The following is a 70,455-nucleotide window of genomic DNA, read 5'->3' as shown; positions in this document are numbered from 1 at the left end:
CCAGCTGAATATGCCCATTTTCTTCTGTTTGTTTTTTATAATGGTGATATCAGCTGGTGTGTTTAAACATTTATTTCTGTCCTTTCTTTTTTAGGAGATGGGCTGTGTAGGAGGAGAAGAGAATCCTTTTGCTTCTAAGGAACATAAGGTACAAATTCAACCTCTATCTGGTGGATACCGTAGGCTCCTTCCAGAAGGAAGATCTTGTGCCCATTGTCCATGAGCCTTGTGGGTTCACACCATATCTCACAAGGAAGTGGGACTTCTTGTAAGTGACTACAATAACAGCAATTCAGAGACAATCATCCATTTCAGCTGCACGTTTTAAGTGATATTCAGTATTTGTACAGTAATTAGAATCTCCAATAAAACTAGTGCCGACGTACAAAGTTCTAGTTCCCAGTCAGGAGGGAAGTGGGTGGTGGTATGTCTGAGTAACCCTTTTTGGGCTGGGTCTCTGCGTCCTCCTTTGTGCAGTGCCAGGGTTTGTTGGTGTGCTGGCATACTGTGTTGCCTGGCTTTTCAGAAGGGTGATGCTGTTGACCAGTGCAGGTGCAGCGTTCTGCCCGGTATCCCACCAGCTCTCCTCAGGAGGAAAACGATGGAAAGAATGGATGTAAAACACATTGTTCGTAAGGGCAGCACAAATCCTCTACCAAAAATGTTTCCTTTTAGACCATAAGAAAGTTCTGGCAGAGTTACTGTGGTCCTGGAGACCTAAGGGCCTTAACATTTTAGGAAAGCCCTTTTTCAGTTATCAGACAGCAACAGCCACTTTCAGTTCTCCGGGAAATTAAAAACAAGGCACCCAGTGATTTCAAGCTAGGATATCTCTTCTCCTTGGGGACTGCAGCCTTCCAGGACACTGCTGGGAATAGGGAAAGAAAGGCAGGGAAAAGTAAAGTGATTCATCCAGTGGGAACAAAACCTGCCTTTTTCTAACCCCTGCTCGCTTTATACCCCTCCTCTTGGGGTATAATGCCAGAAGCATACTAGCAGGTTAAAACTGTGACACAGGGTGCTAACCTCCAGATGGAGGTATTAAATAAAACCCACAAACACCCCTCCCCTACCACAGAGGAAGCTATCAAAGCACACCTGCCCATAGCCAAAGGGGAGGGTGCAGTTCCACGGGGAAAAGCATTTGGTTTCTGCCAAGGCTTTTTGGAGGATTTTATCTTGCTCACAGAATAGACCCAGCCATCTTCTACTTTGCAAAAGGCACTGACTTTGCTGTCATCTTTCAAACTAAGCACACCTTATTGCCCTCCAGGAAAGTGTATCGTGGGCACTGGCATCTCTCTTCCATCCCCTTTCTTTCTTTCTTCCTTGATTCCAGCCCCTGCACTCTCTCCACACTCAGGAGTCCTGGAAGGCATTAGAAACTGAGGCTCATTTCTTTCTATCTTTGCTATTTGCATGACCCTTTTCACTGCAGCATTTAAATGTCTTGAATGTATTTATTTTCCTAATACCACACTAAAATAGGGAAGTACTGTTGTCTGGAATTTACAGATAAGTAACTGAGGCATAGAAGACTTAAGTCCTAGATCCTGGGCTGCATCAAAAGAAGCGTGCCCAGCAGGTCAAGGGAGGTGATTCTGCCCCTCTACTCCACTCTGGTGAGAGCCCACCTGGAGTACTGCATCCAGCTCTGGAGTCCTCAGCAGAGGAAAGACATGGACCTGTTGGATTGGGTCCAGAGGAGGGTCACAAAAACGATCAGAGGGCTGGAGCACCTCTCCCATGAAGAAAAGCTGAGAGAGTTGGGGTTGTTCAGCCTGGAGAAAAGAAGGCTCCGGGAAGACCTTACTGCAGCCTTTCAGTACTTAAAGGGGGCTTTTAAGAAAGATGGGGACAGACTTTTTAGCAGGGCCTGTAGCAACACAACAAGGGGTAATGCTTTTAAACTAAAAGAAGGTAGATTTAGACTAGATATAAGGAAGAAATATTTTATGATGAGGGTGGTGAAACACTGGAACAGGTTGCCCAGGGAGGCTGTAGATGCCCCATCCCTGGAAACACTCAAGGTCAGGTTGGACGGGGCTCTGAGCAACCTGATCTAATTGAAGATGCCCCTGCTCATTGCAGGGGGAGTTGGACTAGATGACCTTTAAAGGTCCCTTCCAACCCAAAGGTTCCTATGATTCTGTGATCAGCAATGGCATTTAATGCATGTGTCTGTTTATGGAGCTAGTCCTAAGTGACCTTTGTTAAGGGCACACAGCAAGCAGGTGCAAGAAATGGGAACTTAGCCAACATCTTCCAGGAATTAAACCAATGTCTACACCAGTGCTTTCTCTCCATCCCTAACTCCATCTCAACAGGATAGATTATCAACCTATGCCATCCTGCCCTGTGTCCTTGGGTTTTACTGTTTTCTCTAACCTTTGTTTATTACAGTACTTGCAAAGGATCGGTCAAGAATGAACTCCATTTCTACCCCAAAGAATTTACAAATTGCTGTGTTTCATCAAAAGAAACAACACTGAATGCGATTGCCATACTTTGCCACTTTGCCAAATGCAACAGCTCACCATATAGTATTCTGGACTTATGGAAACTAGTGCCCAAATGCAAGTAAATTAACCCTGGGGGGGGAAGCTTCTGAGGATGTAGGAGATCACTTCTCCTATTTTCTTTTGTTTGGAGAAGGGATCTGAAGTTTCCAAGCTTTTTGGGCTGTCACATTTTAATTTCTCAATTCTGTAGCTAGAATGACTGGCAGAAGTTTGTATCCTGTTCAAAGAACAGTTTTTTCCTGGGTTTATGATTATAAACACACCATGACCTTTAGACAGAAAGAATATTACAACATATAATTATATGGAAGTGAAAAAAAAGGAAAAGCTTTCCCACTTCACAGAAAATTTGCTGTTGCTTTTATGTTTCCTGGCCTTGTAAAGAACCTTTGTGAGTTGTTTTCTTGCTTAATGCTCCTACAGTAGCTCTCCCTTGAGTTCCTCATCTGTCAGCTAAAGCGCATTCTAGATAAGGTTTATTCCGTATACCTGACTGTTCAAGCACATGTTTGTTGCTGTGTGTGCAAACCTATGAATGAAAGCAGCAACTACAATGCATTTCAGATGCAGCCACATAAATACCTTATATTATTCTGTTTTCTATATGAACACAGGGTCATTTCTATCTTGTGCATCCTCAGTAGCTTAGGGGTAGAGTGGTACTTTTAGTGTATTTTTTCCAATGAATATTTATCTACACAATAGCCTTTGGCAGTCCTAGAGATTCCAAAAACTGGAATGCACCTACACAGATCCTTGCCTTAAAAATAACCCTCTGTCTTTTGAATGAGGTAAGAAAATACATGCATTCACTGATCAGAATATGACTGGTTTGTAGGCAGAGAAGTACAGTTACTTGTTTGCAGTTCAGACACATTTCAGAGCATGTCTATAAATTCTTCTTCAGTCCCCACAGTCCAGTGTATTGTAGGCTTTTTGCCTACTTTCTTCTGGAGCATCCAGCTGTAGTGATTTGAGGTGAGGACACCAGTCAGTTCAAGGGCCTAATGACTGTTTGTCGCAATGGGTACTTGTCTGAGGCAGACCTGAATCCCTGCTCAGATTTCAGAGTGATGGACATGCGCTGAGAGTTTCTGTGAAGCAACATCACCATCAGCCCAGCCTCACTACAGTTCTGATTTTTCTCCCTTTCATTATATTTTAAGTAAAAAAATTAAAGCAGGGGGAGACAGGGCACCCTTCACGTCACAAATGTGTCTGTAAGGGACAACTCTATTTTAAAAGGTATTTTTGGAAGAAAGTATGTGCTGTATGAGAGGTAACTTCAGAAACTGTCCATTAGTCACACCATACCCCCTAACATTTCTGTAAGGTGTTGTAAATCAATAGAGCATAAAACAAGGTGGTTGTCCAGTGAGCAAGCTTATTTCCCTTTGACCTTCACCAGTATTTCAGCTATAGACCTCTGAGGAGCTCTTCTGGTTTGGAGATAAGATTACACAGGTGAACACTATCTGAAAGGGAGAAAAAAAGGAGAGCATTGTCTTAGTTATTAAAACACAAGATTAGCTTAGTTTCATCCTGTGCTCTCTGCTGACTCACTTTGACCTTGAACATGGCCTCTTTATCTTTTCCTGACTGTAAGAACAGGGTAATAATATTTTCTGCTTCCTGGAAAATTATGTGAACATAGCTCAACTTTTCTAATGCACTCATATGGAAGATACAGTGGGGACATGAAGTTCTTTTTCCATGTAGGACAACCAGGAAGAGTTATAACCACAATGTCTGTAGCTTTGCAAACTTCAGTTCAGGATGTGGTATCCCACCCAGGACACTGCCTTTCTTACCCGCCCTTTTCATTGCATTTTTTTTCTTGAAAGATTCAATCAAAACAACTTAGAAATTCAAGATTGGAGCTAGGAAAGAAAAAACATAAATTTTGTCCTCTTACAAATATTGTGGTGATTTTGCTTAGAGAGATTCTGGCATCACTGTCTGATTTGGGGCAGTGTCTAGTCATTTCGTGTAAAATCCCTTTTAGCATATATTATGTTCAGTCACAAACGCATGAGAAAAACAGTTGGCCAATGCTCAGTGGCACTTAACGATGAAAAACCCTGGAAATGTCACTCTTGCCATGCTTGAGCCTCTGATGAGGTTATCGATTTGATGGTGGAAACGGAAGTTCTGAGCAAACAGTAGCAATGTTTCAGGTGTGAAAGGAGACCTGTATTCTGATATGAGGATTTAGGAAACTCCGTGGACACATGCTCTGTCTGTGTTTTTATACAGGAGGAGATGCTGCTCTTTTGGACCTGTCAGTGTAACTTTGATTCCTGAGAAGGTTCTGGAACAAGCTGTTAAAAAAATTATATTTTAAGTACCTAAATTATTATAAACTGATAAAAGAAATAGACAACAAGGATTGCTGAGAATGGGCCATGTCAAGCCTGTTTAATTTCTGCCTTTGGCTGGTTAAGCAGCCTAGTGGGGAAAGAAAGCGGGGTACAACTAATGTGATGTAATCTCAATCCCAGTGACATTTCTGCCACTTCTCCATGACATTCCCATAAGGAAACTAATGAGATACAGTGTTGATGTGGTCATGAGAAGAAAGGTGTGCAATGGTTGGAAACTTGCTCTCAAAGAGCACTCATGAACTCTTTGTTGTCAAATTTCAACTGAAGTTTAGTGGTGCTCTGTTCTGGCCCTGGCTCTCTTCAGCATTTCTCTTGGCAGTTTGGAGGACCAACGAGATAATATGGTCATAGTATTAGTGAATGGGAGTGGCATAGGTCAAGGTTGCAAGTACTGTGAACACAAGCATCAGAATTCAACACATGCTTGAAAAATTAGAGACAATCTGAAATCAAAACAGCTGAAATTCAGCAAAGACAAATACAAAAGTCTTCTTCCTTAGGGAGGAGAAATTCAGCAGACAAGCACAAAGTTGGAAGTTATTGGCTAGGCAGCATCACAGCAGAAGAGGGAGATTTTTCTGACTGGACCCTACAGTATGATTTAAGATAGCATTTTTGTCTCCTAACATCTAAATGTGAAGACAGTGAAGCGCTGGAACAGATTGTCTACAATGATCATGAAATCTCCCCTACTGGACATTTTTAAAGAACAAGTGAGACAAACATATTTTGAAGATTTCTAGGTAACATTCTCTAGATAGTCTCTATTTATCCCCTTGCAATTCTGGTGGCCTATGATCCACACTACAGAGCTCAAGCTAGGTATATGTCAATAATCAGATACTGCTGAGGAAGAGATGAGCTTTGTTCTGACAATAAAACCGTCTTTACGTAGGCAGCGGTAGCAATTGTTCTACTTTCTGAAGTAGTGGTGAAGTCCCAACTGGAGTCCTTTGTCTCAGCTGGAAGCAGTAAGTAGACACAGTCGAGGGAAAAGCACAGAAAAGTAACAAGCATGATAAAAGGTGTAGAAAATGTGACTCACAAAAAGGAAAGTGAAGGCACTGGATTGAAAAGAGAAGACTGAGAAATGGCACAGCAGCTTGGAAGGGATTGACACAGATGCGGCAACAACTGTAAATGACTTTGCATGTCCATTTAGGGAAGGGCAAGAAAGTATCACTTTCACCTTCACCTAAAAGATTTAGGCAGGATATTAAGTAAGTCTTTCTATCTGAAAGTGTGGCAAAGTGTTAGGACACACTACCCAGGGATATCGATTTCTTAAAGTGAAGAAGATAAAAGTGTCAGGGATGGTGTCCAGATACTTTTAGCCCGCTTCAGTGCAGAATGTTGGACGAGATGATCTCCTGAGACTCCTCCTAGCCTGCCAGATCTGTGAATTTTTCTTTGGCAAGCATTTATTTTGGCATGTAGATAAAGTATGGGGAAATGGAGCCAAATGAATATATCTGGAAAAATCACTGACTTTGATAATGAGCGCGAGCCCTTTCTGAAGAAAACAACTATGTTGCAACATGCACTGTCAGGATGATTTATAAACATCATTGCTTTTATGTTGTTTTTGCAACTTATACCCTTCCAGACTCCTATTAAGGCCTCAATTTGCTTACAAGGGCCAGGCCACCAAGTAACTTGTAGTGTTTGTGTCCTGCTCTTGTTTATACTTTGATAGGTCTCTTGAATTTTGGAGGACTTCTCTTGTAAAGCTCTGCATGGGTCAAAATATGCTGTTCTTTCAGAAACAGAACATGAATCACACAAGAGTTGCTTTTGGTCTGCCGATATGGTAAAAAGTCTATTGGAAGCTCATTCAATTGACATAGTTAAATAAATTTCTCAAAACTCTCATCTTGCAAATTTATTTCCAATTTTCTAAAATCAACTGGCAAGGACTAGGACTGCTTCCAGAACATGCCTTAACATCAAAAGTCTTCTCATTCTCCATCAGCATCTGCTTAATTGAGGCTGTAGAAAAAGTGTCTGCTGCTTTCCCTCTGTTCAGTGGTGAAAAGAAACTGCCTTTGCATTTGATAAGCTGGAAAAAGTTGAAATATTTGACTGTTAGGTGGAAGACCATCCAGTGAATGTGAACCCAATAATGACACTGTTTCATGTGTTTCTTCATAGAAATCCAAGTGCAGTAGATACACGCTGTGCTCTTTCAAAAGCCAAAGAAATTACTTCCTTTTCTAGTTACCTGTATTACTGTTTAGCTTCTGAGAGGCAAACCTGTTAGTGACTTTTCATTTTACCATGATACCTGAAAAGATAATTTTTCTGGAGGAAAAATTATTTCATGCTGTATTACTGGACCTGTTGGCAGTGAGCCGTGCCTTCCCTGTCCTTAGCAGAGGATTTGTTGAGAAAACAGCCCATCTTGCTATGCAATTGCATTGATGTTAAAAGAGACATAATGACTCTGGGATACATATTATGGGTGCTGTTAACTGTGGTGTTAAATGACAAAAAGATGAAAAACATATTAACAAATGCTTTAGCCAGAATATCCACCTTTTGTAAGATAAAGAAGGGAACTTAGAGCTATAAATTATTCCATTAATTGGCCTTACAACTACACATTTCAAAGTAGGCATCCAGCAGCTGCTGTTCTCTACATACACTGGATTAGTTTTTCACCTCTGAAGACACTGAAATAGTATGCTGTGCCTGCACTGACCTAAGAGCAACCCTCTCAGAGAGGGCTAGTGGTTTTGCTTCCAGTCCTGTCAGGTTATTTTCTGTGCCCTGTACTGTCCACCTTCAGCACCAGGACTGCTGACCCAGCCGAGTCCTGCCAAACAGGGCTGCACAGACCAGAGGTGGGACATGCCGGGAGAGGTGCTAGGACAGGGTGAGGGGCAGCAGTGGCGGATCACCCAGGGAAGCCTTGAGGGGTGGTGACACGGGTATGAACACGTTTACCCTTGTCATGTCCCCCCACATCACTGGGCAAGGCTGTCCAGAGCCCTGCTGACCCAGCAAGGTGGAACAGCTGCCTCAGCCACCTCAACAGCTCCACCTCAGCAAGCCCTGAGCCACGTCCTGCTGCCTTCCGCTCGCTCTGGGTGCACTCCGTGGACTTCCCACCCCAGTGGGAAAGCTGACACTCGTGGGAAGGAGAGCAGTGCTCTGGTTGAGTGGGAGAGAAACGTCAGGGAACTTCTGCCCTTTGGGAACAAAAATGTAGGCTCCCAGTCCCATCCTGGGTTTGCCCTGCATGAAGACCCATGGTATGAGGGATATTTGCAGTGTTACTTGATGCGTGGTTTTATCTGAGAGCCTGGGATCACAACGGTAGATTTGCCTATCAGTCAGACTTAAATATATAGGGGATTAAGGCTTTGATTCAGGAAAACATTTCAACAAGAAGTCGTGTCTTTAGCAGAAAAACACTTCAAGGGCTACGCTGAATCTGTAATAAACCGTTTTCTTTGATACTGTAAAATCTCTGTCAAGAAAAGCAGATTTCTAAATGTCTTTAACTGCACTAGCTTATGCAGTTAGAACAATGGAATAAGAAAAAATGCTATTAGAAGGGAAATTAAACGTATATGGCACTTATCAGAAACATTTAAAATATATTTAAATATGGAAAACTGTGTCATAATCCTTAATCAGTCACTACAAATCTGAAATTCCCATCAAATGCTGATGGACATTTTGTTTTAGTGATGACTGCACAACTCTGCCCTCCTAATGGCACAGTCGGGTCTACAATCGCAGAGCCTTTACTCTAGACACTTCTAACAAATAGCTTTACCAGAGGCTAGTTTTTTTCCCTCTTCACTTTTTTCTCAAGCTTCTTCCGTAGTTTTGAAACTTTGAGTCTTCCTACTTTTATACTCAAATCTTATTAGACACAACTATATATAACTGAAGGATGAGCTAATCCTTTCTTTTGATAGAGGAAGGCATAAACCAAACCAACTGGCTGGTATGTAAAGCCAGAAAAAATAAAATATATGTCTTTGAGTACGATTATGCATTGGAACAGACTAACATGGGACACAGCAAATTCTCTTCTAGAAGTTTTTAAATCAAGACTAGATCCTTTTCTGAAAATAGGCTTTAACCAAGAAATGCATTATTGAAGGAAATTGGATGAAGTTTAGTTGCCTCTGTTATGGAGAGGGTCAGATAAGATGATGCTAATGGCCTTTTCCAGCTTTAGAATTGCCGAGTGCTTTACTGAATGAGCAAGAGAGTGAATTTTAAGTACTCAGTTATTTTAAATGGAAACTCCTTTGCATAATGTGGCACTGTATTTTCTCCTGCAGTACCTGATGAAATTGTTCCTTCCCAAAGATAAACAAGGCAGTATGTCAGTTTTCCACAGGCTCTTTAAAATGAGTAACGCACCACTCAAAGCGGTCTTTTTTCTGTTTATTTCTGGCACAAAAATGATGAGGACCTCTTAAGGTATTTCTAGAAAAATCACATTTTTGTAACGTATGCATTATTTTCTGACAGCAGGATTTAAGGATAGATAGTAATTACTCTGTATGCATGTATGTCACTGACATTTTGAAAGTTTACCTGTTGCTATAGGAGAAGAGATAAGTAGCGTAATATTAATCTCCTATTTTAGTGAAGAAGGAAACATTTAAAAGCTTATGGGGGATGGATGACACAGTCACAGATATAGCTGTAACAGAATTCAAAGGGTCATTCCGTATTTCTAACTACACCTTTGAAGCAACCTGAGTAGGTATTTAATATTAGGCCTGCTCTTTAGGGAGCGAGCAAACTTTGAGAGGTGTATTGAAGTGTTACGCCACTCAAAATGCAAAGTGCCTGGAGGGCCCTGACAGGTGCTCAAGTGGTTGGGGGATGAACATGCCACATCTTCGCACTCCTCACCATTGGTGTCCCTGGGGCTATGCTCTGATCAGAATTATAAAAATACCTTCCCCTGCTGCACAGGGGCTTTGGCTACCTTTGACCAGTTCCCTGAATAACCTACAAAGTAGGAAGAAAAAAAGAGATGATACCATGTGGACCAGCTATGGCAGTGTTTAAAGGTACCACAGGCTGTAACTGTGGCCGCCAGCCCTTCCCGTGAGGGCCCGCGACGTCTCCCTCCAGCCCGAGGTCCTCTCTGCAACTCCGCGTCCACGGTGCAGAAGGGACTGACTCCGGGCCCATGGTTCGAATGCTGTCTGTCGATCTGTTGCCAGGCACTTTATGTGCCAGCAATTAGATTAGTACCCCCCTAGCAGGAAATTTTTATTGTAGCGCAACCCCTCATCAGAGTACTCAAGTTTATTAGACCAGGTAGTGTAAAGGGGGTGGAGGCATTTGCAAGAAGGAGACTGGCTTGTCAAAGAGAGGGAGAATTCACTTACTGAGATAAAATTTCATTGTGCAAAGAAGTTGTAGGTCTGTTTGGATGTGACATGAGTTTAAAGATGGGAAATTCCCTAAGCTTTGCTTCTTAGACAAAGTGCCTTTGCAGGTAACTCCTCTGGCAGCCTGGTCCTTAGCTGCTCCTGCAGACTCTCTGGCAAGTTTTCTGCTCTTGATGTATTAAAAAAGAAGCTTTATCATTAGTTTGGGTAATTTTTGTGCTTTGTTCTTCCAAGTCCTTCTTTTTGGCCACCTTATTGCATTTTTACATTTAATCTGCCAGAGGGTATGATCCTTTCTATTTATTCCCTTTGGACATGCCTTCAGCCTTTTTAATCTCTTTCTAATGCCTTTCCTTGCTCTGCTGCCTAACAAAGCTGGCTACCTTTTGCTGTTTCTTCAAGGCTTTCTGAAAAGGTGGTATATACACCTCCATCCGGCTTAGAATTAAGTAGGAACTTAATTCTCATAGTTGCCCTTTTTAATTCCTTTTAAAATGCTTCCTCATTTTTGTACAGTTCCCCTTTCCGAAGCTGAGCATATCTGTAATGGATATTTGGTCTCTCTACATATTGTGCACTGCTCAGGTCCAAGTCAAGGGCTGCATTTTCTCTTATGAGTTCCTCCATGAAATGGAAGTATCTAAAAATTTGGCCCCAGTATTACATCCCACTATGATTTTAGCCCAAGGTACACGGGGATAACTGAAGACTCTACCAAATTTTTAGCCTTTACAGCCTCTGTGATCTCCCTCAGTGTGGCAGAGCAGCGCGATCGCAGTGCTGGGGTGGCTGGCAGCACACCCTTGGGCCTGGGATTTCCTTCCACATCGGTGCTTTGCTTTTCGGCATGGTGGTTGGTTTGTTGGTGCGGTTTGAGCCAAGAAGCAAGGCTGCGCTCTCAGCAGTCTGTGCCGCGTGTGTCAGCTGAGGGAGTGGAGGCAAGCAACATGTTGTCATTGCTGACGAACATGTGGCAACGTGCACATCTTCCAGGATCAGCACTCACGTGTGCTGAAACTCCAGCCTGCGCAATAAGCTCACACAGCAGAGCTTCCAGGCGAAAAAGAGAATTGGAGTGGTCCTCGTACATAAAATATGTTTTCTATATTACTTGTTAAAAAGCAGAACTCAGGTTAAAGACCACAGCTGAGACTTTTATTCTGATAAAGGGATCCAGCTAGCCTGCATTTAGTAAATGGTATTGAGCCAATGCCTCAGAAATTGTAGGCAAGATGACTAAGTTGTTTGTCCTGGTGCGTCACCGTTTGTGCACTGCAAACAAGGAAATGGGAGAGAAATAGGAGCTTGTCTTGCAATTGGACTGAAACATTTTGGACTGGAAAAGCTTCTTTGAGGGGAAAAATGGGTTAAGTGGCTGATACTTTCCAGAAAATCAGGCACAGACCCTTCTTACAGGTACAACTGCAATTCAGACGGCAGCAGGAATAACACAGGTGTAGGAAAGTCAGTTCAGCATGTTATCAGCCAGAGAAGGCAAAATGAAATAAATTACCTTTGTTGTATTTTTACAGTTTCCCTGAAGCATGGGAGCAGATTACGGAGTGATGGGAAGGGTGCATTTCCTATCAGAAAGAGTGACTGTGCATTTACCTGTATTACAAACATGTGGCCAACTAATGGCACACCTAAACCCACTTCTGTTTCTGCCTCCTTTACCTAATGATAGAAGGAAGTCTTAAGATGCAGTCTTACCTGCAGACCCTTATTAAGATAACAGAAAACTGTCAAATCTGATCTCAATCTTCTTCCTAAAATTTCAGATCCTGAAGGATCAAGATCAAAAGCCCAAACCCAAGCTCTCAGGGTGCCCATCATGTGTGTGACAAGTTTGCCTGGAAATGTGCCAGGAGACCTGTATCAATCAAGTCTGCTCTGAGGCAGTGAAGGGACCTTGCCCCAAATTCCTGACTAATCCAGAAGCGCTTTTGTGTAGCGATGATTTTGGGTGTATTTGTATAAATGCAGGAAAGAAGTGAAGACCAGTGCAGTGTTAATATGGATAGGCTAGTTCTGAGGGCTGCTAGTCAGGTGGTAAAATGACACACAAAAATGTAAACTGAAAGTACAGCTACCACTTGCTTAAGTATCAGCAAAACTGTACCATTTACTAGTGTTTTCAAATCTGTGTGAGGGTACATCAGCATCAGTATCCTTACCTCGTCCCTATGGAGCTGACACCGCTGGAGGAGCTGTCAGGTGCCCTCTCCGGAGGGGTGGATGCACAGGGATTCTTTTGCTCAGTAAATCTGAAATATGAATCTCAATTTCACAGTTGCAAATACAATGAAAAACTATTCAAGTCAAGCTGAATATTTCCCTTGACTTCTAAGTGTTCTTCAAAGCCTCATAAGTTTCTATATGAAACTAGGAAGGATCCCCTGTGGCACTGCTGTGATGTGAAGGATGTCCAGGGTTTCTTGTCTCCAACTTTGGATAAACAAATTTAGCAAAGAGTAAGTAAGTCAAAAGAGAAATAACCCAAACTGCAGCAAGCCAGCATTTGTTGTAGCAATATCTGGCTGAGGTAATTGCTGCTGTTTAACTGACTTATGCACTATCTTCTTCCTCACTTGAAGAAAGAAGCTATGTAGATGACAAGACCCAGGCAGCTTCAGTGTACAGTAACCGGCAAAGGGAGCAAGCACAGCCATACAGAGTGCTTCCTTCTGGTGAGCACTCTCCCACAGTCCTACAAGACCATTTACCTTTCTGGTGACGTTCTCCTGAATTCAGTGGAGTCTTTCACTGGGCAGCAGTAAACATGCTTCTTGAATAGTAGCCATATTGTTAACTAATTCTCTCCAAGGCTGGAATATGCAGAGCACCAGCTGAACCAACATGGGAAGACTCACAGCATGGGGAGGGGTTGGGTGGAAATGATCAGTTTATGGATGCTTGTTCAGGAAATATCAATAACTCTTGTGACAGCTTGATACCGACTTTGAAAACAAAGAATGAAAATTAATTTATAACTGATAAGCAGAGAAAGCATTTAAAAACCTGGATGGGATTTTACCCGCATGACTGATCTTAGTCAAGGATTCCAAGAAGCAAAAGCACAAGGTCAAGTAGCGGCTCGACCCCACTTTATCTCCCCAACAGTGACAAATGGCGAGCTGGAAGGAAAATCACTTCAGACACATGCATACTTTTCCACAGCTAATCTGAAATTTTACATTTAACTGGTTTTGGAGAATGTGGAATGAAGATGCTGTAGAGAATAATGTATGCTTCAATGACTTTCCCGTAACACAGCAGTAACAAATAGGTAATAAAAGTGTCACAGACATTGACAAAATACAGACTATCCTGTTTCTTTGTTGTGTTTTTGTCCCTAAATATAACTCAATATTGTGGCCATGATCTTTGCTTAATGGTGACCTTCAAGCTTAAAAACAAATTGGACTTGTGGCTATATACACACACACACACACACACACACACACACACAAAAATGTGCTCTTCCTTCTGACAGAGAAAACCTAGCAGAGGTAAAAATCCATTTTTCCCACAGGCTTTCTTGTTCAGAAATAGTAAGAATAAAATATCAAACATTTTGGCTTCACTGAGACATTTCTGGGAAGCATCAGAAATACCGTTTTCCTAGCTTCTCCCTGAAGGACCTAGGGAATCACATCTTTAGCATAGACATCTTTACTCCCAAATGTTTCCGCAAGTATTTGTGTTCTGTTTGTTCTCAGTTATTGCTTTTTTTTTCAGTGTAAACCATCGTATATAGCCTGAATTAAGCAGTCCTTTCTGTTCTCGTATTGTCTAGCTAGTTAACCTGTGGCAGAGATGGAATTATTAGAATTCAGGAATTTTAGGATCCTCAATATGTACCATCTCTTTCTGGTCCTTTCAATTATCTTTCCTGCCCTTCTTTTTTCCCTCCCAACCTCTTTCTCTGATATGCTTTAAACCATTTCAAGATACAAATCAATGAACAGAGTTATGGAGCAAAAAAAAGTCTGTAGTGCTTTGACTATAAATAATACTAAAGAGGTTTTTATTTCAAAGGTTTGAAACATAACAAAAACTAAGGCAAAGAAAAAACGTTTTTAGGAGGGAAAAAACAATCAGAGTTTGTCAACAGGGTGGCTCTCCTTCCTCCCACAGGAAAAAAAAAAAAAAAGCCCGCAATGACTTTTCCAAGATTTTTGGTTTTAATATGATTTTGTACCACGAAAGAACTAGTATGATTAACCTCTAAAAAGGAAGATAACAGATTTAAGAAGCCTTTTCTTTGAGACAAACAGTGGTCATCAGTGTAGGTACATTATGAAAGGTCCTGGCAAGATGTGTGTAGGGAGGGTTGACAGTACTTTAGCCTCTGACTTCCTCGAGGCTGAGATTTAACCCTGGAGAAAAGGGAAGAGATGTGAAAACCTTCTTCTGTGTTGCACTGCAAGTGCTTCTCAGCTCTGATCTGGCACCTCTTCCTTTGGGCAGGATGAGTCAAAGGTTGGAGCCAGTTCTGGCAGTATTTATGGCAAAGATTTTGGGATCCTGATAGCATTCCCTAAAAGCAGATGCTATTTTGAAGGGTGAAGCACTCTAAGCTGCACAAGTAAGCAAGTGAATAGATGACAGAAAAAAGGAGACTCCGTATAGGAGGCTCCGTAAGGACACTTTCCTCCTTTGGCAGAAATCAAGCCTGATGACAGCAGCATTTACAGATATTGCTCTGAGATGTCAGTAAAACCCCCCAGACAACTGCTTGGTGTCTCTGCTGGAACCTGGAGGTGACCTGTGGGCACAGCCTTTCTGTACTTTCTTTCCAGAAGGCTTAATTAACTCCAGCTGGATTTGTGGGAATCCTGAGGATCTTCTCCAGGGGAGCAACCTCTTGGAGCACAAAACCTCTTACAAACACCTGGAGTTTCTGACAGCTGTATCATTATCTCACCTTTTTTGTGAAGCCAGGAGTAAAAGAGAAATTTTTTGTGCTGTATGTGTTTCTTCCATACACCATGCTTTTAAGTCACTCTTTACTGAAAACTTCTGTTTCCTTTCTATGCTCTTATCCTGTACATTGCAGTTACTGGGGTTTACCTCTGGCTTCAACAAGTGCAGATATAGTTCTTATCTGAATGGCAAAGCACATGTATTTCTGTGAAGCAGCTTTCATTCTGCTGCTTCTTCCCCCTGAACCCACAAATGACCATACTGGTTTTCTTATAGCCCTGTGGAGGGATAGAGGCAGCATATTTCTTTTTGTCTGAGCCCTCATACTCAAAGTCATCACTTGGTTTGACTCTGCTCACAGTGGCGTTCAGCTTTTTATTCAGAGGTCTCTCAACTGTCACTTGCATTCAGAGACTCAAAATATTCTGAACAGCAAACACTGCAGAAGCAGGGAAAGAAAAGGAAATCTTAAAAAGATGGCCAGTGAGAGATAGTATCTTGAAGTAAAACTTGCTAGGCTGAAGGCAGTAAGCTTAGTTTCAGGAGTGGAGAACCGTACCCTGCAGCCCAGCAGAAAACCCCATTTTTCTGTAGGACTGAAAGGTGTCCGTTTTGTTCTTGCAGTTCGGCATATGATCCAGTGACACTAAGAGTGGATGTTTTCTATAACTGTTGTGCCTGCGTTTTTTTCATGGTGCCTAGTTTAGCTTTGAAAACATAACCACAAGTGCTACTACAGGCTTAAGAGTTTTATTGCTTGCAGCGTCAGCCAAATGGGAGTTTTCCATGTAAGGAAACTGTCTTGAGATGTTGTCTTTCTCAACTCCAGTCTTCATCCAAGGCCTAGAGTTAAAGAGTTATTTGAAGTCCTACCACAAGCACATGCAAGTATGAGGCAGCATTATCTTCAAACAGCCCCTATCTTGATTATCAGCCAGATTTTCAGGCTGCTCCCTGGAGGCACAGCAGGACTAACAGTAAGCAGTAGCTGTTACTTCATATCAGCTCTGCAGTATATTTCAGAAGGGGTTGTAAGGCCATGGTACAGAAAGGTTCCTAAGTCAAGAGGAAGTTGTAAGTAAACATACGAAGATGCAGTCAATCTGCTTTAAGTGCAAAGTTCACTGTAGGGGGCTTTAGGGCCTTCTCTGTACAGACACGACAGAGGTTCAACTTCAGATGAGAACTTGGGGAGGTTTCTAACAAGCTCTAAAGACCATGGATGAGTGGGACTATTCAGATACGACAATCTGATTTGACCATATTTCTAACTCTGATAAAACATTTTTTGTAAATACAAAACTTTGTGCACACTGAACTCCAACGTAATTCTTCATTTTAGAACAATTTCCTGGACAATGCAATGTAGGTAGAACAAGAACTGATAAGAAACCTCAGAGTAAATACAAGATTGTACTCCTTTTCCCACCAAACCACATAATTTATATAACGTCAGTTTTTAAAGGTTTGCTTCTGTCTGACAGCTTATTCTTCATACACAAAAATACTTCATGAGCAGCATTTTGGCGGTTTTTCCCACCTGATTCAAGCCATGAAGTGCTAGAAACCTTACGAGGCTGTTCTCTCAGAGCTCATTCCCACTCTGGAGCAGGCATGCAAATGTTTGTGTGATTCTGCAGAATGTATACTTCAGGGATCCGAGTTCCCTGACGGAGGAAGTGAGTAACTCGGTTTGAGTTCAGTAGCAGTTACTCATATCCTGTGAGGAGACAAGTGGGAAGGGGGGAAAAAAACACAAGAGGAGGAGGATCTAAGAAAAGAGATGGGGGGGGCGGGAGATGAAATGACAATCAGTGGAGCCTCAGTGATACGTGGTCCTCACTTATTCTGTCTTTTGCTGGCACAACACAGAGGAATTTGTCATAATTGTGAGAACTCAAGTGGTGGGACAGTAAGACGATCCCTGACCATTATAATTTCCTTGGGTATCTTTTAACATTTTATCTTTCAGTAGCACGTAGAATAATATGAAAATGTTGAATACAGCTTCAAGTTTGTGTTCATAGACAAATGTTATATGTAGGGGGTATGTGTGCCTGTATACATATTTATATGCACAGAGCTGTAGGAGGGGATTTGAATTTTTAGGGATAAAGCTGAAAAACGTCCTTAGGAGTTAACTCATTACTTCATGCTTTACTTCAGGTTTCATCCCTGACTTACCTATTGCTTGATGGATCAAATCCCGTAATAACTGTGTGTAATACTTTACAAGAAGAGCCTTTACTATGTGCAGAAATGTGTCACTCAGGAGTCTAAAGAGCACTTGACCACATACATTCGGGCTTGCCCATTCCAGATTCAGGTACCAAAATGCTGGATTTTGGAAATGGCCAACAGCCTTAGGCCACTGGTGACAACGCCATGGTGGACTCGATGATCCTAAAGGTCTTTTCCAACCTAAATGATCCTATGATATGATAAACGATCCTATGGCAGCTTCCTTTGGGGGGGCAGGAACCACCTATGTTTCTATAGTGCTCTTACTAAGGCGCTCTCTGCTCCTCCAGCAGAGGAGTTTCTCCAGCAGAGTGATTAAGGGGTTCAGTCAATGCCCAGGGAAAGCTGGGTGCGTTAAAGGCAGGCTTGGATCCAGTCTCCCATGGTGTTTGGGGATGCTAGGGTCTGGCATTTTTGTTCAAGCTTGTGTCACTGCAAAGTGTTTTACTGCATAGCGTGCATGGGCCAATAAAGCGAGCTGGCTACAACAGCTCCAGCTGACACTAGCATTCTCTAAAGAAGTCTATAGGTTGGATTCAATTGATTTAGTCCCTTGCTTGGATCATTAATTTCTCCAGTAAGTCCGGGGGCAGACAGGGAGCATGATGAGAAGGCTGATCCATTGCTTCCCATCAGAGGCAGTTCAGAACATGCATAACTTGGAACAAACGGTGTTTAACTAACACATCAGGTTGTGCCCATACATAAGTGCTGAATCAGGGCCATAAAGAAGGCTAAGTCTAATGCACTGTACTTAAAATGCTTCCCGAAAGGTTTTGGAAACCTCCAACATCAACTGAGATTGTGTTCTTAAGAAATGAGTTCAAAATAGGTCAAGGCAGGTTTGTTTTTGTATCGTGAAAAAAGCCAGAGTTACTTAAAAAGTTAAGCAAATTGCTTGCCTGCTACTGAAGAGCAGCAATGCCACCTGGAAAATACTGTACCTAAAATCACAGGGGGGACAGAGCTTCTCAATAATATTTTAAAGCAGTTTTAAATCGCTGTCACCCCATAACCCACTGCGCACACAGCATCTATCCTGGCTGGGAGAGAACTACAAGCTTACAGAAACTTGGACATTCACAAGCAAATATAAGTATTTATAAGGGAGGAAAAAAAATGAGGAAGGATGTGGGGAGAGGGATGAAGATCAAAATTATTTTCTTACTCTTTTCTTTCTTTCTCCAAATCCCTTTGGCAAAGAATCCCCTTCCCCAAACCCTGACAATAGCCATGATAAAGCCTGTAGCCAACATGTTTCTGATCTCCTCTGGAAGCCCCTGATTACACATTCTCTCTCCTCAGACAGCAGCTCAGTTTTTTTTCTACAGAAAGCACTGCTTACATAGCAGCATGAAGGGGTTTTGAGCAGCAGAGCCAGCTGTGAGGCTGATGGGTTTTGGGAGGACTGCTGTGCCAGGTCCTTGTGGCCAGAGAGCCTTTGAGGGAGCACAGGGAGGTGACAGGGTGAGGGTACCACTGGAGATTGGCAGACACAGACAGCACCTGTCAGACACCTACAGCCTGGTAGAAATATATTGAAACCAGGCAAAAATGGGATGTAAAGAAACGCTTTGCAGAGTTGATGTAGGAAAGGCTGGGTTGAGGGGGAGCATTCATGGGTCTCTCTGCCAAGAGATGAAGGTGGTGAATCCAGTTGCCTTAGCTTAAACTCAAGTTAAGTAGAAGGGATGATGGGTCAAAGAGACAAGATGCAGAAAGAGTAGGTTAACAAGCAGTTGTGTGATGTCTGCAGTATTTTATTATGTTTGTCATCTATCAGTGAGTTCCTCTTCTCCCTCTGTCTCCCATCTTCTGACATTCAGACTAATTTTGCTTTAATTACATACCGCAGCTTAGAATAATCATATTCTTTTTCAGAGTGGCTGGAGAGCATTTAGAAATATTTGAGTGTATTTCTCATGAGTCTGTAAATAGCCTTAACCCATCAGGGTATGGCCCCAGGAGGCGAAGGACAAGTACATAATTCACTGACCAGAAGTAGAGGGTACCAGATTCTCTTCCATATAGACACCCACCCTGGTTCTTAGGCCGCATAAAATCAGCCTTAAGTGGAGAGAAGTTTTTAAAGGATGATATAGTGACCTTGGGACTCAATAACAGTACAGTGCACACAATGTTCACCTTTTGTTTTCTATTAACTGTTCTTTGTTTATTTACTTTAATTAGCTACCAAATCTAGCTAGCTGTTTCTAGTGGCTTCCTGGTTAAAGTCTGTTACATGAGTATTTAGGTCAAGCCAGCCTACCCTTCAGAGAGACAAGAACTGTATCTATCTGAATGTCTGTGCCTGTGGAGTGAATCTGAGAACTCCCTGAAGTCTTTCAAATGTGATTATTCATCTCCTTGCTCAGCACCTGAAGCTATTTTTAACATTGATATGCCAAAGTAGGTATCTACAAGCCTATGTGATAAGTAAACAAAGCAGACTTGGGAATGACATAAGTCTGCAAAACCCCTGTCCCACTGCCTCTCCAAAAAGACACTAACGAAAATGTTGCGATTACTGAGAAATGTCTGGTCAGCTTAACCATTAACACAAACTGAACTATTCAACCTTCTTAATAAAGGCAAACTTGTGGGCAGTTTTGTGGGATGACATTTTCCTTGGGTGACATCATTCTACAATAATTTCTTGAAAATGCCATGATGAAACATGCAAGGAGACAAGTATTCTGGCCTTTCCAGACACCTGTGAGTCAGCCTAGACTGCTTTTTCTTCCTCCAAATAGAGACAGTTACAGAGCTAGTTTTCTGAAAGCTGTAGCAGCGACAGAGGCACTAATACAAAAAGTAATTAAAGCATGTTGTTGACATATTCTGGTTCTCTCAACGTTTCAGTTACCCAGGCTTTTTTTTTACCCCCCAACCTATTCACATTTCGTAATGTTTATTTATTGTATACCTCAATCATTTGCAATATTAAGGCATGCAGGTTTTAAAAACCTGATTAAATTGTTTCACTGTTTTTGCAGTATTATTGTGCTGTCGGCGAGCTAGTGGCACCTCACTGACTGGGCAGGGATGGGGGAGAAAATCAGCATCAGATAGGAAACTCTTTAAAAATACAGGTTTCATACTTTAGTCTAATGTCCAAAGCACACTGCAGCTTTGGTCACCCTTGTGCATCTATTCCCAGTGGCAAAGGGACACACCTGCCCCATTAAACTCCCACTGAATTACGGCAGGCCCTAGTCCTCCCCTGGTCCTTTTATCCTGTCACACTGCAGGGACAGCTGGCATGTGGCGGAGACTCATACCCTGTCTGCATCAGGGAACTCAACTGATTTGTCGCTTGATTGGCTTGCGCCATCCTTCAACATGACATCCGCATTTGCTAACCTCCCCAGTAAAAAAGGCCAGTTTTGTCCAAAGCCAATGTCATTTCATCTGGTGGCCAGCACGAAATGAAGTTGTAACATGGTTCATTGGGTAGATCTACTTAAAGCCACCGTAATGAAGGACACAAGGGAAATCCCTTCCTACTGCTCCGAGGCAAAATGCTAGGTTTAAATGGACAAAGAATAACACCTGTCCCTCCAGATGGGGTATCGGTGCCAGAAGAATGCTTGCATTCTTCCTTTTTTGTGGATAACAAGAGCAGTTTGTTTTAAGACCTGTCTTTATAGCAATTACTTAAAAAACTAAATCAACTTACAAATTACCAAAAGAAGGCAATACAAACTATACCTCTTTCCATCAGGTAAACAGTATACATCTGTTAAATACAGTCAAACTAATCTCACCCCAAGATCTGTATAGGACCTGTGGTATTTATTCCATTGTTGCCTGCCCAGTTCCTTAATATTTAATTACATTTATTTTGACTTGCCAGGGAATCATGAGATCAAGTTGACAGGACAGTCCCTTGTATGAAAACCTTATTTCAGAGAAAAAGCAAGTGGAACTTTAGCAAAGCAAATAGCAGAGGTAGTCAGAGCCATACTTGGCTATTTCACCTGAGTGACAGAAAATAATTCTCCGTCCCTTTATTCCAGTTCAGAATGAATGTGTCTCCTGTTGCAAGATGCCAAGCAGATATTTCACATGTCAGGACACACAATTCAACTAAATGGGTTATTCAAGAGTTTGATTATCAACAAGGGACTACTACATCCCCATTTTCTTGCTGCAATACTTATTTCCTGCCCTTTCCATCCCACACAGCAATCTTTTCCTTGTACATCCTAAGTCCCTAGCTAGCCCCAAAGTTTACTATGTATTATATTGATCCATTTTGACTGAGAGGATTTGAGATTTGAACTTTGGCTACTTACCTTCCAGTACAGAGCCCTAACTCTAGGATTACAGACTGTTCTGGAGTGGTGAATCTTTGCATCCCTTTTCTTGATGGAACACTTTTACTCTGTGTATTCATTTGTGCAAGGACTGGAAGCTGTGTCTTTCCTCCTCCCCTTGGGTATGTTGACTCATACTAGAGTATGAGCCACATCTACGCATTCTCAATCTGCCTTTCTGGATTAATGACAATTTGAGTGATTCCAGGTGAGATGAAACATCTTTGAGAGAAAAGCCTGGCATGTGACCTCAAGGATGTTTTACAGAGTGGTGCATAGGGTATCCCCTGAAAACTGCAGCAAAAGTGACCACAAACAGTTTAAACACAGTCTCTACTATAGACTCTTTTACTTCAAAATGCTGTTCTTCTAGACTAGAAGATGGACCTGAAGATTTTGAAAGAAAGGAACCCAGCTTCTGGGGACAGCCCAGGGTGGTCACAACAAGGAAGGGTGCCTCCTCGCAACCAATTCTGACACATTTCTCTCCTCAGCATAGGTTTATGGAGGGTTAAAATACCAGAACAATGTATTTCTGGCAAGTGCAACAGCTGGCTCTATTGTGTCTGGTATAGGAGTTCCTGAGTACGTCAGGATTATGAATCATAAGTAAAAGAGAGAATTAAGAATTCTGCAGTGCAGTCCTGCACTCCCATTTTTGGGAAAGGACGTTCCCTTGACCTCAGTGGGGTATTGTAATACATCTCTGCGACAGACTGTTAACACCACAGAGGTCAGGTTTTGTGCGTAGGTTAGATCGGAAGTACCATAATAAGGACTAAACATAGGATGAAAATGAAAAGGGCTGCCAAGGTGAGCAAGACTAATTGCACACAACCACACGGTATTTAGTTCAGAAGCATCCAGTCACACAACCCCAAGCACTGAAACCACAGAACAGCATCTCACACCACAAGGCCACAGCACCAAAGACCAAGAGCCACAAAACTAGAGTACCACAGGAAGCAAGCACAGGTGATCAAGGGCACTGTTAAGGTACCCATTCCCTATAGTAGTAAGAAACTTGTTAGATTAAGTGCCTGGATAATCCTAAGAAATAATCCAGTTCCATGCCATAAAGAGGTAAGAAACAATTTTAACAATCCCTGTCACTAAGACTAGGGATGATGTCTTCCTGAACTTAAATTTCAGGATCAGTCTAACCCCGAACCTGTGGTTCAGACATACCAGTGCAGCACCAGCGAGTTTTCAAAGCAAGCTGCAACATTCATGTACCCCACCCAGCTCTAGCTGTGTTCACAGTTGGGTTGAAAAAAACCATCACTTTTTGAAAAGCCATAAATCATAACACGACTTGGTCTGAAGACAGGTAAGTCTGGAAAACGTACAGTTAACTGCTGAAGTTCAGTTGCCACACCTCAGTGTCAGATGTTATCGACAGAAATGAACCACAAGTTCCCTTTACAAGGCAGACTACAACCTGTTTACACTTGAACTTAATTATTTGAGAAGTTATGTTATTGCAGCTTTATTCTGGCAGCAATCAAGCATAAAGAGCTGTGCAGAGTATGAGCATAATCTTTCTTACTGTGGTAAATACTATCACTTAATTACCCTAACTGATCAGATTCATTTCTGATGCTGCTCCATAGGATTCTTCCTGATACAGTTTACCTGGAATAAATGTGGGGCTTTTTACATTTTAGCCTATCAATTTACGGTTTACTCCAAAGCCCAAAGTCAGGACTTCAGATGAGGTCAATATCCACTGTTACACAACAGACAATTATATATGACAAATATTAAATAAATAACAAGTAACATGGTTAAGGAATACTGGCATCTACAGATGCCTAGCAATTTTCTTAAATCGTAAATACAAGCTCACGACACAACTTTTGTGAAAAGAAAATTGATCCCTTACTCCCCAGCTCCACCTAAGGTTAAAACACTGCCTTTTAGCATGCCTTACCACCTGAATTCCCTCTCCTGTTAGACAGGCTGGCAGGGATTAATTACTTTTAACTGGTCAATTACAGACCAGGTGGAAGGAACCACACAGCTGAATGTGGCTGTATACTCATTCACCTGCAGCTGCTGCAAAATACCTGGAGAGGAAGCAAGATAGCGAAACAAACACAATTGTTCTTGGCTGAGAAATAGTAATGCGACAAGTAGAATTACACTTTGCATGCTTGAGCACACCAAAACAAGTCAGAGCTGCTAATTCTGCCTTGTTAGAGGATTTCACTCCCTTTAAGCACACCAGGGGCTGCCTCCACAGCTTGCTGGAGTCACACGAGGGACTCCCCTTGTCCTTGGTCAGCATAAGCGAGGGCAGGTCCCACTCTGCACTCCTTGTACGTCTGTCTGACACACTGAAAGTCTCAGGACTTTTGTAGCACCTAGGAACTTCAGCTCTCCTTCGCTAACAGCGACTACTAAAGCAGCACAGTTTGGGCTCTTGGATGCCCAAAGCAAGCTGGAACGTAACACCCAGATCAACCGTAGGCACCTTTTCATAGCTGGCTCCCACAGTACAAATTAAAACAGTGTAATTTTAACCAGTTGCATAATTTTACATTAAAACTCTGACTTTTGGGGAAGGAGGACCACATTGTGCATCCTTTAGGAATCCAATTTAGGTGTGACTTGGCTTCTACATTCATGAGGCTAAAGGCATGTCCACGCTGCAGCTCCAACCCTCACTGTGCTGCCGTAGGGAAAGCCACATAGCAGGAGTCCCATGACAGAGGAGAAGGTACCTCACCAGGAGGTCCCATGCTAGGTGGACATTACATACTCACTCACTGCCCTTGAAGTCATCTAAAATGTTTTTTCTTCTTCACTGCAGTGTTTCCCCTTCCATCATTTTACACTGTGCCTCTTCCTTTGTAAATAACACAGTAAATGTACAGAGAGGCACATGCCCCGCTTTACAGTGCCTAGGACAGTTAGGATGCTTCCTTAGCTTTGCACACGCATATAGTCCCACTGAAATAAAGGGTCTGCTTCCTGTCCATCAAATGCCATTTGACAACAGCTGGGCAATTCTGCTGGATTTTTTACAGCAGAAGTTGCATAAATTATTGCACCCTCACTGCATCCCTGCACAAGAGAAAGCTTTCTGGCAGCAGCTTACTGCAATTTTTAAAACCCCACCAAGTGAAACCCTCCTTTGCTAAAGCTCCCCTTTCAGGCCCAGGTTCATTAAACGCACAGAGTGCTTACTGTCACATGCAGAGAGGTTTATCTAACCACAGCATCTGAAAACTGCCCAGTTTTCAAAACTGATACTTGCTTATGCTGAGTATTTCTTGACTTGAGCATTCAAAATAAAATGACAAGCTGTTAACAGAACCCACCCTTTTTCTGATACCTCTGGAAAGGAAGCAGAGAGAAGGAACTGTATTTTTTTCTTTCAGAAGGGTGCACTTCATTAGGCTGTGTACAGTTGTAAACTGACTGTCCTGACATTTTTCTTTTAATATCCCTCTTCTTCAGCACTGAAATAAAATTTGCCTTCCCCTGTTTTTCCCAACTGAAGGCACCAAGCAAGCAGACTGTTACTTCTTCCTATTCACCATTCTGCAGACACCTGCGGAAGCCCCACCTCCACAATCTTAGTAGGGTCTTGGTGCAAGAGCCCTCTTCTTTTGAGCTCTTAGCTTCAAAGGTGTTGTCCTTTTTAGGAATATGGCTTCTCTCCCTGGATCATGACTTGGGAAAACAATTATGATTTTTCTCTAGCACTCGTGGAACGTCAATGTGTAGTCAATTACTTTCCCACACAGCCATAGAATGAAGTACGTTGTTTTCTGAAAGAGGGCTTCTATTTCAATCTTCTCTTTTTAAGTGGGCAGGGTGGAGAAAGGATGTTTTGCAGCCAAATTGCACAGTCCCTACTCAGCTACAAATTTCCACTTCACAAAATTAATTCATTTAGACCTTCAGTGAAGTGTATAAAGCTAAAGAGACTAAATCCCAGACCCTGGTAATGTTTATAGTAAGTAAATATCAACTTAAAATAGATCGGGGGAAGATCTGTTTGTACTGTTGTGCTGTGCTACCTGAGTGCTACCTATAAACAGAAATTCAGAATAAACATGGTGAAAGTCTAAACAGTTATAAAATAGATAGACCTTTTGTGCTTCGAGCAGGAGTTGAATGTGCTTGGCTACTTGGCTATGCTGGTTGAGTACAGCAGCAGCAAGAATATAAAATTCCTGGTCTGCTTTTTAGCTACCATGAACAAGCAAGATTTCCTACAAGGCTTTCCAAGAAACAAAAATAAACATAAAACCTGCACATAAGTGTACACAAACAGCATGTAATAATTTTGAAGCTACACTCCTACAAAGCATGTTACACTAACTACATTAAAACAGATAAAAATTCTGGAAGATCATTTCCACCACAAATGCTGCTCATTGCAAGCACGTAAAATACAAGTGGCTGATGTATTTGAAGTGTGAAAAAAATACCTCATTTGCAAACTTTGTTTTCAGTGCCCTTTTTTGCTAGAACATAATCCTATGGGTTGGAGGTAAAAGGGTCCTGTCAGTCAATCAACAATTTGTTCTTAATACAAGTCATTCAAACATTCTTCCACAGACTTGAAAGAAAAAGCTAGAATAAAACTTCTGCTCTAATCTCAGGTTTGGTGCCTGAAAATAGGGCTTTCGTTATTTCTTATGTAAGACTACATAACAAGCTATATAAAACACAAATACAATTTCTTTCTTTAGAGGAGTCTGCCTTTGTCTAATAGTGAGTCAGCATCATCTGACAGATCAATTTTCTCTAAGTGTAGGATGTGGATTTTGCATATCACACTCTCCAAGGGCACCTGTTGGAAACTTGGGTCACTACAGCATGGAATTTCACACCACACATAAGGTCACCTCAATGGCCAACCAGTGCAGAGACCTAAATCACAAAATCTCATCAATAAGAATGAGGCTGACACCAGATATCTTAAGTTTTCTGTCCTCCAGATCTGCCTTTCTAGAAAGGGGACAACAACATTCCTTAATACTTTCTTGGTTCTTTCTGAAACCATTAATGTGTCTAGTATCCACAGGATCATTCAGGTCAGAAGGGACCTCCAGAGGTGTCTAGTTCAACCTCCTGCTCAAAGGTGGGTCAGCTGCGTGGTCAGTTGAGATTGCTCAGAGCTTTATCCAGCCAAGTCTTGAAAAACCTTCCAGGATTTCCAGCTTCTCTGAGGACCATGTTATAAAACTTAATTGTCCTAATGTTGAAAAAGCTTTTCCTTGTGACCAGTCTGAACCTCTGTTGTTTCAATTTATGTCCACCATCCATCATTCTTCTGCCATGCACCACTGTGAAGAGCCTGGCCCCATCTTCTCTGTAACCTTCCCACAGGTATGGGCAGGCTGCTGCTAGGTGCCCCCAAAACCATCTCTTCTCCCAGCCTAGCTCCTTCAGCCTCTCCTCAAGAGGGAGATGCTCCAGCCCATGCCATTGTGGTGGCCTTCTGCTGAACTTAGAGTTTATCAACATCTTTCCGATGTTGGGGGCCCAAAACTGTACAGTGTTCCAGATGCAGTCTAACACATGCTGAGCAGAGGGAAGCAATCACCTTCCTTGATCTGCTGGCTGTGATCCCACTAATACAGCCCAGGATGCTGTTGGCCTTTTTTATTGCCAGGGCTAGCTGCTCGCTCATGTTCAGCCTGCTGTCTGCCAAGACCCCTCGGTCCATTTGAGCAGAGCTGCTCCCCAGCCCCGCAGTCTCTGGCCTGTAATGTTGCAAACTCCTCAAATCCTTTGATATCAATTCTGTGGGGATGGCCAGGACACCCTCCCAATGCCACACACAACAGAAGCTCCCAGATATCCAAAGATCATCTGCAACAGCAAGCCAGGATTAACTTCATAAAAGACAAGAAGCTAAAATATTGTTAATGCACTTTTTCCAGTATCTTTAAAAACAAGTGTAAAAATTCCTCCCTATTCTTGTATCTGAAAGTGAGAACAGCTGCTGCGACATGTTCCTTTCCTCTGAGCATGGTTGTTTATAGTAAAGAATACTAGGCTTTGATCAGCCACTTATATTTACTAAATTGATTCCAACATCTTTGCCAGTGGGCTATATGGATTCTCAGCATGAGATACTCCTGCTCATTTGAAGTGGTTGAGATTGTTTTTCAATGGAATTTTCCATTATGCTCTGTGCTATCTTTCTTCAAAGCACAGTTTGTTCACTGGGCAGTACTCCTTGTCCAGCATAACATGCAGAACCATTTTATATCTTGCTCAATACTTTTGTTTTCTTCCCATGATGCTTTACCTCCATTTATTCTCTTGTCTCAACCAAAGCTTCCTTTTAAAGCTCTCTCGCATGTAACCTGATATGTTTGTTAGAAGCTGTTATGAAGGGTTTTTTTCTCCCCTACCCTTCCTCTCTTCAGTATTAAAACTTTGGAGGCAGTCAAGACTTCTCAAGGAAGATAAAATGCCTCTTTCGAAAGGTGTTTGCCTCCCCTCCGTTTTTTTTTATTTGTACTGGAAGTTGGGGTGCTAAATAGTACAGACACAGTAATCCTGCGTACCCTACAATTCTTGCACGAGTACCCCCCTAAGGAGATCACTACCATTACACGCTGCTTTTTAAACAGAGATGTTTAAACCCCAACAGCAGGGGCTGGACAAATCAGCACATCTATGATAAAAGGGAAAGGAATCCACATCTCCAAGCCCCAATCTAATGCTTTGTCCATTAGACAGCTGTAGCAAATTGGCATTTTTCCCCCTTCTTCGTCTCAGAGCCCAACAAAAGATATACAACCTTACTGGCTGAGTTGCAGACTGTAAAAGGGCAGGTAAAGATTTACAACAGCTAGTCCAGCAACACAACATACAAGAACTAGTGAGGTCATGCATCTTACAGTACTACTCACTCACCAAAACATTACATTACATTATTTCTCAAGGCAAAAAAGAGCAATTTTGGCTCTCTTGCTTTACTGTGTTACTTGTTTTTAACTGTATCACAAACTGCATCTCTATTAAATTGGCAATATTCACTAGACAAAGGTAAAGTACCTGAAAAATCAAACATACTTACCAGGGAGCTTATACCTCTGGTTAAGGTTTACTTCTAAGTGTGATTAACTGTGTGATACTGATACACATTTTAACATAAAGTGGGCTAGCATATTCAAATAAACAGCACCTGAAAGAAAAAGCTTCTACAGTTAGGCAGTACCAGGCTACAGAAATACAGCCGTTTCCAAGTACAAAAAATAGAAAGATACGAAATTAAAAGAATTGTATTGTTACTGAAGACGTACACCATCTCACACAGCAAAAAGTTTCCAAGTTAACAAGTTTGAGGCAATGCACATGTTAAGCTATACCAGGGAGTCTACTATGAAGATCTACCCCCTTTTCCAGCAACATACAAATCTCAAATTAAGACACCTCAATACAAAACAAGCAAACAAAGAAATCCACAAGCAAAGCCCAAACATTTCACTCTAAGTTTTCAAAGTCCACTAGTTTAAAAAGCAAACAAACAACAACAAAAATCTACCCCACCCCCTAACCAACTTGAGATGCACTGGATGCAGTTTTTCTAGAAAAACACAAAACCGAAAACAGGCCCCATGACTGACTTCAAATGAAAATCTGGCCCCTCAAGCCTTCCCAGGACATAGGCATATTTAGACAGCTTAGTAAATTGCTGCAGCCCAGTTATTCTTGATAAAGATCTCGTTACAGAACTGGGACTGTCCTGTAGCCTGTTCACCTCCCCAACTGTTTTTCCTTCTGTAGAATCTGGATAGTACAAAAGCCTCACAATAGGAGATTAAATTTATGACTACAGATATGCAAATTTGACAAAATAATATTAAATATTTAATTAAATACCAGTCTGATTAAATACTTCAGTTTTAGTATTTGTAACAGGTAGGAACAGCTTTGTATTTTTTAATCCTCAAAACAGGATGTATCCTGTGCCATGTTATACTCTTCCTTTCACAGGTGCAGTCTAGTGAGCAGCTGCATCTAATTCCTTAAGAATCAGCATGCTAAAGACATATTTGAATTGCTCTTACCTGTCTATACGCAAGAGCAACATGTGTAACTTTCAAGTTAATAACAGTATATCCAATATAGAATCATGGAATCGTTTAGGTTGGAAAAGACATTTAAGATCATTGAGTCCAACCGTCAACCCAACACCACCATGCCCACCATATAGAAGTAGGTAGTTTTGATCAGGAAATGAGCAGATGTTATGCGGCAATAAACAGCATCCTACAGTAATGCAAGGCTGCTAACTCAAAAAAACCCAGAAAATGACTAACAGGTCATCTCCAAGTTCATGCACTGAATCCTACATTATCTGGTGTTGTTTGTTTGTTCTTTTTTTTTTTCAAATATAAAGAGATGCTGGTATTTCTACAGTCCTAAGATGAGGAGCAAAAAATTATTCAGTGATTCAATGTGTGAAGATAAAAACAAACAACTCTCTACAGCACATTGGGGATGACAGGCCTCTTGCTGCTTACGATCACAGCATTCACAGTGGCAGCCACCGTGTACACTGAAAAGCAACATTATGTAATAAGTTACTTTCAGTTTCCTCATTGCTAATTTCTTCCCAGTCATCCAATGCTTCCTTATTACTGTCTGCTTTAGAGGCATTCATCAGTTGCCACGAGAATGCAGAATATTCAGCAGAAGCAGAGAAGTGGCATGAGCAAGTAAGAGTAAGCTTGTCGGTGGCAGTAATGGAGTTGAAGACCCATTTGTGAATTACGAACAATAATAAATGCCAATATCAGATACCTGCAGATTTATTTTTTTTAAATGAGATGCCAATAGCAAGAACACTTACTCTGCAAACATTAACAGTTTACTTATCCCTTTACTTGCTCTGTAAAGGGTGGTAAACCAGCCAAGTAGTAACACAAATGTTTAATTACCATTTCTGTTAATTAAAACAGATGGCCACCACTGTATTCACATCACTGTCTAGCACTGTCTCCGTGGAACTCTGGCAAATTCACGTGTGTCTGTGTTTGAGCCTTACAAAAAATACAAGAAGAACATAAAAGTTTGAAATTAAGAGTGAGCAAATTACACAAATACTCTTAATATATTTTCCTTCTGAATTCCTTTTAGGGACTAAGGCCTGTGTAATGAAGATAACAAATCAGACTGCAATCAGACATATTTATGAACAGAAAAGAAAGCTCAGAAATTAGTATTTTAAGTCAGGGAAACATATATCAGGACACATAATTCTAGAACACAACCACCTATTCTACAGTAGAAGCATTTCTCGCACAAAACCTGTAGTTTGAGCTTTGATAAAAGACGTTGTTACTGACAATCGGAGCACACACGAGTCCCATGAGAGCCAGGCTGGGTGTCAAGAGCTCCCTGTGGGAACTGAGCTGTGTTTCCAACACGACTTGCCACCACTGGGTTTCGCAAGGGCACGCTGCCGCCTGGTGCTATGAGTCCGGAAGGAGCTGGCTATGCGTACCGCTCCTCGTCTTCAGCTGCGACTGGGCGATATCTGCCAGGGCACTCTGTATCTTTTCCAGCAGCATATCCCCACGATAAACTACCTCTTCCAGACGGGCAGCTGCTTCATGATTTTCTTCTTCTAATCGATACAGACTAGCAGCCTTTAAAATAAAAGCGAGAAAAGTACAGATCTTCAAATACAATACAAAATTTACTTTGCTACTAAAGGATGCCAATGGAACAGTTGGCGTTCCCTAGAAAAGAGAAACATTCTCTCTTTAGCCTCTGAATTACACACTAGCAACTTCAAAGCAACTCGTTATAGGTTGCAGCCTAAAACAGTGCATATCCCCATGGAGCAAACACAACTGCCCCCCCAAATAGAGATGTTAGCTTCTTTCATATTACAACTCTTGGCTCAGTACAGCTTTTCTTGATGAGAAGTGAGTATTTATCCCCCTCCCCACTCCCTTACTGAAAGGTGCTCAGCAAGATGTAAGCATAACTTATTTAAACCTTTCTGTTAAATAGCATATTTCAGATTAAACTGTATTATTTAACCTTTTTCTTCAGTATTGTTTCAGAACCAACCTGCTTTTCAGTTAGACAAAGTTTAGTGAAACAAAACATTTTAACGTCAAAATATTTTAATATTATTTTAAAATATTTACCACATTTAAAACTACTAGAACTAGTTCTAACTGGATAACAGAAAAGACAAAATAGTTTCAAACTGATATTTTTTTAAAGCAGTTATACAGGTCCTTAAGAAGTCGCGCTTAAACTAACTGGCAAATTCTATCCACATATTCACTTTCTGTTCTGCAACACTGATGTCTTTAGTGAAGGTCAATATATGCATTAAGGACTTGATAGTTCTTGGAGGAAGGGTCAGAGAAGGAGGATGGCAAAAGGTAAAAGTTTGAAATTTAGAATCCAGCTCAATTACTTCAGTCTCAGTTGATAAATAGCTGACTGCAGGTAAGCCATAGATTTGAGTAGAATACGTACTGCCAACTTCACCACAAAGGAACTCAAAAGGGATGGGTAAATTGCGTTAGGCATTAGTGTAGAACAGCCCCTTTTAAGACAAGCCTCAGATTTGAAACATATACCAAGACAACCTTAATTAAAAAAAAAAAAAAAAAAAAAAATCAGCCTAAGTATATCTCTATTAGCCAAGTATCTATCCATCACTTCTCAACATAACCTCTACTGCATATTTCAATGTTTGAAGCACCTTCAAAACAGTTTTTTTTAAAGAATGGCAGAGTATTTATCTTTAATACTGCATGAATTAAACAACAGAAAATAAAAATCAAAACTAGACTCAGTAAGCTAACTTACCTCAAAACCACACCAAACAAAAAAGACCAGAAATTCTTGTGAAATGAGATTCTGCATTAACAGAGCAAGAAACTGTTCCGAGTATCACTTCTAAGGAAAGCATGCCCCTACTGGCTAACCAACTTCTCTTTCCGGAGCACCCTACTTTCCCTGCATCAGACCCTGCTCAATCATGGAAGAAGCCCGTAATTTGTCTGCAGCAGGAAAGCTGTCTTCAGCTATTAAATACACAGTTACATGAAATTATGCTGGTGTTAATGGGCCCAATTAGTATGTTCAGCAATTACTGTGACTAGCAACATTTCCAAATTTAACTTCCTCTGTTTAAAACCAAATGTGATGTCACTGTCAAGTCATTTGTATTTGGCCCAGCAGGCACCTCTACTATTAGTCTTTTGTAAAATGCCTTTGAATAGTTACAGATTATCAACCCAGGTGTAAAACCTTCAGGTGATCTTAAAGCAGTTCCAGGGTTCTCAAAGAAACAGCACTCTTTGGATCCTTGTTGCATTCTAAAAAGAAAACACTTGATGTAAATCTAGCAGTTAAGTGTCAAAACAACAACAACAACAAATGCTGCTGTTTAATAGGCAAGATCTGTAGAAATAACAGAAAAAAAACCCCAACCCAACCCCCAACACAGTGGCATTCTCTGAATCACGGGTCCAAGGCATTTTTTGGAAGTGAGAAACAGCCAAGTATTGTGAGAGAACTCCCAAGCTGTTCACAGCAGTTCAGCTCCTGTGAGGCAGGGAATGGAGGCTGTTATACTGGCTGCACCTGCTAATAGCTGCCTGGCCAGTAGCTGCTTTCCGTTCCCAAGCTCCTCCTAGAGTAACTCTGGTCTAAAGAGCAAAGGAGCAAGAAACAAAAGCACCAAGTTTGGCTGGCCCAAAGAAGGACACGCTGTTACTGAAAAGTGAAAGAACTGTTTTATGACAGAGCTGGAGAACTTAAAGGATACCCTGCAAACCCTGTAACAACCAGAAACACTGTGGAAGAACACAAGGCTTCAGTAAAGTGTTGGCCCTGCAGCTACAAAATGAAACATGCTCCTAATGAGTGAAAGAATGTGAAAGATTATCCAAGGGGAAAAAAACCAACACCCCCCCCCCCCCAGCACATCAGTACTGTTGCATCTGTTGTATTAATATTTGAACAGCTGGGGAAAAAAAAAAGGGGTAGCAGTTTCCAGGATTGAGGTGTTATGATAAAAGCACTTTTTTTTTAAACATTCTAACAGAAAACTAAATTTAAAATATTCTCACTGTGTATAATCTTATTTAGAACTAGATGCAAGTTCAGTTTTCCACTAAGCCCATAAAGTACTCACAAGCTACCCTCATGAAAAATTCAGGCTTGTACTAAAATAATTTTTCAAGACCACCTAGTGAGTAAAAAATGCATTTTAAAAAAGGAAGAAGCTTGCCTTCAGTTATGTTTTGATATTTTAATTAAGAACACTCTTACCTGCAAAGCTGCTGTCGATTCTTCACTAGGCAGGGAATCTATTAGAACATCAATATCTTTTGCAGTTCGTGCAATCAATGCTGCGAACAGTTGGGCGTACTCTTTAAAAAAGAAAAGCCAGCCTACTCAGTACATTATTAGAAATAAGTACAATTCTGTATACACAGCATAGAAAATCCTACAGACTTGAAGTCTGCAGGTGTTAAAAATTCTCCTGCGTGAAGAAAACAACAGTATCATAACTGATGGGAACTCAACAGTGTTAGATGACGGTAGTTTGATTCCAATCCTAGATTAAACAAGGTAACTGGTTATACAAAGGGCTGGGCTTTGTACAAATGAGAAAATAGCTAGAACTCCATCACAGTTAGACAATTAAGAAATTACTAATACTACTATTAAGTGTCCTAGTCACTACATTAAGTATTGAGAAGTAGCTAGAAACTCATTTAACTTTTTAATCCCTGCCTCGAAATCTGCCACTAGACAAAAAAAGAACACTAGAAACGACATAAAAATAGTGATTCAAATAGATGGATTATTTAAATCATGTTAAGCAACAGATCATTAGTGAAAGAATTTTAGGGTTTTTTAATTTAAAAAAAAAAAAGAATTCCTATTCAGCCACAGAAAAAGTTAAATTGCCCCTGAGAAATGGAAAAGGATTGGAAGGTTATAACAGACCTTAATTTAGCTGCTATTATCATTGAAAGAACTTTTAGTAAGAGGCACCATAAGCCAGAAACAAAACCTTTCCATATGGAATTGCACCCATTCAATCTGTATTAAGTTCATTACTATCGCTAAAATATTGTAACAGCCCGTTTCAATTTATAATTTAAGATCTTATGCATTTGTTTATATTGCTTGGTTCATGAATGATTTGCGGATGCAGGAGAGAAAATACTTTCTAACGCCAAAAATCTATAGAAGAGATTGACATTATCAAAAGTACGCTTGACTTTAACTTAAAAAAACCCCACCAAACAAAACCAATATATCCGTTTAAAGCTTATTTGGGGTCACCACAGAGTTTACCTGTAAAGAGTTTTAAGGCGTTCTTATTAAGACTTTAAAGACACATAATTGGTAGTTTTGTTTCCCCTCATCAGCATCGCTAATGTGGCTATATGATTTTACTGAAGTCACTATATTCAGAATTTTAGGAAAAAACAAATCAAAAGAGAAGTCAGTCATGACCTACCATTTTAGGACCTTAACAAAGCCTCTAGGATCCTGGCACCACACTGATGCCGGCACCTGGGACAGCAGCAGTTAAGATGAGGAAGGAAAGAAGCCTTTCAGCTGGCTCTTCCAACTAATTCCAGTATCAGAATGCAAACCACCACAGACCAATAAAGAACTAATATTCAACTGTCCTAGAAAGCGCATCACTGTGCTCCAAACCAGTCTCCCCTGATATCCTAACAGACAAACCTAATCTGATACAAGATATATATAAAATTTTCTCGGGGGGGTGAGGTGAGAAAAGAACTAAAACATTCAGGATTAGAATAACATGGTTATTTAAATACTAACCTGAAGTGCTCAAATCAGAGAGAACTTTTAGGTCGCTTACCAATTTCAGTGTCTTAGATCAGTTTCTCTTCTCTCAAAAAAAACCCCAACCAAACCCCCCAAAACAAAGCAGCCAACAACAAAACCACAAATGCCAACAGGGAGATTCAACATGATGTTATTCCTTGATTAATTACATAAGCAGATGATACACAGAGAAACGCAAATAATTAAAAGTTTATGACATGGAGAATTTTAAACTCATAAAACTAACACTAATTCTTTCTAAAAAGACTTTTTGGAAGTAATGGACAACTCATTAACAACCTCTTGCACCAGTCCTATTAAAACGCTTTGTATCTGTAGAGCTACTGTCTCTGTGCAAAGCAACCAGCACAAGAAATATATCACAATGCTTACTTAACACTTAAAATTACTTTTCCGCTATCACAATCTCATGCAGCAAGTGCAGCTGGCATCGATTTATGACCTAATTTCAGGCACTCCAGCAGTTACTGGTGAAATTGTTTGCTGAACTCTGTGAAATCGAGTACAGATTTTGTATTACAGAGCGTACAATACCAGAACACGCTGACATTTTGTTAGGAGATGCAGAAAGAAAAACTTGCCTTCTGTCGGATTAGCAGGCTGATCTTTGTTTATTGCTGTCTGAATGTTGCTGAAAGAGGCTGGGGGACCACACTGCTGCAATACTCCGATGGCGTTACAGAATTGGTCTGCGAGCTGCAAGCGGCAAGGAGATCGTTAATTTATTTTGCTACTAAAGCCATTTCGATTTAATTTTGCATCCCAGCGGACCCCACGCAGCAGCCCACCCGGCGCTAGGTGGGCGCACACCCCCGTAGCGATACCCCCCTGCCCGGGGGCTGCCAGCCCTCGGGGCTGCGAGCAAGAGACGGCGGGGAGAGGGGTCGCACCCCCTCGCACAGGCAACGGCCGACGACGGCCGGGCCCGGGCGCGGCGGCAGAGGCCGCGGGGGCAGGAGGGGCCGTGGCCCAGCACCAGCCTCCCCTCCCCGCCGGCAAGAAGAACGACGAGCTTCGGGGGAGCGAAGAGGGCAGCACCCGCCTCACCGAGTTCACCGCATCCTGCAGCTGCGTTAGCCGATCCGCCATGGCGCCGGCGCCGGCGCCGCCCGAGCGCGCAGCCACCGGCGCGGCCAATAGGGCGCCTGGGCGTTGGGTGGGCGGAGGAGGGACGGGGCGGGGCGCAGGGCTCCTTCCGGTGGGTCAGGACGGGCCTGGCGCGGCCCCTGCAGGCCAGCAGGAGGCCCGGTGCCACCTCGGGTCTGGCGGCGGGCAGCAGCGGCGGGCAGCCCCGCGCCGTTGCAGAGCCACAGGAAGCCACTCGCTGACACTGTTTGCTTTCTCGCCTGCCGTCGAGAACCTAATCCCCGTGTTACCCTAATTCCTGCGTGACCGGCGGTAGAAGGCCGGCGTGCCACGGAGGGCACAGCTGTTGCCCTACGACAGTCGCTCTGCCGCCGGCTCCACTCCACGCTCCGCTCCTGCCCTGAGCTGAGCCGGCATCATGTCTAGCAGATGGGGAGCGGTGAAGGGCTGGGAGCGTAGTGTCCTCAACGATCCGGCCTAGAGCCAGCAAGAGCCCTCTGTGCCCCTGGGCTGGAGAACAAATACCGATTTGTGCCCATCAGTAGGTGTCCGGTGTCCAGCTGACGGTCATTCAGCACTTAAACCCCTTCTTTCTTACCTCTGAAAGCTGGGTACGATGTCAGCCTTCCCCCAGCCAGGGACCTCCCCCGATCACCGGGGTGTTTCACAGCTGGCAGGCAGCCTTGGGAGGGCCAGGCTGAGCATTAGGAAACACCAGCAGCACCAGGCAGGTGGGATGGGATGCCCAGGGAGGCTGTGCGCTCGCTGCCCTCGCGGGTGTTCAGGTGAGGCAAGGCAAAACCGTGGCTGACCTGCTCTAGCATCGGCCATAGTCCGGGTTTGAGGGCCAGCTGGGCTGGAGACCTCCAGGAGTTTATTCTGGCTAACTTGTCAGTGACGCTGTGGGTGCAGCCACCCCGCAGCAACGCATGTCCCACGAGACTTTTGTCACCTACAGCTCCCCTCTTTGCCATGGAACAAACTAATCCGACAAAGGTGTTTTCCCAATGGCATGGCCGGGGTTAGGATTTTGTTGGCCTGTGCACGTAAACCGGGATGTGGGGTTCCTTCGTGCTCCTCTGTTAAAAAGCCAAGTCACAAACTACTGTGCTGTAGACCAAAACCCACTGCACGTTTTTAAGGGGTTTACAACTTTTATTGAAGTCAACAGGTTCTTTCTTGGATTTCCACAAGCGGGATGGATGCTGGACTGAGCCTGGAATAAGTGAGGCTCATAGCACAAGACAAGCCTCTCGCAGGCACTGTTTGCTTATGGCTGAAAGCCACAGGTAAGCAGTTTGAATGCTGAGCTGTGAATGAAGAGTGACTGAGGTCTCACTCAGAGAGGTCAACTATGACAGTGGCAAACACTAAACTTAACAGACTTTTAATATCTCATGGATTTTGACTTACAGGAACTTCGTTGAGCAGAACAGAAATAACCTCAGCAAACTAGATAACCTGACTGAGAAAGGCTGCCTTCCTATGCACAGTAGGCAAAGGCAAGGAGAAGAAAGTACACCCATTTATCTGAAATATCTATAAATACGGACCAGCATTCATCTCCGTGTTCTTCTTACACCAGACTGACAGCTTCCTTTTGCATTTTAACTGGAAGCCAGATCAAAGCAAGCTGGGGAAAAAGTAAATGCAATAGGGGTGATCCTACAAGGCTTTTTAGAGCCTAAGTTACGACGTGAATTCATAAACGAGGCCCAAATAACAAACTGAAAACACACACCCCAAAAAAGAGACTTTTGATTTGCTTTCTGTTTTCTCCCGTCACGCGCCCATGAATCACCTTTGCAGCCAGAGGCGCCTCAAACGCGCCAGCGAGCCTCTGAGGCCGAGCAGCTTTTCTTACCGCTGTTTATAAGGTGAAAACAAACGGCAGCCGCCTTAAAAACTAAAAAACAAAACAAAACAAACAAAAAAAATAAAAATAAAAAAATCAACTCTCCCCACCTCGACCTGGAGACCTTCCCAAGCCTCTCACCCGCCCCAGTAACTGCCACACGGCCGGCAGAGGCGGCTTTGGGAGGATAAAAGCTGTTGGGGGCGGCGGTTGGGGCCGTTACCTCAGGCTCCTCGCGCAGGTGGGTGAGGGGTGGCGGGAGCGGCCTCGGGCCGGGCGGGTCCTGTGAGGCGGCGCAGCGCCCGCGAAGGCGGGCGCTGCGCCGCCTCACAGGACCCGCCCGGCCCAAGCTCCTCCTAACCGCCCTGGTCCGCTCTCAGCTTCATCTCCCCCTTCCCTCCGCAGCGCCATGCGGCTCTTTCCCTGCGCCGTAGTGCTCTTGGTGCTCTTGGGGGTCCTGCGCCATGGCGGTGCCTCAGGTGAGTGCGGCGCGGGGAGGCGGCGGCGGGGGTGGTGGTGGTGGTGGTGTGTGGTACGACACGGGACTGTGGGCCGTGGCCGCCATTAGGCAGCCGGAGGGCTGGTGGAACCCGGCTTGTAGCGGGCAGAGGGTGTTTTCGGCCGGGTCGACGTCTAGCAGGATGGAGGGGAGGGGGCTTGTTGTGAGGAGAGGCCTGCAGGACCCTTTTTGGGGGGTGTCCCAGGCGGTGGCGGTGGGGAGACCGGCTGCTGTCTCAGGGGTTGTGCAAGAGTGAAGATCAAAACGAAGATGCAGCTGTCTGCGGAGCTGGAGAAGAGTTATATATTCGTGGTTATCTTAATCTTTGATAGGGGCAGGGAGAGCCCATTCCCCCCCCTTTTTTTTCTTTTTATTTTACAGCTTAATTGCTATGAACGCCATCATTTTACGTGGATGCGCTGGACTAATTTTTACCATGCCGTTGCAGGGATACGGTGCAGACTGCTGAGTCTGGTGTAGCGTTGTGCTCCTTCTAAGGAAACAAGGTGGCATTTACCATCTATGAGTTTATATGAGAAAAGGAACAAGGTTAATAGCGGGATTTTTTTTTTTTTTGACCACATACAGGTGGTTTTGTGTTCCCAGCACCCTGCGAATTTTGTGTTGAAAACCACTGTCCCTATAAAATTGAGGAAATGAGCGAAACCCCATAGAACTTGGAGCTTGGTTCTTAAAATTACTTGTTGGCCATGCTGATGTAATCTGACTTTATTTGGCATGGTTGGGTTTTTTCTGTAATTCCCCTGTGTTCCTGCATGTGACTAAAATAGGAGTGTAGGTAAGTGTACTATAATGAGTATAGCTTGTGAAGATTTAAGAGCTGCTTACTTTTTTCTGGTTACACTCTTATCTGTTCAAATAAAGGAAAAAATAATCAGTTTCCTTTCAGAGATAATTCAGAGATAAGCAAGCACTGCCTTACGTTAGGGCTGATCTAAGCCTCCTCTTCTTAGTTTTTCTTTATTTTTAACCTTGCCTCTAATGAAGCTTAATTGTCCAAAAGAAATCTGTTCTTGGGATACTTGGCAAGGCTGCAGGACAGAGTTTGGAATCAGTCTCAAGTGTGGAAGACTTCTCCTCCCAGCTCCCCCCCCCCCCCCAAGTCTCATGCCCAAGATCTTAGTGGAGAGCCAGGTGTTCTGTGCTTCTTGCAGGCCCTAGAAGCTTAGGCTTGGCACCTGATGGTGGCAAGCAGGTCTGAGAATGAGGGCTTGGTGTTCTTAGATCTTAATATTTATATTAAAAGATGCTGACAAGCAGTTTGTCTCCCAGACTTGATTGAAAATGGATCATGTGCTGAGTCATTTTTTTTTACAGTATGTAAAAAGGCAGAATGAATATGGGACTAAGCTAACTAACTACTTTGCCTTGAAGGAGCCTGTTGCTGTATTTCCTTGCAGAATTGAGGGTGGAGGGGGCAAGTATTTTCTTCATGAAAAGCTAGTAAGCTGTGTAAATTGTGTACCAATATCTAGCTGATCATTAGGCCCTTTAAACAAGGACACTTGCTTAATGGTCCACTTATTTGAAATTGTCTTGTAGTTATTCAGTCTTAGACACCCAGGTTTGTAGGAATGAGCTCTGCTATCTCCTAATAGAAGATCCTGCTTCATTTTAAAAGTGCAGATAAGTAAAATCTGTGCACGATGGCCTATGTTACCTTTCTGGGGTTCTGACAGGTTGCAGCTCTTCAGACTTAAGTATTTGTGCAGAAATGTTTTATGTATCATGTTTGTCACCTTCCAGGGAGCCCCACCTTCATGAAGCAGGAGTGCAACTGGCCTTGTTTGCTACATCCAAACCAGGTTATTTAGTGTTGGAAAAACTAAAGTGAATTTATAGTGTAATCAGGATTGAGCAGTGCACTTTTCATAAATGGAGCTTATCTGGATGAACTTGGTTTGTGCTAGCTGTTTATTCTATGCAGAGACAACACTTTAAAATAAGTTAACACAAAGCTATTCAGCTGTCTGAATGTATTAGACAGCTGGTCACTTGCATCTTGAAGCGTTATTGCCCAGGTGTGTAAGTGACAACTTAATCAACAGTGCCAGCAATGCAACGGAGCCCAGGTCTTGTGTGTTCTGGCTGATAATAAAAGTGGATTAGTAAAACTGTAAGCAGGTGAGATGGGTACTTCTTCCCTCACTTTTCAAACTGTAGAAGACCTCACTCATTACCTTTAACTTGGTGAACAGAATAGTCTTCTGGGATGGGAGTGGTGCAGTTGGTGTCAAGCCACATTCTGTGGCACTGTCTGCTTTAAGCATCAAACTGTGCTCTAAGGATGAGTCTCAGTACACATGCAATTAAAGTTTAGAAGCTTTCATAAATGTTCTTGCTTCTTTTGGGGGTGGGGTGGGTGGTGTCTTTATTTGACGTTTTACTAGTGTGGGAAGACAGAGACCTTGTAGCAGGACTCTGCTATGCATCCATGTATGCATGGCCTTACAAGTCTGATATGACTGCTGGTTTTATTCTCTTAAGTAACTGTATGCTCATGTTTTCCCTACTCAAACTAGTTTTCAGTCTGAGCTTGCATTTCATCTCCATTAAACATCTTCATGTGACTACTTGTTGACTTACTCGCTACACTGGAAAGTGGTTCTTACCTCTTAAAGCTTACATAAGGTTATTCTGCATATCCACTGTACGTTGGTTGGCAGACTGGAAATGCATTTTCTCTGACTGTAGAGAACCTCTTTGTCTGAGGCAAGCATAATGTTTGAGCATGGCTCTGTAGGTAAAGACTGTTCCTGTAGGGGCAGCAATGGCATCTCTTCAGTTGTGTTTCATAATGGAAATTGGAATGCTAGGTGTCATCAAGAACCTCGTATGGTTAACCGTTTGTTGGTGGTGAGGAATGACACTTGACTATTTGAGCCAGAAATGTGGTTTACTTTAAGCATCAAATGGTTCAAGCTGGCCGTTGCTTGTTGGGGAAACTGCATGTTGCAGGGAAGGGATAATAAATGCTGAGCCTCTGTAGAGTTGATTACCTAGTTGCTTAGAGTTAGGAATAAGGACTTTTGATCTCGGAAGCGCTCTGAGAGGTTCAATTCCTTTGCTGACTTAACTGGGTTTGCCCTTCATGTGGGAGAAAAGATACAATGTGGAGTGACAGAATAGACTGTTGTCTGCCTCTGTTCATCAGTTCTTTTATATGCTGGACTATCTGTGCTTCTGTTCGAGTATTGGTACTAATATACCAAGTAATACATGCTCAATACTCCATCTTTGCTCTGCTCTTGCTCAGTTTCAGCAATGCTGACTTCCTTTAAGTATGTTTTCAGTTGATAATCTCTGTAATAGTGAGGGTTCCTCTCTTGTATCTAACCCAAAACTACTCTGACATGCAGTGATCATCATACTTCTCCCTACAAGGCAAGGAAGAGGGGATAGCATGGCATCTTACAGGGTGTTTCCAGACCTTCACTATTTGAAGCAAGTGAAGCAATAAAAAAAGCAGGGATGCCCAGATTTTGTTCCTGGCTCTGTTGCTGACTTGCTGGGTCAACTACCTCACTTCCGTGGTGATGTTATCTTTCCTGCATGTGCTGCTGAACCTGCAGTCCTGTTCGGTGTGCTACCTTCAGTGAGATCAAGCTTGTCCAAACAAGAAGATTGCACGCTGTGGCCAGTACTACGTGTTCATGGAGGTTGCGGTATCTGTGTTTCAAAGCATCTTTGACAACACTGAACTCTGTATGGCTCGGGTAGTCTGATGCCTGTCTGAGAACTTGCGATAGCCATAAGCCTGATGAATTGTGAGTTGGTTAATTTGCCTTGCTCTCCATGCTCCCCTTCTGCCTTGGAGCACCACCAGTGACTTGTTCAAATGACAGAAAAAGAGAAGGCTGGAAAGGTGCTGAAGTCTGTGGCCATGTAGCTATTGCTCTTCCAGCAAACTTCTTAGAAGGGTCTGCTGCTCTGCAGTGCTTGTGAACTCTCCTTTTACTCATCTTTCAAGCCTGGCTAGAAGTGTGATTCAAGGAGCCTGTGAATAACAAGCTGAAAAATACTTGTCTGATGGATGTAGCCATTCTTGTTCTTCACCCTCAATCTACACTCTTCTGTCCAGATTTTGGTTTAAAATGTATGTCACATGCACTGTTTTAGGAGCAATTATGCAAACAGTAAAGCAATGTAGAACACCATGCCTTAATTTATCACACTAATGTCCTGGTTTCAGCTGGGATAGAGTTAACTGTCTTCCTAGTAGCTGGTACAGTGCTATGTTTTGAGTTCAGAGCGAAGAATGTTGATAACACTGATGTTTTCAGTGTTATCAACATTCTTCGCTCTGAACTCAAAACATAGCACTGTACCAGCTACTAGGAAGACAGTTAACTCTATCCCAGCTGAAACCAGGACAACTAATTAAACTTGAGAGAGTGCCTCTGACATTTAGAGTCTCATGATGATGTTGAAGTAGTGGCTGCATGTCTTGCTGATGAATCTGTTCTTGTTTATGCAGAGGCCTCTGGGTATGAGTACAGAGGGGAAGTGAGAAACAAGGCAGAGCAATGCAGTTCCCCCCTCTCTCCCCCCCCTTGATATAGAGTATAGAGACGATGTAAATGGCTTCAGCATTTTCCTTCAAAGAACATCTAAGTGTGAACCTCTTGCAGTTCAGGAAACTGTGCTGAAGTTCTTAAAAATCAAAGAAGAATATTTTTCCTGCATTCTAAGCTTTCACTCCAAATTTCTGAGTGCATAGATACCTAGCCTGTGCCTTTTGAATGCTTTTCTTTAGCATTCATATTGCTAGTTGCATTTCTGGTAGAACTTAAGAGCTAAGGAGGAAAAGAGGTCTTGTGAAGGGGAGGATATCTGAATGCTGCTCAATGGAGTCTATCAGAAACTGAAGAATACACAAAAGCTTTTTTGTAGCTCTAATTTTATGTTAATTACTGTTTGAAAACTTGGAGCAGAAACTTTTTCTACCTTAACACAAACTGCAGATGATGGGACAGAGAAAGGGAAAATCTTTGTTTTTCCTCCTAGGTGGTTTATGATCCCCATATTTCAACTGGGGTTTTATTGATGATGCAGTACTGGTATTAATTGAATTTTGGGGGTGAGCATGTAAGCATTGAAGTTAACAAGATAATATGAGTTAGACTTTTCCTCCGCTTCCTTCCTTTGCTGTGAGATGAGTGGAGGAGGCATGAGGGTAGGAGCTCAACTCTGTTTACATATCATCAAGAGGCCAAGAAGCTGGCCAAAGATGCCAATTCTTGGCAGGGGAGAGTGAAAAAATAACAGGAAAGGAGTTACAGAGTACTGGGTGCAGTTTCAGATGAGAAGATGGTATCCCTTCCTTTTTTGGATGGGAGACCACCTGAGTCATCAGCAACAGTGTATACGGGATGGTGCTGTTGATACTCTGTGCTTCTGTTGGAGTACTTGACAGTATCAACCCTTTACACTAGAAGAGGCAACTTTATTGAGGAAGTACTGTGTATGTGTTTAGGCTTGATAAGTTTTAGGTCTGCTGGACTACTATGTGTACATGCACGGGAATTCAGGGAAAAACCTGAAAGGCGTTGTGTGTGCTCAGCAAGCATGTAGTCTGGCTGCTAACCACCACCAAAAGAGAATGTTGTGGCTTCTGTACAGCTGCTTCTCTTTCCTCCCTTGACAACCCCTGTCCATAAAGAGCTGAGCGCAGGGAGAAACCAGGCTTTCTTGCAGGACTTGAATCACAAGCCAAAGATGATTCTCAAAGAATCTTATATCCTCGGTCATGTGGTTCTCTTTAATTTAAAATTACAGTGGATCATGGGGTTGTGCTTATCATAAGAAGAAATGGTCTTGGTTGTGTCTTGGAAAAATTAGTCAGATTTTTAGATACAGAAATCGGGGTCCAACAGTCCTAATAATTAAGAATAGTGTGGGAGCAAAAGACATATGTGAAATAGCTGAAAGTGTGTAAGTATACATGTGTAAACTACAGATTTGACTCTGTGTTATAGAAGTTGACTCCAACTCCTATGGTCCATGGGAATTCGCCCAGGAAGTCTAACAGGTATTGTGCAAGCTGGTTGGCTAATACGTGCCTGTTTTTGCCAAAGAGCAAGTAGTCCTCAGTATCCTCTCTTACTCTACTGAATGTTACTTGCTGTTGATTGCACTAGCTGGTCAGCTGCAGCTAGTGTCTGTTGCTGATGAGCTCAGCAGTATCAAATACTGAGCTCCTAGCAGGAAGTCCTGCCTGATGTGTTTAGGTGAGGGCCAGGCTGCATGGTGGGTTCTCTAGCTGTATCTGTTCTTGTAGGTATAGCTGTACAGTAGTCTCTGAAAACTTAATATAGCGTACAGGATGAGAGTAGCATAAAACAACATATTGCTCTGTTCCTAGCTGACTAATATTGGGCTACTGGAAGCTTCCAGGCTCCCCTTGATAATTGCTTCCCTCTGGACAAAAAAAAAGAAAAGTGTCTTCCTTTTTTTGTAATGCAGGTCTTCTTGAGCTCTCCTTGGGAAAATTCAGAAATGTACTGCTTAACCAGACCAATCCAGTGGAAGCTGTAATCAGGAACATTGCAAGCAATGTGACTGTTGTTATTTTTCAAGTACATGCCCAGCAAAGCAGTGTGGTGATATCCTTTGATAAGGTATGGTAACAGTGTCACTTCTGTTCTTAAGTGCTACTTTTTTTCAACAAAGAAGTGGGCTCCCAGACATGTAGGAATATAGAACTGAAGCAGTATAAATAATATGAATATCTTACCTGCATGGCTCTTGGACGGTATTATTTGAGCTTCAGAAATCCTTTCTTGTACTTGTATGTCATAGCTGCTATTTTGGAGGACTGAATGCTGAAGGAATTTCAGAGCTGGCTTGAAAATGTTTCAAGGCTCTTTGTTCTTGGTGGAAGTGGTGCTTTTGACATGTGACTACTGACTACTAGATAGATCCATCAGCTTGTCTAATTAAAAACAGATTCATGATACCTTATACACTAAACATGATCACTTTGGGATGTTTAGTTGTCAGCTGTTTATGCGGCTTGGATCTAGCCTACAGATATGATGTCTTGTTACCCCAGCTCCTTGTCCTGAATCTAATTATCCTTTGGTGGCGCATGGAAAAATTGCTCCTTAGTACTCCAGTGAAGGCTGCTACTTCTAGCCAACAATATAAGCATTCCTACTGCTATACACTAGCATCAGTTTGTCATTACTGGGATGCAGTCTAAAATACTGATTTTTTTTTTTTTTTTTTTTTTATGGTACCATGAGGCTCTAAGTGGTATTTGAGCAGAACATAGACTAACGTGAAGGCAGTAGATGGAGATCTGACAGCTGCCACCCAGTTTTCCTCTCCCCATCAGTATTTCCCAAATGAGAAGATACAGAGTATCAAGAAGTATCCTGGGAAGGTTAGGAGATGAATAACCTGTAACACAAGTCACCCAGCTCAGTCATCTTTGTGCTGGTGAAATAGCCAGGATTACAGGGCTAAGACATTACTGTTACACCTATTCAGTCTTTGATTACTACTGGTAGAATTTTCTCCTGTCAATTCAGAGCCTCTTTGCATTCATGGGCCTTACCAGGCCAAGGACAGTGATGCATAAATATAGCTATACTTCTTTTAGGGCTGCCTCTAGAAATACGAAGCTGAGCCAGACTTTAAAGTCTGCCAGGTCCAAAGTGCTTTTTTACAGTGTTGCCTCAGATAACTGTGGCTCTCTTGGACAAAAGCATATTTTCCATGCTGAAAAATAGATTTGACTGCAGGTCAGTTGGTTGTTCTAGCCATATGAGTGTGATATTGCCATTGCTGTCTGATCTTTCCCCAAGACTCCTGGTTCTGAAAGGGATGGTGCTGGTGGGCATTAGATCAGTAGCTGACCTGGCCCCAAGCACTTGTCTGGCATGGCTGGTGTTAAGCCAGCTGTCACACAATCATCTCCGTTCTGGTGGAGATAGTGAGGTGCTTCTGCACTTAGCACTAAAGAGCATTCTAAGAAGCAATCTCACAAATTTTTGTGAGGGATATTCCAATCCTTTTATACCTTCACTAGTGAATACATTGCTGTGCACCAGTAGACTTTGACTAGCTAGATTTCTCTGCAACTTGCTTGTGATTATTAACTCTTTAGTAGTCTCAAACTTGTCACTTGGGTTTTTGAGCCTGAGCTAGGCAGTGTGTGGTGTCAGAGGCCACTCCCTTTTTTCCATCTTCCTTTTTTACCAGCTGGCTAAGGGCTGAATGCCTCATCTGTGGCAACTGGCACTGAAATGTGTGCCCTGCAGGTTTGTGGCAGGAATGTGACTCCTGTGCAATCCATCAAGCTGTGGTAAAAATCTTCTCAATTTGTTTCTGTCCAGAATCCATCTGTGAACAGCTCAGGAACTGGAGTAGACAAAGGACTGGTTTCCATTCTTCGGCCTCAACAGAGCGTATGTACGTGGTACCTTCGGTCACGGGATGCTAGCCAGGTGCTCAGCACAGCTATCTCTATTCCCTATATGGAGAAAGGTATGTTCTTATTACTTGTTAAGGGATGCCAGCTCTGCTTATTACAAGTTAACTATGAAGTGAAGTGTTGATGTGTTGACCTTTCAGAGGTGATAGTCTTACATGGTGCAAACATATGATGGAGATGCCAGAAATTCTTTTGAAATGGGCTGAAAAAGTTTAGTATCACTGCTGAATTATGAGTTATGTATAGGATGTACTGTATGGTCTTGTCACAACTCCAGCCTTAGAGTAGAAAACTGCTGTGCATATGTATCAGGACCTGTCTTAGACTGCAGTGAAACCACTTCTGTTGACTGCAGTAAGAGAACCTGACAATTTTATGTGCTCAGCAAGCAGACTATGCCTGCAAGTACATGCATTGCTGAGGTCTTAGAACTTTTTTCATGCTGTGTAAGGGGGAAGTAAAAACTACTGCAGTTATCTTTTTCTGTGTTCTAGATCCTATTCCTGGAGGCTGCAATCTAGAATTTGACTTGGAAGTGGATCCAAATATTTACCTAGACTATACATTGGTTGATATACACATCAAGTTTGCCCCTGCAAACTTGGGATATACCAGGTGTGTGGAAAAACTTCAGTGCACTGAGCAAGACCTTCTTTGTCCTGTATTTGGCCAAGATCATAAAACAAGATTCTGCTGAAAAGGCTGACCATCCAGCTGCTGGCAGAAATCTTGTTTGCTGCAACAAACTGAGAAGTAAATGAGGAAAAGGAGGAGGGGGAGAGGATACATGAGAGAGAGATAAAAGTTGAGAGTTGCATCTTATGGGAAAGGTTATGCAACTTGAGATGTGCAAGCAGTCAGCAAATACTGGATCTTCCCACTTCTCATAATGACTTAATCTGTTTGAGAAGCAATTGTGTATTATAGCCAATTTCATTCCTTTACTGGCACTGAAGCATGATAATGACCTAGAGTTTTGTTTAATGTCGAGACTTCAAGTTATAAGGTATTATTTCCTGAATGATGCTTGATGTCACAGGTGATAGGCAGAGAATGGGGAAGGCTATGTTCAGAGCTGTATACAAAGCATGCATGGGAAAACAAACAGTGGTTTTGTGATGTTTGGCTGTTGTGACCTCTTGAAATTCTTGTGCTGGTTCCTTATGACAACTTGTAGGAAGCCTCTGTAAATGTAAAGGCAGGTACAGGCACAGACACTACCTGCATCAGGGTGGTTCTGCATAATACTGCTGTAGTCTGTGCTCACAAACATTTACAGTCTAGTTTTGAATTAGTTGCTGGTGTTAACTTCTAAAGAGAAGCAGCCAAATACTGCCACCTTGGACAGGTAGCTTCTGAAAACTAAAGTTAAGATCTGGGGGCTTGTGCTGGGCACATAGTTGATCTCTTTTTTTAATTGTAGAGGAGCAAACCCACCATCCTGCGATTCAGGGACTGGTCAGAACTCCAGATGGCGACTGCGCTATGATGTCTACCAGTACTTCTTACCAGAAAACGATCTTTCTGAAATGGTACTCATGAGCCACATACGGAAGATGTCTGAGGTGCAAAGTATCAAAGCCAATGGCATTAAAGTAAGTCTGAAGCACTGGTGTACTAGGTATGTGGCAGTGGCACTATCTTATGTTTTCTCCTCCTCTGTGCTTATCTTCCTTGAGTGACATAAGCAAGCTGCAGATGCTTCAGGCTGCTTGCTTGTATCTGGGATTTCTGGCTAGGAAATATATAGTGAGTGATGCATACAAAATGGTAACCGCTCTCTCTTGGGATAGAGGTGGCTAGTTAGCATAGCCTGAAATGTGGCAGAATGGAGGTTTCTTGCAATGGATTCTGATATTAGGTAGATGTTAGTGACTAGTCTGTGAGATGTTTGTATGTCTTGCACCCTTTTCTCAATGGAACAAGCTCTTATTGCAGTGTCTTCCTGCTTGCTGAATACTGGTTTAACCACAGTGCTCTTTCAGTGATGTTGAAGCCAGCTTGCCTATAGCTATACTGCCACTCAGTGCCTGTAAATCCAGAAATAGAGCCACTTCTGACAAAGATGGATAGTCTTCTATGATGCCTGAGAGATGCTGGGGTCTGGCATCCTCATATGCTGAGGATTGAGCATGGAACGCAAGGAAGAGAGGAGCGGGGAGAATATAGTGGAACTGGACTAGAAATGGGTGCCATTTGGAGCAGCATAAAGAGATCTGATACATGAGAGCAAACACTTGCCACATGTTTACCTATCCCCCAGCAAAGAGATTGGAAGGGACAGAGGGGAGAATCTCAGTGGCTGTGACCTGCCTGGCCTTACTAGGGAGTAGAATGGCAGCCTTGCCTGCTTCAGAGGCCAGACCTGGGTTTGGAGACTGGCAGGGAACCTGAACTGTGTCCTCAAATGGGGAAGAGCAAAACATGAGTGGAAGAATCTTCTACTATGTTTTCTGACAGCAGAGTGCTGGAGGAAGTGGACTCTGTCCTGTGAGCCTTTAATGCTTCAGTTGGTAATACTGAGAGGGTTCAGAGTAGGAGAGCTCTTGCCTGGAGTTCTTGCTGATCATCTTCCTTAAGCTGCTGAGCATTGCCTCAGCTGTATGGACACATCAACATGCCATCAGTAACAGCGACAAGGAGTTCCTTGCAACTCAAAATACTCTTTACTGTTCCAGATGCTTACACTGACAACTGATGACAAGACCAATGTCTACTTTTCCTCACTTCCTGGACAAGGTGTGATCTACAATGTCATAGTATGGGATCCTCTTTGGAATACTTCTGCTGCATACGTACCTGTGCATACATATGCCTGCAGCTTTGCTGACCTAGTGGATAACTGCTCTTCTCTCAGTAAGTTGGGACTTGTATGTCCTTGCCAGCTCATCTCGAGCTTGTTGTGCTCCAACATGCTGAATGGTGCTTTTGAGATTTTTTTTTTTTTTTTAGTGTGTGAAGGAGCTCTTTGTTTTACACTGGATGTATTTTGTTACTTTATGATGGAGTCTACTTCTTGATTGAGGAGAAATTCTAGGCTGTTGAAATAAGACTAAGGAGAACTATTAGCAGTTGAAGGTTTAACTTAATGGAAGTTTAATATGTGGCTTGCAAATATATAACTTGCAACTCTGTAGTACCACTCTAGCTTTTTCCATTTGAATTGGATACATAATCTTAAATCACTTGTAGGACTATAGATGCTACATGTGAAACTAAGCTAATAAAACATGAACTAGATTAGGATCCAGCCTGATTTTTCTAACTGTGCTGGTGCTAACAGGAATTGGTAACCTTCAAATATTTTGAAAGGAGATAGTCACCTAAAATAAGCATTAAAATGTCAGCAATAGTGGAATGACTACAAAGTCATGCTACTTTGTACAAAGTTATATAATGATAGAATTTGAGCAGAAAAAGAGCAAAGCTGCCACTCCCATTGTGACTGTGGAAGAGGCAAGAATAATGGGTAGAATATGGTTCATAAAGTAAGATTTGTTCTCATGATTATTTTCTTGTATACTGTAACACAAGTAACTGTTGTCAAACTCAGTGTTGTCTTTGACAACATGAGACAAATTATCTAGGCTAAACCTCTCTTCTCTAATTTAGAGAACTAGGAAAATGTGGTTTACTTTTTCAAATAGCTTAAATACCAGTAAGAATTTTGCCTGGGAGACAGAGGTGAGCTGTACTGGGATGCTGACGGTCCTTTCTGTTGCAAGGAAATTATATTAAAGGGAGATTATGGTGAAGGCTGCAGCAGTAAAGACTGTAGCTGCTGCCTGGGTCACTAATCCTGTAGCACTGATTTTTATAGGTGATTGGATGTCACTTTTCTAAAGCTGACCAGAGAATTTTCAGGTAAAGCTGTATCTCTATTATAAACAGCAAGTTACAGCTGCTTAACTAATTGTTACAGAAACTTTAGTCTTCTGAATAAGGAGGAAGCTCTTGATTTCTTAATCAGTGTGGAACTAGTGAAATATTCTGTTGGAGATCCTATCAAGATAACTGTTAGTTCAGGCATTGCAAATCTGCTCACATGGTGTGTCTGAAGGAGCGGCAACCATTAAATTATCAGTAGACTCAGTAACAGCAACCTTGCCTTACCTTAGTCTCATTGTTGGAACTACTAGGCGGAATGGTCTAGTAACCCTTTCTCTCTCCTTGTAGGTAAACTCTCTACCAAAGTATTCTTCACTGCTCTTGCTGTTCTTGGTCTTTTCACTTGCTTTTTTGGACACAGATTCTGGAAAACAGGTGCTGAATGTTTTTTGGTTGTTTTTTGGTTGTTTTTTGTCTTCTCATAAGCCTGGCTGGAATTTCATAAATGTAACTTGCTGTATCTTAGAATGGTGGTGTTATTACTAAGATTCACTTGATAGTGATTACATGCCAATTAGGTCCACTGCTTTGCTTTTACAGTATCTGAGCTTTTAAATGCAGAGCAAGAATCTTCTGGTATGCAAAGAATAGAAATGTAGAACTAGGGTGCATGCTGGGCAACATAGACATAAATATGTAAATTTTTTACTATTAGAAGTGTTTGAGGACACCCATTTCCAGAACAAAGTGTTGTCTGGCTTTCCTTTTGTGCTTCTCAGTCAGTGAGCTGGTATGTTCCTTCCCTGTTGTAACATGAAGATGTCTGAAGAGGTACTGAAGTGGGCTTGGTATGAAGTGATATGACAGCATACTAAATCTTTTTTCCTTTTTCTCTAGACTTACTCTTCATGGGCTTCATATTCACAGCATTCTTCTTCTTTGTATTCATTACGAGGGTAACTGGCCTTGGTTATGATGGTGAGTAGATGTGTCAGGATACCCAATCCTCTTCCCAAAGTATTGTTATGAATCCCTTCAGTAAAATCTGTTGTGCTTGTTGCTGGTGAGCCTTAGGAAGGATAGGAGGATGATACCTAGGTACTTGAACTGAGCTCTGATTACCGTAATAGCTGAATATGCAACAGAGTAACAATTGCTTCCAATATCTAATAGTGATGCAGAATTAATAGATGCAACTCTAAAAGACAAATTTTAGTATCTATTCAAGGAAGATACAGATTTTTAGAAACTCTGGAAACTTGCAACGTACTTCCTTCCTACTTCTTTCATAATGGGTGAACCTCTATTTCAGATCAAATGCAGATTTCATCTGTAAAATGGAAGGTCTGCACCCTGCTCGTTAGACTAGTAAGAATTTGTTCCTTTTGTCTTTGTCCTACCTCATATAGTTACTTCTTTTGATACACGTGCATTAGCTGTTGCAGCCATAACTGCCCTGGGAACTCAAGGTACTAATATACATAGTAGTAAGACTTTCATTCCAGCTCCATGCCACTCTGGGTAGCACATCCTCAGTTGCAGACTGGAGTCTAAGTGAAGTGCATGAAGCAAATACAGATACTCTTGTTTGGCTTTTTTCAGAAAGTTTTCATTAGGTAACAATCAAGCGTGTAAGTAAAGCTACTGATACATTATTGCAGTAACTGAAGTTTTCAGAGAGTTGGAATTTCCCCTTTTCTTTTTCAGTGCGTCTTACTTTCACAGCAGTAGCTGGAATTATTGGAGGGCTTTTCCTGGTTGCCAGCTGGTGGAGATTTGGCTCTGTTCTACTCTGTATGTTTATTATTGGACTTGTGCTGGGATTTCTCTTTTCATCGATGGTCTTCTTTACTCCACTAGGTATGCACTGAAATACGCTGCTGCAAAGTGCTGGCTATTGAGTGATGTGTTCCTGCAGCAAGGCTCTAAGATGAATGTTGCTATCTGGTTTATCTTAGTGTGATGTTTAACTTTCGCTTTCCAGTGTTGCAAGGACTAGAGATGTACCTGAAGCCTTCTTTCAGGTGTGCTGTATTTAAAACTACTTTGGGAATCTGTACTGGTGGGAGAAGGAAACTGCTTATTCTGCAGAGAACTTGGTGAGGCTCTTCCTACCTAAGCTGCGTGCCATGTCAGCAGTCTGTGACACCAGGTTTGCTCCAGGCATGCACTTGCTGTCTGTCTTGTTCTCTCTCCAGAACAAGTCACAGTAGTAAATCTGTAGTCTAACTTGAAGGCTTCAAGCATAAAGGTATCATGGATTAAGAGGAGCTCTTGCTGTTACCTTTCACCATACTACAGTGCAAGGCTCTGAGAGCACTGCACTATGAGAGTCAAACTTGTATTTGCAGCTGGAGTGACATCATCAGGGTCTTTAGAATGACTTTAAGCAGTTTGTCTGTTGTTTCTCTCTTAAAAGCAAGCAGGGCTGCTGAGCTGGAATCCCTCTGGGACAGCAGAGCATCAGTCACGCTGCTTTCTCTATTGTAATTTTAAATCTCAAAACTTCTGCTCAAGATCCCTTGGTGGGACAGTTTCATTCACCAGTCATCTGTGCATGACTCAAGCCACAATTCTGTGATAACCCATGCTGGGGGTCAGCTTGTCCCCTCTGTTTAATTGACAGGCTTTGGGGGTGGGGGGTGGAGGGAAGTAGTGTTTGAGTGACTTACTCTTCCTAAAGCCAGAAGAATTTGTTGGCTTGTTATTGTGATGGCTGCACTTGTACCATGCCCTAGAGTCAAACTTACATAGATGCAGGTTTATAGATTATAAACTTATATAGGCAACAAAATGGCTTTTTATTGGGCAGAAGTACTCTGGTACTTTTAATTCTTACCAGGTGAGTAATGTACACCTCATCAAAAATCTTTGTTTCATGGACAAGATCTGCTGTCCCAACTTAGAGTACAGGACCTATACTCAACTGGGACACTCTTTTTCTGTTCTTGTTTTGACTAACTGTGTTACAGTGCATCAAACAATCAGCATTTGAGCTCAAAAGCTAAGCTTTTGAATGCTTGTGATTTAACCCCAGCTGGCAGCTAAGCACCATACAGCTGCTTGCTCACTCTGCTGGTGGGATGGGGAAGAGAATCAGAAGAATAAAACTGAGAAACGCATGGGTTGAGATAAAGACGGTTTAATAAGTAAAGCAAAAGCCATGCACATAAGCAAAGCAAAAGAACGAATTCATTTGCTACTTCCCATTGGCAGGCAGGTGTTCAGACATCTCCAGGAAAGCGGGGCTCAATCATGCATAATGGTTACTTGGGAATACGCATGCCTAACTCCAAATGTCCCCCCCTTCCTCTTTCCCCCAGCTTTATATGCTGAGCATGACATCATATGGTCTGGAATATCCCTTGGGTCAGTTGGGGTCAGCTGTCCCAGTTGTGTCCCCTCCCAACTTGTGCACCCCCAGCCTACTCACAGGTGGGGTGGGGTGAGAAGCAGAAAAGGCCTTGACTCTGTGTAAGCACTGCTCAGTAATAAAAACATTTCTGTATTATCAACACTGTTTTCAGCACAAATTCAAAACATAGCCTCATACTAGCTACCAAGAAGAAAATTAACTCTAACCCAGCCAAAACCAGCACAACGCTGTACTCCAGATATTTCTGAATGTATAGAATCTTTGGGGGAAAAAGCTCACCCCAACCACTTGCAAAAAAGAAAATGTTTTACTAACTAGTAAATTACATGTGGAATATGGTGTCTTTGCAGGAGACTACAGGGTCTTCCGTGATGATGTGGTGTTCTGGGTGACCTTTTCTTCTGTGGCCTTGATGATTCCAGTGCTTTTTGTTGGCTGTCCAAGAATTGTAAGTAATCTGCATTGTCACCTTGGAAGGAGAGATGAAGGGGTGTCAGACTTCTTAATGCAAAATGTAGTCCTGCGGGATATGTATAGAAAACTTAACACGCCTTCATGAAGCTCAGCACAGGACCAGTTCTAGGGGAGTTCCTTTTCAGCCCTACTTGTGCTAAATGGTCCATAAGCAAAGGAATGACTTTTTGCAGTGTTGCACACAGCATCCACTAACACTTGCATTTAGTCGACTTCTGCTGTCTTAACAGGATGTCTGGATAACAGGTGTGTGCAGCCAATTTCTTGTAGAAGAACTGATATAAAATACTACCTTAAGGAGATGGGGAATAAAGAGTGTTCATCACTCTCCTAAAGCTGTGTATTTTTCTCCCCCTCTAGCTGAACATACTGGCCTCTGCAATGGTAGGCTCTTATACAGTGATCCTAGCTATTGCTTGTTATGTCTACACAAGTCTTGCTTACATCACCTTAGACCTACTCAGAAGGGTCCTCAATGATTACTTCAGCAGAGCTTACACCAATGTGCCTTTTCAAACAAATGGTGAGTACTGCTCTTAAGACTTTTTTTTTATTATTAAGAAAAACTGCTGCCTATTTTGGTTCCATTGTGAATAGTCAGTGAGGGTAGGAAGGGATGAAAGGAGAACACAGTAAGTACAGTGTGAGATTTAACACCCAGATGATAAATTCTAGTACTCCAAAAGAAATAGTGAGTAGACTCAAAGGCACCAACCTTCCCGCAGGGGATATGTGACAATGGCCCTTGGGAACGGTGCTTCTCAGGCCTGGACTGCCACCTTGCTGATAAGTTTGCAGAATGGGCAGTCAAAAGGCCTAATACGGTGACTGAACAGACTTAACTCCATGTGTGTTCTCACCCTTGCATGGAATTACTATAGGCCTGGGAGGGTGCACAGACAATATTTCATTCCTTTCTGTCACTAAACTTGTTCAGCGTTTGTGCTTGGGAAAGGAAGGAAAGTTCTGCTTTGATACAAGAATCTGTTTGTTTTCTCTCTTTCAGACTTCATTATCCTGTCAGTGTGGACAATGCTGGCCCTCGGCGGAGTAACTGTGCAGCTTCGCCGAGAGAGAAGTGAAGTGCCCTTTCCACCACACCCCTATCTCACCTGGAAGCGGGAAAGGGAGCGCAGAAGCACCAATGTCTTAGACCCTAGCCATCATATCCCTCCCTTAAGAGAGAGGATCCATAACAAGCTACTGCATATCAAAGAGTTTTTTCAGAAAGAGCAGCCAGCTGGGGAAAGAACTCCGTTGCTTCTGTAACTTGCCGAATAACTGGTGGGAACACAGAGGAGGTATCTAGGAATGGTGAGATGAGTGATCATCAGCAAACCAGCCAGTGGTGCAGGATTTACCACTGCCAATTTGTCCTCCTTAAGAGGATTATATTTGCCCAACCTGGAAGAAAAGTTATATCTGGTACACTACATGCTGTTTTGTGACACTTTCCTCAATGGCCCACTGAGCCTGCTGTAACGTGTATGTCTAGCTGCAGAATCTTGTACTAATGGTCAAGTACAGGTATTTATCTTGTGGTGATCTAGTTTGATGTTTAGGTATGTGAAATATAAAACAGCCCTTGGAAAGCAACCTGTACAATGCCGGTTCTTCCCTCGCAGTGTGGAAACCACTGCTGAAATATTGCCTGACTCGCTCCTGAAGATGAGCAGTCTGTCAGATTGTGAGGGATGAGAGATAAGGACCATACACAGAAAGAGTTCTTCTAGCAGGAGCTGAAGTATCACCTTCTAACATAGGTACAAAATTTGTGGCTGCAGATACAATTGTTTCCAAGAAGTATTACTGAACCTTGCAAGCTAAACTAAGTGACTTGAATTTAAACTGCACTGAATTAACTGTTGTAAGTGTGCACACTGAGGGTCAGGAAGTGGACTTGATCTGAGACAAGAAGACTTTCTCCCTTGCTTTCGGATGGTTCTGTAGCAAGCTGGTCATCTGGCCTTTGTGCAGAGATGACTGCTAAGAGAACACAAGAGGTTTGCCTCCTTGTTTGCTTTCTGAACAGCCCGTGTCTTGTTTCTGCTCTGGTATAATCTTTTTTCTGATGGTGCTGTCATAAAAGAAAAAACCAAAATAAGCTCTCTGTAGCCAATGGCACTTTCTTTTCCCTGGAATTGGTTGAAACACTATTTTTATTTTTAATTAATATATCTTTTAATTTTTCCTTTAAGGGGTGAAAACAGCATCCAGCTAGCAAAATACTGACCAGGATGCTTCCTGACTGAATGTGTTCCTTACCAATTTGGATTGCATCTGCCCAAAGCAGAATGTAGTATAAAAACATATAAGGGACCACTCTTGTGTTCAGTGGAGGATTGTGATCTTGTGGTGGCTTTATTCGTTTCCTTAAAACCAAAACAAACAGCCATTTTCAAAATGCAAACCAGAGCACTGTGCTTTTAGTTCACATAAATGCACAAGCAGTCCTGAGGCTGTCCTTGGTTTTACCTGCCCTTGTACCTGTTACCAATCCTGGTCTTCACATTCAGTGTTTACGCGGTGATCTGTCATGTGTTAAATGATGGCTGAAGACTTGCGTCCTGTATCTTGATGCAGCTCGTGGTGGCTCTTGTTCTTCTCGCTGTCTTTGTACCTTTAGTGCGGGCAGCAAAGTACATAGTCCTTCCTGTCTGAAGGTGAATGGCTGTTCTGCTGTCGGAATGGAACCACCATGAGTGAATACCCTAGTGGTGGAAACTTAAGTTCTTGGCCACCACTTTAAGTTCTTGGTGGTAAGTATGTAAGAAACAACTCTTCGTAAGGAAACCGGCAAAAGAACTTTATCTGGGAAGTTAGTTGAAAGTTATACCACCCTGGCAATAGAAAGGAATGAATGACTTTAAAATGACTCTGCTTACTGGCCATTTTTCTTTAAGGAGTGAAAGCTTAATGACATAGTGTCTGAGGTGACTGAGTTCATCTGATGTTTAGAGAGACAAATCCCATGATTGCTTAGAGCTGGAACATCTGCCTCAAACAGCAGAGCAAGGCTGAAATTCTGCAATTTGGGTCTTGCTTCACTGTGCTGCTGTGTGGCACATGGAGGTAAATGAGGAGCTCTTTTCCCTGCCCTCTGGCAGACTGATGCTTGCTGACTGCCCTTACTGCACTGATACTGAGCATGTCTTTGCTGTATTTGATGGCAAGTAGCAAACACTTAATTTGGTATACAAATGCTCTTAAACATGTTTACCTAGGGTTTTTTATAACTGCTGTGATTAACATTGTGGAAGAAACAAGTTTAACTCTAATTTTCTATATCTTTTATAATAAAGATGTCTTTTGAAAGAATATTGGCGTTAAAGGGGTCTCTTTGAGTTCAATGACGCTTTTACAACTTAGCTTCTGCCTTTGGTATTGTAGGGATAGTTTTCTTCTGAAAAAAAGTTTTTATTCCCTCAAGGGATGGGGGGGGGGGGAGGTTCACTGACCTGTTGTAAGGACTTAACTGTAGCTGCAGTGACACCTAGAGGCTGAGTGTGGTTATGTTCTGTATGAAGCTAGTGAGGAAGTACCTGGTCCAAAGAGGCTTTTTTTTCCTAAAAGCTTTGTCAGATGAGGTTTTAGAGAACAAAGGAATGGTTGTCATCCACTTCTTGACTGGAAATTAGTCTGCAAGATCATATAGGAAGTATATGGCAGAACTGGCCTTTTGCTTGCTCCCACTAGCCTTGTTCCCTTGGGCCACCAAACTGATGCCTGCAACTTGACGTTTGGTTGGGTGTCTTTTTTACGGAAAAAATTTGTGCTTCTCATTCGCACCTTGTTGGGATGGGAACTTCCGTCATGCCTGAGAGGAGGACAGCCGGGCTCAGGCAGACAAATGCCACGATGGGCTGGTGAAGGAAATCCAGCTCTCCTACGAGCACGTTGGATGCTTCAGCCCCGGTGGGAATTTTCTTCATGAAGTGCAGCTCCACCTGGGCATGACAAGTGATTTTCAGGCAATTACCCCAAAAGCAAAGCCCACAGCGCTCTGCAGCACACTCTGCAGCCAAGTTTGCAAGAGCAAATCTGGCCCTAAAGGCGTAAGAAAGCTACGAGTGTCTCACCTTGCTTAAATCCATTGCTCTGCTCGCACGGTTCACCCCATCTTTAGCTTCTGCAGCGGTGGGAGAAGGACAAGGGGTGATTGTTTGGGCTGGTAGGAAAAAGAAAGACACTCAGAGAGATGGACAAGGAGCAACTGGGATGCTTCTCCTTTGCCCGGACAAGTCTAATGGGGCCAAAGCCCTGCAGAAACCCTCACCTGGCTTGTAGAGGAGGTGCAGGTCTGACTGCCTCTTGCTCACGTCGGCAAACGAGCAGACAACGGGGAGAAGGTTGTTTGTCTTCTCATTCTGATGGTGGTGCTTCCTCAAAAGGACTTCTCGAACTTGTGCACGCATGTGCTCGTCAAACTCCGTGGACTGTTCTTGCTGGGCCAGGATCATATCTGAGGATGGCAAAGGGAAACGAAGCCATCAGAGCAGAAACCCCAACAAGTCCTGACCCCCAAAGCCCCCGGGGAAGGCTGTGCCACACAGGCTGTACCCTAACGCAGGCTCAGCCTTGCATAGCAAGGCCTTTTAATAATCTTCAGCCTTTGCAGCGAAAACGAGAATTTTCTTTTGCTAAAAAACATCATCCAAGTGCTTATTCATCATTCCGCTAAGATAAATATTTCCCATTCTAAATAACGCAATTTTCTTGCCCGACCTGGCCTTTCTGACTCTACACGTTTACCCAAATTATAAGCAATCTATAGCACAGACGTTCCCAGAGCTTCCCGGGCTGATCGAGTGCAATTTGCCAAGCCCAGGGAGAAACGTGCTAAGAACGGCTCCGACTTCTCCAGCCCTTGAAAGGGCTGAATGGAGACCTGCCGCCAGTCAAAGATAACTTCTCCAAAGCAGCTTCTGCAATTAACTTCAAGTATCTTCCCCACAGAAATACACTGCTTGGTCATCGCCAGATAAACTCTGCCTTAAAACTCTTAAATGCTGCATGTTAAGGCAAAAGAAAAAAAAAAGAATGCGAGGAAACAGCTTGTAAGAAATAGTTACTTTAAGGAGGTTCAGCTCTTACGCAGACTCCGTATTTCTAAGAGCAGCCTGCTAAGCCCTGACACACACTCCTTTTTGGCTGGAGAATATTCTCTAGTGGCTTCTCCAACCCCACAAACTGCTTTCAAAAGGACCCCGTATTGGAATAAAAAACTGGTGCGACTGTTGCACGCCCAGTCTCCATCCAAAAACAGCTCATGAGAAAAATCCAGTGGGACTTCTGGAAAAGGATGTGCCACTGGGGCAGGGTTTGATTTGGGAGTGAAGAGCACCGTGACGAGCTGAGCTCGGCCGTTCCCGGAGGGATGCAGTGCCCACGGTACCTGCAATCTCTTCGATGCTGTTGGCACAAACGTCCAGCAGCACCGTCCCGTTGCTGATGCAGCTCCTCAGCTCGGAGAGGCTGTGCAAGGACAGCGTGCCAACGTAGGGCTTGCTCCAGCGCTCACCGCCGTCTTCCGCGTCCTCCTCAAACTTCAGCCACCTGTGGACATCGGGTGCGATCAGCCCCATTGCAAGAAAACAGCCCAGCTCTGCAACCCCTTTGATAGAGCCACGGGGTGGCAAGAGGAGAAGGCTCCTCGTGTCGCCACTTGCAGCTGCAGAAGCTTCGTGTCCTGGAGAGGAGAAAGCAGAGCCCACGGGCGCTGCCGGTGCGGGGACTCCTCTCCCACCGCAGCCAGCAGCAGGGACTTACCTTGCCGCTTCCTTCCACTCGGCATCTTGGCCCTCTTTTACACAGATCTCATCCAGCTCAGAGAACAAGTGGTGAGGGACGTGCTGCTCGTCCTCCTTGGTCCTGAGAATGAACTGCACCCGCTGGGATGGGGAGCCTGGGGGCAGAAGGCAAAGACCCATCCCGTTACCGCGCCTGAATACAGCTCATCACGCTCACGTGCAAAGTGGCCATCAGCACCAGTTCAGCCACAAACACTGGGCTGGCCCCTCTCCTCTGCGTCTGTCTGGGCTTGCACAGAGCCGTGGAGAAGGAGAATATCTATTCCACCTCTGCATAAGGATGGGCTGCTTTCCTTCCCCACATTGCCATTTTTAAAGCCAGGATCCCTCTAAGGAAGATGAGCCTAAACCCATTATGCATTTAACTACATTAAAAAAAAAAAACAAACCAAAACCAAACTTGGGAAAAAGAGGGTGTTGCTCAATAAGGCCACTTTCCCTTGGAAGAACAGCAACTCAAACTAGCCACGGGGACCTGCTTGCAGAAGACCCTAGCGCCCATGTAGCCCCCAGGAGTTTAGCGAATGCCGCAGCGGGACTTACAGTGGTAGCCCTGCTCCGTCGGGGGAGAGTCCTTCTCCCGTTCCCCTTTCCGATGCTTCTGGCTGTGGCGTCGGTGATGCCGGTGGCTCTGCCTAACCAGCGGCATCTGCGCGCCCACGTACAGGGTCCGGCGGCCTGTGAAAAAGCAGCGGTTTTTGCAGCACTCTCGGCATTGCGGCAATGGTTGAGGTGGCCGGTGCCTTGCTAAGCCACGGTTAAATCCCAGGAGCAACACCAGCTTCCCTTAATGTTATTTTCACTTGGACCTCCTTTTTTCCAAGCCTATTTTACTCGAGCTTTGCAACAACACAGCAACAACAAGTGTTGGCTCCAGGTCATCTAAAAGTGCCCTGAAAGTATCGAACCTCTTCTCAAATTCCAGCTTCGGCTGGACAACACTCAGACTTGCTCATTAAGCACCAACACAAGCTAATTATTTTCAAAATCTCTGTATGGCACGAGGCAACAAGAGACGATCAAATCAGTCCCATCGTAATGAACTCCAGAACAAAAAGAGAAAATCACAGCCCCACGTCTGCAGCCCTTAAATGATTCTCCTGACCTCTCCAAGCCAGGAGCAGCCTCTGTGAGAAAAAAAGCCGTGAATTATCGAGCCCCATGGCTACAACTCACACCGTGGCCTCCCGGGGGGCTTTTTCCCTCCACTTAAAAAGCCGTAATAGTAAAAAATGTGACAATAACTGTGCTGCTGTATTAAGAAGTGCGGCACATTCTGCTGCATGTGATGTGACACCGAGCAAGGCACATTGGAGAGACTTTGTGCAATGGGAAAACGCGCTGGGCTGGTGGCCCCTCTACCAGGACCTCAGCAGAGACTCACCTTCCAACTCCTCCTTCTCATAGCGAATACTGACAGTGTTGCTCGTTCTTCCCCGGTCAATCACTGCCTCTTCGTCATGTCTCTGTTTAGCAACGACAAGAAGGGAAAAGTTGGGGCTGGGGGTGGAGAGCTCCCTTACGTCCTCCCAGCCATCATCCACCCCTGCGTCCATGCGAGTCCACGAGCCATCACGCCTCTGCGTGCCTCCTCCTCCTTCAGGCACAGCCCTAAAACCACGGACTTGTAGGAGGTTTTTCTTCCCATACGCAAATAAAACAGCCCATAACATCACATGTACTGTATACCATGAGAGTCTGGAAGTAGTTACTACAGCAGGAGAGGGATGAGGGTTTCAGACCAAAAAAACCCACCTCCTGATTTGTTCTTGAGGTTCCTGTCTAAAAAAGTGATTTCCAAACTGGAAACAAAAAAACCCCACAAAACTGCACTTTTGAGCCCCGGCTGTGCTACCTGTAACTCTTCCAGAAGTGTCATTTTGTAACCCCCGTTTGGGTTCATCCTCACGTCAGTCACTGGGGTTTGGGGACAACTGAACCTCCAGATCAGTCAGGGGGCCCGATTCCCCAAGGACTGATGGAGTAGCCCTCACGGGAGGGGCTAAGTGGCACCCAGTGTGCACCAACTCCAGAGACACAATAGGGACCATTATGAAATCACAAGCTATGATGCGGATCCAGGCAGCTATTTAAAGCCACGCACCCCTAGAGCCTTCCCGCTTGGAAAACTTAGTGCCTGGGGAGAAGCCAGCTCTGCTTTGAGCAAAAACTCTCCAGAACAGAGAAACTTCCTGCATGAGAGGTCTCAGGCTCAAAAGTGTGCAGAAGGAAAGCCCTTCACAGGCTCGTTCACCCTCCTGAGAAGCAAAGCCCATTAGCAGCATCATGTTTTCTCTCTTTTTCTTTCTAACAGTAGAGCTGAAGCTCTAGCATCCTGAGGATGCAAATAGGAGGTACAAATATGGTAGGGAAAAAGAATATCTTATTGGATCAATGGGTAGATTCAGAAAAAAACCCTGCCACACAGTAGTTTATCCTGACTGCTAGCTAGAACTGAGAAGACTGTTTTTTCCACCTGGGTCAACAGTTCTGGTGAAACATACTACCCGTCTAGGATGGCTGCATCTGAGGAAGAAGAATTAGTTATCTGCAATACAAGGAATAACAATGAGTCATTTTGTGTCACGATATTCATCAGACCGCGCAGAGAAACAAGAGACAAATGCATTTGAATAACCACGTCTTGTGTTACGTTTTAACCACTTAACACTCCGTGAGAAATACCCCAAGAGCTCAAGAAGAAAGAGCAGAAAGACAGGAGACAGGTGAAAGCCTAGAGCCCCAGCTAGACGGAATGAAAGACCCTCTTCCTTCTCTGAAGCTTCAGCAAGGCTTCCTTCACCTGCTTGTTCCTCCGACTGTAAATGACGGGGTTCAAACTGGGGCTGACGAGACTGTAGAAAAGGGAAAGAACTTTCTCCCTCCCAGGTGAGTTACCGCTCCTGGGCCCCACGTACATGAAGATGGCATTTCCATAAAAGACACCCACCACGGTCGGGTGGGAGCCACAGGTGGAGAAGGTTTTGTGCCATCCTGGCGCAGAGCGGATGCGCAGACCGGTGGCCAGGATGTCCAGGGAGGAAATCAGGATTAAGGCTAAAGGGCAGAGGAAGAAGCACACACAAACAGCAAAGATCAGGACTTTACCGGCAGTAGCGGCAGTGCAGGCCAGCTTTAAGACAGCAAGAATTTCACAGGAGAAGTGGACAACCTTGCCGGGGCCACAGAAAGGCAGGTGTAAAGCCAGAGAGGCTTGCAGTGTACCAAATACGAACGCCAAAGCCCACAAAACTGTGGCAAGGGTGAGGCACAGCCTACAGATCGTGATGAGGGCATAGCGGAGGGGACGGCAGATTGCCACGTAGCGAACGTAAGACATCACGGCCAGCAGCACGCGCTCTGTAAGTGCAAAGATTAAATAAAGATGGATCTGCGCCCCACACCCAGCAAAGGAGATGGTTCTGCCTTGTCCAAGGAGGCTCCTTAGCATATGGGGGACATTGCTGGAGGCGTAGCAGATGTCCACGATGGAGAGGTGGCAGAGGAAGAAGTACATGGGGCTGTGGAGGCAGCAGTCCAGGCAGATAAGCAGAAAGACAAGTGCGTTTCCCATCAGAGTGGCAGAGCAGAGGGCAGAGAAAAGGCCAAAGAGGCAGCGCTGCAGGGCTGGGGTGCTGCAGAACCCCAGGAGGATGAATTCTGTGACAGTCGTTTCATTCTGCACGCTGTGCTGGAGGTGAGGCAGCACAAACTGCTCATGAACCACGGAGATCTGGAAGGGAAGGAGCAAGGAAAAGGAAAGGAAAAGGAGAGTTTTCCTAAGAATGTTGTGTCCTTTACTCTTTACGCTGCAGCTCCCTTCTCCCTGTTTTTCCCTCTGACTCCAGTGAAAGGTGCGTATTACCCTCACCATGCTGAGCGACGTACATCTGAATTGCAAGCTGCAATCTCTCTGCAAACTTTGAGCAGTTTGACCAATTTCGCACAACTTTGCTGCCTAGCTTGCCCTTGAAGTCTTTCTTTTCCCGGCTTGGTTTTGGGTTTTTTTTGCAGGGGGTGGGGAGGGGCAGGGTGTGGTTTCGCTGTTGGAGAAAATAAGATGATGAAGATTGCAGGTGTCGATTAAGGTGAAGTCAGAACAACTTCAAAGCAGCTATTTTAAATTAAGACCATATTAAAAGGAATGCACAGTTCACAGAATAATTCCAGTTTTACCATTAAACCAACCAGCATTTCCAATCCACTGCTGTGTCCTCTTTACCTTAGTGAAATGCATTCCTATTGAATCCTGCAGTTGCTTGATCCAACTCCCCTTCCCAGCAGGGAGGCTACTGCAGGTCCGGGAAGGTCAGGCAGAACGTCCCCTTGGTTCCTGCTGCGCAGCTGCTCGCCGTTACCAGTTTCGCAGGGTGCTGGTCAAGGTCCCTGGGCATCCCCTGGCACTTGTCTCCACGCGGCTCTCTGGTCTCCAAGATCTTCCGCCACTTCCAGGATATTTCCTCCAGCCAGGATCTTCACCTTTTCCTTCCTGGGTCCCCTTCTTCTTTTCGAGATCCCTTCTTCTTTCTGGGAACCCTTCTTTTTGCCACCACCTCTTCTTTCTGGAACCCCACGCCCCCAGTTTTCCCAATCTAAGTTGTCTATGTGAGCAGTACAATGCCTGATCAGCCTCCTAATTAAGGGTTCTGTCTCCTAGCTCTTTATTAACTGTAGGATTCGGGACATGCCACTTTTGCTTATTCCAGGTGTTACCCAAATTTACAACCAGCCCACGCTGGTTGCGTGTAGCAAGAAGCAGGCTTCTGCTTGGCAGCTCAGAATTCAGTTTCAGACATTCACACGCACAGACCTTGCCACACACGTGCACCCAGTCACGTGTTGCCTGGGAACATTCACAATTTCAGCCAGTTTTTTGTCTACGGCCAGGCTTCAGAGGCAGGGCATGGCCACAGAAGCGCATTCCCCCCGTCAGCCTGTGAGGTGAGCAAGGGAGAGTCAATACCTGTCTGGTGAGCCTCATACCCAGACACCGTGGTCGATCCCTGTCCTGCGACAGCCCTGAGAAAAGCCACAGCAGCGTGCTCCCTTGCCTCTGCCTAGGTCACTGGGGTTCCCCTGCCTGCCATTGCTCCTTGGTCCTCCTCTGTGTTTGTGGAGATGAACCTTTAACCACACAACCTAACACCTACAACACCGGGAAAAAGAGAGGCAGCAGAGGGTCCAACGGGGAAGGTCGCTGATGTAAAATGCTCTTTGTGAGAGGCAGCACACCTAGCTCACCTCCTTGCTCCTGAGCTGCTCTATCGGAAGCACTGCGTGCAGGATGCTCTGTTCAACAGGCTGTGTCTGTATCTGACTGCCTTGTCCTTGCTACAGCACCGTGTGCTGGGGGAACGCCACGGAGAGCAAGGAGGACGCTTTTTCCCCAGGAGCAACGGAGGGTGCTCAGCTGAGTGCTGCTGCAGGGGCCAAAGTGGGGCAGGCAGGCAGGGAGGGGAACGCAGGAACGAGGGAGCTGGGAGTAACCGGGCAGTCTGGGAGATGCCCGAGAGGCTCAAGAACCCTGTAAGCACAGGACGAGCTTAGAGGAGGTTCAATGTGAGGCCCTGTGGTTAACCATCCCCTCCAGATCTGGACCTTCTCTGGTTCCCGAGTTACCGTGCAGTTTAACAGCCTGGCACAGAGATCCTGACTGGGAGATCACTGTACCTCCAGGAGTTAGGGATCCACCTTACAGTTAACTTGAGCGGGTGCAGGTCTGTGCTGTGCTGTACGTACAGCGTGGCCCTCAGGCTGTGTCCCTACACGTGTCCCTTGGCCGCAGGATAAACGGAGCTGGTTGACTGTAACAGAGGAGCCTCCAGGCAGCTCCTGCTTGGTACCAGCGATTACGCCACCTGCGCGGCCCTGCCGTTATCTAAAGTGCAGCAAGAAGTCCGCGTGTGAACATCCTTCATGAATAGAGTTGTTTTCTTCTAAGAAAAGTTGTATAACACTGTGAATGACCAAAAAGGAGGAACTTCTCCACAGGCAGGATCTGTACAGTGTGCCAAGGGAAAATCCACCTGGGGTCTGCCCAGTGCTGCATGAACGCAGGGTTCCCAGCACCTGAAGGGACCTAAGATTTACTTGCTACCTATATGCCTCTTCTTGCTGCCTGTGTGCCTTCTTCCTGGCTACGCCGCCTCCCAAGATCTTGCCCACCCCCAGCCTACTGGGGAGGGGGGGAATGTTAGAGAGACGGCCTTGATGCTGTGCCAGCACTGCTCAGCCATGGCCAAAACACTGCTGTGTTATCAACAGCTTTCTAGCTACCAGTACAGAGCACAGCACTACGAGGGCTGCTGTGGGGTAAAGGAACTCCAACTCAGCCAGACCCAATACAGAAGGAAAGTGGAGGAACGACAGAGGGGGCAGCCCAGGGACACAGAGCCCCAGGTCTCATCTGGCCGCTCCTGTGACCCTACGGTGTATTCAAAATCAAATACCTGAAGTGCTCCCTTAGATGCAGTTTACAGCCAGGGGACAAGAAGGTGGCAGTTCTGCATTTTGCAGCTTCCAGGCTGATGGCAGAGCCAAAGCAAAAAAAAAAAAAAAAAACCAAACCAACCAAGAGAGGTGAAACTGGAGCACAGGGAGCAAATGCTTTTCTTTCACCTTAGGTCAACTGCTTGGACGCTCTCTATGCTGCCCTGCCACAGAGGGCATCCCTCTCATACCAGTAAGAGACGTAAGAGTGAATTAAAGCCAGGACCCCAAACCAGACCAAAAACCCGGTCGTGATGAAGAAGAAAGTGGAGAATGCATCAAATATAACAGAAAATGATTTTGGACATTCCCAGTTTACATTTGGAAAAAAGAAAAAAAAAAGAGGAGGAATTAGGTGTGAAAAGAAGAGCACTAAAGGATAAAGCCGTAGCAGTCCCTCTACCACTGCAAACCCACGCCCCCACACGCACGTACGCACACAGACTTAACACCACCGAACTCCCATTGACTGTGACGTTCACCTCAGCTTGCCGGTCTAGAGATACTGAATGCCTGAAGCACACCAAGGATAACTGAAAACATCTGCATGGCTTTAATGGGAATCCTCCAACTGAAACAAAGCGCTTTCTCCCTCTGTCTGCGTTGGCACATCCCCGAGACACGCTCTCACTCCTCCTTCAAAGTCAAGATTCCTAAACGTGAAAAGCGGGAGTGGGGAAGGGCGAAGGGAAGAGAAAAAGAGGGAGAGCATCATCAGTGGAAGACCTGCCAGCTGCTGCTGATTCAGCCCTGTTGGGGGACCACCCCAGCAGAGAGGAGCTGGTTTGCATGCCACGGTCCTCACTGCCTGTTCCCAAGGGACAGGCCGTTTGCTCAGCCTTGCCGGCCAAAGCATGGGAAAAGTGTAGGCGTGCGCCGTCGCTTGCAGAGGAGCACGGTCACGTTCATGTGCAATACTTTACCTTTTTCCTCCCAGGATTCAAAGGGTTTCTGTCTTCAAAGTGAGAGCCTTCCATACGGGCGTTTGTGACATTTCATCCAGGATAATAATCTCAGAAGGATCAGTCCTGCAATAAATATTTTACATAGCAATCCGTGATTATGGGAACTGATGCCACCAAGGGCATTAGCATCAGTAAGAGGAACAGCGGAGCCCCGAGAATCAAAGCTCTGCATAAGCGTGGGAGGTTTTGCTGGATGAGGAGTTTTGGGAGGCAAACTGGGGAGCTGCAGAGCAACAGCTCTGTGCAAAGGCTCTTGCTGGGGTTTAGCCCCGGTCTGGGTTCCTAAGCCACTGCTGGTACAGATCACGCGTGCAGCTCCTCATGTTTAAGTATGAGGATCTCCAGCTACTGTAAAGGCACTGATGATGCAAGGTTTGGGGGTCAAACGCGAGTGCTGCAGCCACTCTGCTTGGGGTCAGAGCCCTGCGATCACCTCCTGCAGCCCTGCCCCCGAATTTGGTTTTCCCACCAAGCTGCCTGCTGGTTTCTGTGGGATTCCCCACAAAGAGGCAAGTGGAGAAAACTGTGCCAAACACCTTCAAGCTACTCTTCCCAGGGGTCCTGGCGCTTGGTGGGGCTTTACCTGTGACTGCTTTGCTTTGGGATATCCAAGTCACTGGTCTTCCCCACGCTCAGCTGAGCTGAACTTGCAGCAGCAGCAGCTTCCATCGCCTTCTGGGACTCCTGACATAAAAAGGGACAAATCACGTTCTCTGTCTTTGGTCAAAGTGGAGATAAGCTGAAGGCCCCGCACAAACTTAGCAGTCTGCCCTCCCCTTCTGCCCCTTGGCAGCTATAGCTATTAGCGCAGCAGGGTAAAAACCGTTCACACCAAAGATTTCAGGGCAGGAGGATTGTGTGTTCAAAACGCCATTATGAGCAAATCTTGCCATCAGCAGCAGCAGCAGCATCACCATCTAATAATAATAATAATAACGATAATGACCTTTGTGAAAAACGACTCGTTTTAAAAATTACACCTGTATTCAAGTGTTCAGCTCACTGCTAATTGAGGAAACAAAGGTTACAACGTGGGATCCAGGCTATTGGGATCTATTTCGATCGAGTGCTGATCTTCCCCCAACGTTTCCAGACAAGCTGTAACAGAAACAGGCAATCTCACAGCCCGAGGGAGATGTCCAGCCCCGAGGACCCAGCAAGCCTTACCTCTTCTTCTTCTCCGGCTTCACTTCTGCCATCGTCCAACTTCTTCTTCCTTTCTGGCATAAGGTCATCCAGAAAGCTGAGCTCTCGCTTTGAGAAGCAGAAATCCATCGCTTTCCGGACAAAGACGAGAGCCAAAACCTTCAGGAAGCAGAGGGAAGACACGGTGAGCTCAGAGACGATGCTACCTCTCACTCCAACGCTGCAAACACCCCACTGCCGAGCAGCAGCAGCTCTTACCATCACGGGAAAGATGATGGCGGCACGGGACACCTTGATGGTCCAGAGCAGGATGAGGTAGATCAGCTGGATCGCCGTGAAGAAATGCACCTTTCGCAAGGGCACGCGCCGCAGGTAGATGAAATCCGGCTGGTGTTTCGCCGGCATCCAAAACAGCTTCAAGCGATCAAAGAACTGCAAAATAAAAGGGAAAGGTTGCCACCTTGGGACTGCGGCAAGTTTCTGGCCCCCTCGAGACGTGGAGGCAGTTTGCAGCATCTCGCTTGCCGTCAGAAATCCTGGATCCCACCACGTTCCTCCTGGGAGCAGCACCCATTTTCCCTTCGCTCCATCTATCAACCGGCTTGCCCCTCAGAGCTGCCCACCAAATGGCAACTATTCCATGTCATTCCATTATTAGCATTTCTTGGCCCACTGAATCCCCCAGCAAGGATTTCCACCAGTGGTAGAAACTGCCTTCCCTTTGCACTGAATTCCCCCGCTTTCACATAACCAAACACTGACCTGCCCTAAACCCTGAAACAGAGCGCGCTGAACTTGCCTGGTCCTCCCAGCCCTATATACCTCCTGTGCCTCCACCAATCTTT

General features: G+C 43.9%; 4 protein-coding genes across 6 annotated transcripts in view; 1 reads left to right on the top strand and 3 right to left on the bottom strand.

The window, feature by feature from the left end:
* Nucleotides 1-30,543: 30,543 nt before the first annotated feature.
* Nucleotides 30,544-36,781, bottom strand: MED21 (mediator complex subunit 21). The gene is made up of 4 exons (XM_052790383.1): nt 36,669-36,781; nt 36,203-36,317; nt 34,056-34,156; nt 30,544-31,399 (listed from the first exon to the last, which is right to left on the bottom strand). The coding sequence occupies exons 1-4, from the start codon at nt 36,708-36,710 to the stop codon at nt 31,223-31,225; spliced, it is 435 nt and encodes a 144-aa protein (XP_052646343.1). The 5' UTR covers nt 36,711-36,781; the 3' UTR covers nt 30,544-31,222.
* A 1,751-nt stretch (nt 36,782-38,532) lies between these two features.
* On the top strand, nt 38,533-58,518 carry TM7SF3 (transmembrane 7 superfamily member 3). 3 transcript variants are annotated; one of them, XM_052790379.1, is made up of 13 exons: nt 38,533-38,803; nt 38,968-39,041; nt 45,548-45,702; nt 47,425-47,575; nt 48,017-48,137; nt 48,946-49,117; nt 50,201-50,378; nt 51,699-51,785; nt 52,248-52,328; nt 53,058-53,210; nt 55,077-55,174; nt 55,561-55,723; nt 56,207-58,518. In XM_052790379.1, the coding sequence occupies exons 2-13, from the start codon at nt 38,972-38,974 to the stop codon at nt 56,467-56,469; spliced, it is 1,692 nt and encodes a 563-aa protein (XP_052646339.1). In that variant the 5' UTR covers nt 38,533-38,803; nt 38,968-38,971; the 3' UTR covers nt 56,470-58,518. The 3 variants fall into 3 exon arrangements, with proteins under 3 accessions (XP_052646339.1, XP_052646342.1, XP_052646341.1); XM_052790382.1 differs by lacking the exon at nt 45,548-45,702 and having other exon boundaries at nt 38,534-38,803; XM_052790381.1 differs by lacking the exons at nt 38,533-38,803; nt 45,548-45,702 and having other exon boundaries at nt 38,913-39,041.
* A 4,971-nt stretch (nt 58,519-63,489) lies between these two features.
* Nucleotides 63,490-64,702, bottom strand: LOC128143344 (olfactory receptor 2A14-like). Its single transcript, XM_052790445.1, has one exon. The coding sequence runs from the start codon at nt 64,582-64,584 to the stop codon at nt 63,757-63,759; it is 828 nt and encodes a 275-aa protein (XP_052646405.1). The 5' UTR covers nt 64,585-64,702; the 3' UTR covers nt 63,490-63,756.
* A 2,088-nt stretch (nt 64,703-66,790) lies between these two features.
* The window catches only part of LOC128143345 (electroneutral sodium bicarbonate exchanger 1-like), a 7,089-nt gene continuing 3,424 nt past the window's right edge, over nt 66,791-70,455 (bottom strand). Inside the window, 5 exon segments of the mRNA XM_052790446.1 lie at nt 66,791-68,152; nt 68,423-68,527; nt 69,048-69,148; nt 69,632-69,769; nt 69,869-70,042. Of these exon segments, the coding sequence (XP_052646406.1) occupies nt 68,440-68,527; nt 69,048-69,148; nt 69,632-69,769; nt 69,869-70,042 (501 nt within the window). The 3' untranslated portion in view covers nt 66,791-68,152; nt 68,423-68,439.

The sequence above is a fragment of the Harpia harpyja genome, chromosome 6 (genome assembly GCF_026419915.1).
Source record: "Harpia harpyja isolate bHarHar1 chromosome 6, bHarHar1 primary haplotype, whole genome shotgun sequence".
NCBI classification, from domain to species: Eukaryota; Metazoa; Chordata; class Aves; order Accipitriformes; family Accipitridae; genus Harpia; species Harpia harpyja.
This window is presented reverse-complemented; position numbering and strand designations above follow the sequence as displayed.

Excerpts from the sequence above, each read along its gene's own strand:
- MED21 (XM_052790383.1), bottom strand. The coding sequence starts at position 36,710 with ATGGCGGATCGGCTAACGCAGCTGCAGGATGCGGTGAACTCG. Across the intron at positions 36,318-36,668 it reads TGCAGGATGCGGTGAACTCG|CTCGCAGACCAATTCTGTAA; the intron begins GTGAGGCGGGTG and ends TGCCGCTTGCAG. Across the intron at positions 34,157-36,202 it reads GCCTGCTAATCCGACAGAAG|AGTACGCCCAACTGTTCGCA; the intron begins GCAAGTTTTTCT and ends TCTTTTTTAAAG.
- TM7SF3 (XM_052790379.1), top strand. The coding sequence starts at position 38,972 with ATGCGGCTCTTTCCCTGCGCCGTAGTGCTCTTGGTGCTCTTGGGGGTC. Across the intron at positions 47,576-48,016 it reads TATTCCCTATATGGAGAAAG|ATCCTATTCCTGGAGGCTGC; the intron begins GTATGTTCTTAT and ends TCTGTGTTCTAG. Across the intron at positions 55,724-56,206 it reads TGTGCCTTTTCAAACAAATG|ACTTCATTATCCTGTCAGTG; the intron begins GTGAGTACTGCT and ends TCTCTCTTTCAG.
- LOC128143344 (XM_052790445.1), bottom strand. The coding sequence starts at position 64,584 with ATGGGAAACGCACTTGTCTTTCTGCTTATCTGCCTGGACTGCTGCCTC.